General features: G+C 46.0%; 1 protein-coding gene across 1 annotated transcript; it reads left to right on the forward strand.

Annotated features, from left to right (window-relative positions):
• Positions 1 to 13,194: 13,194 nt before the first annotated feature.
• Positions 13,195 to 54,683, forward strand: LOC129833018 (rho-related GTP-binding protein RhoN-like). The gene is made up of 5 exons (XM_055897233.1): positions 13,195 to 13,570; positions 14,140 to 14,227; positions 36,523 to 36,632; positions 48,866 to 49,000; positions 53,435 to 54,683. The coding sequence occupies exons 1-5, from the start codon at positions 13,469 to 13,471 to the stop codon at positions 53,702 to 53,704; spliced, it is 705 nt and encodes a 234-aa protein (XP_055753208.1). The 5' UTR covers positions 13,195 to 13,468; the 3' UTR covers positions 53,705 to 54,683.
• The last annotated feature ends 17,406 nt before the right edge of the window (positions 54,684 to 72,089 follow it).

The following is a 72,089-nucleotide window of genomic DNA, read 5'->3' on the forward strand; positions in this document are numbered from 1 at the left end:
GGCCATACAGCCATAGGGTTCTCATTTGAACAATTGACCAAGCCTAGGCCAATGTGTAGGCCTACAGCTGCCCTGACACTTGTCTATTGTTAGTAATCACTGCATGCAATACGGATTTGGAAACGTCAGGAACTCTATTTTCATATCTACCCCAAATCATTTTACAAATAGAAAATATATACTTATTGTGTGCTGTTTTTAACACAGATTCTCACAGAGGCCTTTATGTTGCACTTCCTGAGATAATGGAAACTCAGGAAGGAACCCAAAAAAGAAAACGTAGGCTCGAAGCTGTGTTATACAAAAAACATCTGTGGAAATCTGAAGTAAAACAGCCTACAATACCTGTATCTTTTTTTATTAGTAAAGTTATTTTTGTTTGATAATTAAATGGATAGTGTAAGATTTTGGCAATTAAGCCCTTTTTCTACTTACCCAGAGTCAGATGAACTCACGGATAAAAAATAATAATAATCTGACTCTGGGTAGGTAGAAAAAAAGGACATAATTGCCAAAATCTCGCACAATCTTTTTAAGTTGAATCTTCAAGGTTTCCAAAACCATACATCAATCAATGATCATTCTGTTTCCAGATAGAGCGACCCACGCTTGACCAAACCACCTCAGCTAATCAAAAGGGACATGGAATGACCCCAATGTAGCACTGAGTCATGAGAAGGGCTATCATCCGACCAAACACCGACGCGTCGTTTAGGCTACATGGGACCTAACTGTCCCCCCACGAAAAAGCGACTATTCTGTCAACTCAAAGGCCCACCAAGATAATGTTGTTGACTCGTCCTTTACTTGTATTTATGGTCAAATCATAAAATAGAGAAAAAACATTGGGTAATAGGCCTCTTCCCTCCATAAACTTGTCTGAAACAGACGTCTTCAAAAATGCTTTCCATTTCCTATGAGGTGACCTCACATGCTTGGCCGAGATGTCTCATTGGCTCAGCGACTGAGCTGGAAAATAAACTGTTTACTTGTCATGGATATTTATAATGATTGGTAGGCTGCAGTGCCTTCAGAAAGTATTCATACACCTTGACTTATTCCACATTTTGTTGTGTTACAGCCTGAATTCAAAATGTATTAAATATATTTTTTTCCATCACCCATCTACACACAATACCCCATAATGAAAAAGTGAAAATATGTTTTGATTTTTTTCCAAATGTATTGAAAATTAAATACAGAAATATCTAATTTCCATAAGTATTCACACCCCTGAATCAATACATGTTAGAATAACCTTTGGCAGTGATTACAGCTGTAAGTCTTTCTGGGTTCGTCTCTAAGAGCTTTACATACCTAGATTGTACATTCTTTGCCCATTATTCTTTTTTAAATTCTTCAAACTGTCAAGTTGACTGTTGATCATTGCTAGACAGACATTTTCAAGCCTTGCCATAGACTTTCAAGACGATTTAAGTGAAAACTGTAACCAGGCCACTCAGAAACATTCAATGTCATCTTGGTTAGCAACTCCAGGTTATTTTTGGCCTTGTGTTTTAGGTTATTGTCCTGTTGAAAGGTGAATTTGTCTCCCAGTGTCTGTTGGAAGCAGACTGAACCAGGTTTTTCTTCAGGATTTTGCCTGTGCTTAGCGCTATTCTGTTTCTTTTTTTATATATATATATAAAGAAAACGTGTTGCCTAGTTGTTGCCGATGACAAGCATACTCGTAACATTATCAGAACTCAGGATAAGATCCAGATGCAGACAGCTAGAGCCAAAGATGACCCAAACAGGGGGCAGGCAAAAGATAGGTCAAAAGGCGAACAGGAGACAAAGGGTCTTGAGACATAGGTTTAATCCTAGACACATGAAAAGTGGGATGAATATGGAGGGTACGGGGCAACAGAAGACGAGCAGCAGACGGGCTAATGATCTTGCAGATGTGGAAAGGGCCGATAAAGTGGGGGGAACGTTTGCTGTACTCCACCCGGGGTGGCAGGTAAAGAGTGGACAGCCATACCCTCTGCCCGAGACGATACCGGGGAGCCGGGGTACGGTGGTGGTCCGCTTGTCGTCGATACCTGAAGGGGGTCTTGAGAAGAGCCGACCGGGCTCTCTTTCAGGTACGGTGACAGCGGAGGACAAACATCTGGGCCGAGGGTATGCCGACCTCTTCCTCTTGCTCCGGGAAGAGCGTGGGCTGATAACCCAGGGAACACTCGAAAGGCGAGAGCCCAGTGGTAGAGCAGGGGAGGGTGTTGCGGGCGTATTCAACCCACACAGGTTGCTGGCTCCAGGTGGTGGGGTTGGCGGAGAAAAGGCAGCGAAGAGTCGTCTCCAGGTCTTGATTGGCTCACTCCAACTGACCATTGGAATAAGGGTGGAACCCGGAGGACATGCTGGCCGACGACCCAATTAGTGTGCAGAATGCCTTCCAGAACCGGGACAAGAACTGAGGGCCCCGGTCGGAGACCATGTCCACCGGGATCCATGGATCCAGAAGACGTGCTGCACCATGAGCTGGGCCTTTTCTTTGGCAGAGGGTAGCTGAGGAATGAAGTGTGCGGCTTTGGAAAACCGATCCACTACTGTCAGGATGGCGGTGTTGCCATCAGACGGGGGAAGACCCGTGACGAAGTCCAGGGATATGTGAGACCAGGACGGTGAGGGACAGGCAGTAGTTGAAGACCAGCCAGAGCTTGCTAAGGAGTCTTGTTCTGAGCACAGACATGCAGGCGGCGACAAACAAGGAGATGTCCGGGACTATGGTAGGCCACCAAAAGCATTTTCGCACAAAGGCCAGGGTCCGATAGGAGCCTGGGTGGCAGGCAAGCCTGGAGGAGTGGGCCCACTCCAGGACCAAGGAGCGGACAGTGTCAGGTACAAATATCCGGTTATCTGGGCTACCCCCGGGGTTCGGCTGAGAATGCCGCGCCTCACAGACCTGCTCCCCTATTCCCAAGTTGAGTCCCATCGTCAGACACGAGGTGGGAAGGATGGTCTCGGGGTCCGAGGGTGTAGCCGCGGGGCTATAGCGCCATGACAGCATATCCTGCTTGATGTTCTTGGATCCTGGTCGGTATGAGAGGGAGAAGTTAAACCGGGTGAAAAGCAGGGCCCACCTAGCTTGCCTGGAATTGAGATTGTTGGCAGTGCGGAGATATTCCAGGTTCTTGTGGTTCGTCCACACAATGAACAGATGTTCCGCCCCCTCCAACCAGTGTCTCCACTCCTCCAACGCCATCTTCACGTGAGAAGCTCACGATTCCCCACATCGTAGTTCCTCTCCGTGGCGGTGAGGCAATGGGAGAAGAAGTCGCATGGATGTAACTTGAGGTCCAGGGCAGAACGCTGGAACAGGACAGCCCCCACTCTGACATCCGAAGCATCAGCCTCCACCGTGAACTGACGAGACAGTCAGGATGAACCAATATGGGAGCAGTGGTGGAGCGGTGCTTGAGGTCCGGGAACGACCGGTCAGCAGCTAGGGACCATGTGAACGGAACCTTGGGAGAGGTGAGTGCAGACAGGGGGGAAGCCAGGGTGCTGTAAAGCCAGGGTGGCAGGGTGCCGGATAAAACGGCAATAGAAGTTGGCAAATCCCAGGAAACGTTGCTGCTGCACTCTGGACGTAGGCTGGGACCAATCCACCACTGCTCTCACGGTCGATGCACGGGCACAGGGTTTGTCCTTCTTCTCCACAAAGAAGAACCCTGCACCGGTCGGGGGAGGCAGAAGGACGGATATACCCTGCAGCTAGGGAGTCCTCAATGTAGGTCTCCATACCCTTGGTCTCCAGACCCGACAGAGAGTACAGTCGTCCCCAGGGTGGTATGGTGCCTGGGAGAAGGTCGATCCCGCAGTCATAGGGTCGGTGAAGTGGCCCGGGACTTACTGAAACCAGAGGTCCTCGTACTCCGCGGGAATGGCGGAAAGGACCGGGGCAACTTCCGAGCCCACAGGAAGATGTCCCGGGGAAAGCTGCGCTGACTTCAGACAATGTGGGTGGCAGAACGGGCTCCAGCCAATAATGGCACCAGCAGTCCAGTCTATGATGGGATTGTGTCGCTGGAGCCAAAATAATCCCAATACCAAGGGAACCTGAGGAAATTTAATCAGCATAAATTGTATTGCCTCGCTCTGGTTCCCTGTCACTTGTAGGTTAATGGGAGTGGTATTGTAAGTGACCCGGCCTATAGAGCGCCCGTCCATAGCTCTAAGGTCCATGGAAATGGAGAGGGGCTGAGTGGGGATGCCCAGCTCGGACGCCAGGGTAGAGTCCAAAAAACTCTCATCGGCCCCAGAGTTGATGAGTACCCGAGATTTCGACTGGTTCCCCCACAGCTGGATGGCAATGGAAAGGGGTGTGAGTAAGGGGAGAGGAAAAGTTCTCCGTATGGCCCACCAGAGTACTCGCCCCTTCTTGATGAGCCTGGGTTTTTAATGGGCAGGTAGCTACGAAATGTCCCGTAGCTCCACAATAGAGTCAGCTCTGTGTGTGGAGTGGGCGTAAGCGCTCAGCTGGAGTCAATCTAGCCCTGCCCAAGCGCATGGACTCCGACAAAGGCGAGTTGGCAGCCCTAGGTGATTCCCGAGAGAACTAGGGTGACGTCGGGTTCACTCGGACATGTAGACTTCGGGGGTCCCCGGGATTCTTCGGAGGCGAGGTGGAAATCGAGGGCGAACGAGAGTGACAGGGCACAGATTCCCATCGATCCTGATGGTCAAGGCTATGAGGGAGTCAAGATTTATGGGCAGCTGCCAGGCTGCGAGCTCATCTTTGATCACTCCGATAATCCGTGAGGGAACATGTCGGACAATGCTTCCGGGTTCCAGGCACTCTCAGCCGACAATGTGCAAAAATCCACTGCGTAGTCTGCCACACTATGGGAGTCTTGACGTAGCTGGAGCAGCTTACGAGCATCCTCTCTCGCGGACAATGGAGAGTCAAACACCTTACGAACTTCCTCCACAAACTCCTCCAGACTGAGGCAGACAGGGGACTGTTGCTCCCACACCCCCGTGGCCCAGGCGAGTGGCCTCCCGGACATCAGCGTTATGATGTACTCTATCCAGAATCTCCAGCGTAGGAGGTAAGCGGGGTTCTCGGGACACTGAGGTAGGCTGGGAGATTACGGGTGTGACCCGCTGCCCAGTGGGGAATCTGCGGAATTGCTTCAGCAATGTATCGAATTTATTTTATTTTATTTATTTTACCGTTATTTTACCAGGTAAGTTGACTGAGAACACGTTCTCATTTGCAGCAACGACCTGGGGAATAGTTACAGGGGAGAGGCATGCCTGGTCATGGTTTCCTGCCAGGGTTTGGAGTCCCTCCATAAGACATTGCAGTAACTCCTCATGTCATCCAATGGTGGCTCCTTGCAGGGAGACAGCATTGTGGAGCTGGTCTGAGTCTGTTGGATCAGTCATGACCAGTTTGTACTATCAGAACTCAGGATAAGACCCAGATGCAGACAGCTAGAGTCACAGATGTTTATTGACCCAAATAGGGGGCAGGCAAAAGACAGGTCAAAGGCAAGCAGAGGTCCGTAATCCAGGGCAGAGTCAATAAGGTACAGAACAGCAGGCTCTGGGTCAGGACAGGCAGAGGTTCGAAAACGGGTCAGAGTCAGGCAAGTACAGAATGGCAGGCAGGCTCGGGGTCAGGGCAGGCAGAATGGTCAGGAACCGGGAAAACTAGGAAACAGAACTTGAGAAAGCAGGGAGACGGGAAAATACCCTGGTAAGACCTAACAAGACAAGACGACACTGGCAACAGACAAACAGAGAACATAGGTATAAATACACAGAGGATAATGAGGAAGATGGTTGACACCTGGAGGGGGGTGGAGACAAGCACAAAGACAGGTGAAACAGATCAGGGTGTGACAAACATGATGCAGCCATCACCATGTTAGAAAACTTAAAGTGTTACTCAGTGTTGTGTTGTGTTGTGCTGTGTTGTGTTGAATTTTCCCCAAACATAACGCTTTGTATTCAGGAAATAAAGTTAATTTATTTGCCACGTTTTTTTGCAGTTTTACTTTAGTGCCTTATTGCAAACAGGATGCATGTTTTGTAGTAGTTGTATTGTGTACCAGGCTTCCTTCTTTTCACCCTGTCATTTAGGATAGTATTGTGGAGTAACTACAATGTTGTTGATCAATCCTCAGTTTTCTCCTATCATAGCCATTAAACTCTGCACGTCCTTTAAAGTAACCATTGGCCTCATGGCAAAATCGCTCAGCTGTTTCCTTCAGTATCAGTATCTTTGTAGCAGTGGTGTAAAGAACTTACAGTTGAAGTCGGAAGTTTACATACACCTTAGCCAAATACATTGAAACTCCGTTTTTCACAATTCTTGACATTTAATCCTAGTAAAAATTGCCTGTCTTATGTCAGTTAGGATCACCACTTTATTTTAAGAATGTTAAATGTCAGAATAATAGCAGAGAGAATTATATATTTCAGCTTTAATTTCTTTCATCACATTCCCAGTGGGTCAGAAGTTTACATACACTCAATTGGTATTTGGTAGCATTGCCTTTAAATTGTTTAACTTCGGTCAAACTTTTCGGATAGCCTTCCACAGGTTTCCCACAATAAGTTGGGTGAATTTTGGGACATTCCTACTGACAGAGCTGGTGTAACTGAGTCAGGTTTGTAGGCCTCCTTGCTAGCACATGCACAAATTTTATATAGGATGGGGGCAGGGCTTTGTGATGGCCACTCCAATACCTTGACTTTGTTGTCCTTAAGTCATTTTGCCACAATTTTGGAAGTATGCTTGGGGTCATTGTCCCTTTGGAAGACCCATTTGAGACCAAGTTTTAACATCTTGAGATGTTGCTTCAATATATCCACATAATGTTCCATCCTCATGATGCCATCTATTTTGTGAAGTGCACCAGTCCCTCCTGCAGCAAAGCAGCCCCACAACATGATGCTGCCACCCCCGTGCTTCACGGTTGGGATGGTGTTCTTCGGCTTGCAAGTCTCCCCCTTTTTCCTCCAAACATAACGATGGCATTATGGCCAAACAGTTCTATTTTTGTTTCATCAGACCAGAGGACATTTCTCCAAAAAAGTACAATCTTTGTCCCCATATGCAGTTGCAAACCTTAGTCTGGCTTTTTTATGGCGGTTTTGGAGCCACGGCTTCTTCCTTGCTGAGCGGCCTTTCAGGTTATGTCGATATAGGACTCGTTTTACTGTGGATATAGATACTTTTGTACCTGTTTCCTCCAGCATATTCACAAGGTTCTGTGCTGTGGTTCTGGGATTGATTTGCACTTTTCGCACCTTTTCGCACTCTCTAGGAGAGAGAACACGTCTTTTTCTTCCTGAGTGGTATGACGGCTGCGTGGTCCCATGGTGTTTATACTTTCGCACTATTGTTTGTACAGATGAACGTGGTACCTTCAGGCGTTAGGAAATTGCTCCCAATGATGAACCAGACTTGTGGAGGTCTACAATTCTTTTTCTGAGGTCTTGGCTGATTTCTTTTGATTTTCCCATGATGTCAAGCAAAGAGGCACTGAGTTTGAAGGTAGGCCTTGAAATACATCCACAGGTACACCTCCAATTGACTCAAATTATGTCAATTAGCCTATCAGAAGCTTCTAAAGCCATGACATAATTTTCTGGAATTTTCCAAGCTGTTTAAAGGCAAAGCCAGCTTAGTGTATGTAAACTTCTGACCCACTGGAATTGTCTTACAGTGAAATATAAGTGAAATGATCTGTCTGTAAACAATTGTTACTTGTGTCATGCAGAAAGTAGATGTTCTAACCGACTTGCCAAAACTAGTTTGTGGAGTGGTTGAAAAACGAGTTTTAATGACTCCAACCTAAGTATATGTAAACTTCCGACTTCAAGTGTAAGTAAAAATACTCGAAATTACTACTTAAGTTAGTTTTTTAAGTATCTGTACTTAAATATTTGTATTAACTTTATTATTTATTTTGGACAACTTTTACTTTTACTTCACTACATTCCTAAAGAAAATTATGTTGTTCTTACTCCATACATTTTCCCTGGCACCCAAAAGTATTTATCAAAAGAACGTGCCACTGCTTTGTAGTGACTGGTTTTAAGTGTAATTAATAACTTCGCCATGCTCAAAGGGATATGCAATGTCTACTTTTATAAAAGTTTACCCATCTACCAATAGGTAGCCTTCTTTGCGAGGCATTGGAAAACCTCTCTGGTCTTTGTGGTTGAATCTGTGTTTGAAATTTACTGCTCGACTGAGGGACCTTACAGATAGTGGTATGTGTGGGTTACAGAGATAAGGTAGTCATTCAAAAATCCTGTTAAACACTATTATTGCACACAGAATTAGTCCATTATGTGACTTGTTAAGCATAGTTTTACTCCTGAACTTATTTAGACTTGCCATGACAAAAGGGTTGAAGACTTATTGACTCAAGACATTTCACATTTTAATTTTTAATTCATGTGTACAAATTTCTAAAATCACAATTTCACTTTGACATGATGGGGTGTGTAGGCCAGTGATACAAAATCTAAATGTAATACATTTTAAATTCAGGCTGTAACACAACAAAATGTGGAAAAAGTCAAGAAGGTGAATACTTTCGGAGGGCACTGGATATTCCCACACCATTCTGTTGTTGTGACCAGTCCAAGCAAGGGTAGAAAAGCTGTTTTTAACATACTTAATTACAATTTTTGGGAAGGAAAGCTATTTCACTCATATTGTTTTTAATTTTACGTCATATTTCATAGAGCTATGGAACACTGGAAAAGTTACTTTCATACATTGCCACCACTGGACCAGAGAGAGACTGTGCTCTGTGTCCACCTCCTGCTCAGAAGAAGCACTGCACAGCTCATTGCGTTTAACTCTGGTTAAAATATACGACTGTATCAGAGAGTGGAGTTAGTCATAGACAGAAGGGGAAGGGAGCTCACACAACCATGTCATGGTACTCTCTGTACCTCATGTCTGACAGACTGTTAAAGGTAGTCTGTATCATACAAAGTGAAACACTATTACGGCAATTATATTATATATTACTTATGAATAATTTAGGCGATTTGAAACCCCCCAAAACAGTATATTCTTGGTTCAGTAATCTTTCGGGAAGATTCACACGCTGGTGGTACAGTGGGCTACTGCTAGTGGCTCAGCGTGAGTTTCTTTTCCTATAATTATAATACCACTCCTCACCAAAGGGAGGCAGTAAAGGCCTGTAGAAAAAAGTAAGTAACAACCAGTATGTGACCTCACTGAATTGTAAGCGGGCCTGCCTAAGGGAGCATTTATATCTCACTTGAAACAACAACGTTACCCGAAACATGGACGTTTCAGTCGAAGAGCTTCCTAATGAGGCAATTCGAGTTTTGGATAGGGAAGTGATCCATTGATATGCATACAGGCAGGGTTGGGCTGAGTGGGTTAAGACTTTCAACTTCTCCAACATGATGCTTCAAGATACAGTTATAACCTTATCCTTTTACTTATTACCAGTGGCTTTGTTCGCTGTCCTTTAGCTATCTACTTAAACCCCGGTCCCCACCCTGACATGATCCATCACACCATACACGCTTCATCCCCCATATTTGTAGCCTACTTACTTGATTTATTTCACCTTTATTTAACCAGGTAGGCCAGTTGAGAACAAGTTCTCATTTACAACTGCGACCTGGCCAAGATGAAGCAAAGCAGTGTGACAAAAACAACAACACAGAGTTACACATGGGATAAACAAACGTAGAGTCAATAACACAATAGAAAAATCTATATACAGTGTGTGCAAATGTAGAAGATTAGGGAGGTATGGCAATAAATAGGCCATATAGGCGGAATGATTACAATTTAGCATTAACACTGGAGTGATACAGTTGAAGTCGAGTCATTAAAACTCGTTTTTCAACCACTCCACAAATTTCTTGTTAACAAACTACTGTTTTGGCAAGTTGGTTAGGACATCTACTTTGTGCATGACACAAGTCATTTGTTTACAGACAGATTACAGACAGACAGTTTACGGACAGATTATTTCACTGTATCACAATTCCAGTGGGTCAGAAGTTTACATACACTAAGTTGACTGTGGATTGGAACAGCTTGGAAAATTCCATAAAATTATGTCATGGCTTTAGAAGCTTCTGATAGGCTAATTGACATCATTTGAGTCAATTGGAGGTGTACTGTGGATGTATTTCAAGGCCTACATTCAAACTCAGTGCTTCTTTGCTTGACATCATGGGAAAATCAAAATAAATCAGCCAAGACCTCAGAAAAAAAATTGTAGACCTCCACAAGTCTGGTTCATCATTGGGAGCAATTTCCTCACGCCTGAAGGTACCACGTTCATCTGTACAAACAATAATACGCAAGTATAAACATCATGGGACCACACAGCCGTCATACTGCTCAGGAAGGAGACGCGTTCTGTCTCCTAGAGATGAACATACTTTGGTGTGAAAAGTGCAAATCAATCCCAGAACAGCAAGGGACCTTGTGAAGATGCTGGAGTAAACAGGTACACAAGTATCTATATCCACAGTAAAACGAGTCCTATATCGACATAACCTGAAAAGCTGCTCAGCAAAGAAGAAGCCACTGCTCCAAAACCGCCATAAAAAAAGCCAGACTAAGGTTTGCAACTGCACATGGGGACGAAGGTCGCACTTTTTGGAGAAATGTCCTATGGTCTGATTAAACAAAAATAGAACTGTTTGGCCATAATGACCATTGTTATGTTTGGAGGAAAAAGGGGGAGACTTGCAAGCCAAAGAACACCATCCCAACCGTGAAGCACGGGGGTGGCAGCATCATGTTGTGGGGCTGCTTTGCTGCAGGAGGGACTGGTGCACTTCACAAAATAGATGGCATCATGAGGACGGAAAATTATTATGTGGATATATTGAAGCAACATCTCACAACATCAGTCAGGAAGGTAAAGCTTGGTCGCAAATGGGTCTTCCAAATGGACAATGACCCCAAGCATACTTCCAAAGTTGTGGCAAAATGGTTTAAGGACAACAAAGTCAAGGTATTGGAGTGGCCATCACAAAGCCCTGACCTCAATCCTATATAAAATTTGTGGGCAGAACTGAAAAAGCGTGTGTGAGCAAGGAGGCCTACACACCTGACTCAGTTACACCAGCTCTGTCAGGAGGAATGGGCCAAAATTCACCCACCTTATTGTGGAAAGCTTGTTGAAGGCTACCAGAAACGTTTGACCCAAGTTAAACAATTTAAAGGCAATGCTACCAAATACTTATTGAGTGTATGTAAACTTCTGACCCACTGGGAATGTGATGAAAGAAATAAAATCTGAAATAAATCATTTTCTCAACTATTATTCTGACATTTCACATTCTTAAAATAAAGTGGTGATCCTAACTAACTGACCTAAAACAGGGGATTTTTACTAGGATTAAATGTCAAGAATTGTGAGAAACGGAGTTTAAATGTATTTGGCTAAAGTGTATGTAAACTTCCGATTTCAATTATAGATATGGAGATGATGATGTGGAAGTAGAGATACTGGGGCACAAAATAACCCCAAAAAACTATTTAGGGATGAGGTAGTTGGGTGTGCTATTTACAGATGGGCTGTATACAGGTACAGTGATCTGTAAGCTGCTCTGACAGCTGATGCTTAAAGTTAGAGGGGGAGATATAAGTCTCCAGCTTCAGTGATTTTTGCAATTGGTTCCAGTCATTGGCAGCAGAGAACTGGAAGATAAGGCGGCCAAAAGAGGTGTTGGCTTTGGGGATGACCAGTGAAATATACCTGCTGGAGCCTGTGCTATAGGTAGGTGTTGCTATGGTGACCAGTGAGCTGAGATAAGACGGGGCTTTACCTAGCAAGGACTTATAGATGATCTGGAGGCAGGTGGTTTGGCGACAAATATGTACCGAGGCCCAGCCAACGAGAGCATACAGGTCGCAGTGGTGGGTAGTATATGGGGCTTTGGTGACAAAACGGATGGCACTGTGATATACTGCATCCAATTTGCTGAGTAGAGTGTTGGAGGTGTCACGTTCCTGACCTGTTTTCCTTGTTTTTGTATTTGTTTAGTATGGTCAGGTCGTGAGTTGGGGTGGGCATTCTATGTTATGTGTTTCTATGTTTAGGTTCATTGTCTATCAACCTGATATGGTTCTCAATCAGGGACAGGTGTTTTACGTTTCCTCTGATTGAGAACCATATTAAGGTAGGTTGTTCACACTGTTTGTTTGTGGGTGATTGTCTTCCGTGTCTGTCGCACCACACGGGACTGTTTCGTTTGTCGTTCGTGTATGTAGTCTGTTCCTGTTCGTAAGTTCTTCGTGTTATTATGTAAGTTCCATGTTCAGGTCTGTCTACGTCGTTGTGTTATTTTGGTAATCATTTCAAGTGTTCGTCGTGTTTCGTTCTGTTAATAAATATTCATTATGTCTTCACAACCCGCTGCGCCTTGGTCCGCTCATTCACCACAAGACGACCGTTACAGAATCACCCACCAACAAAGGAAAACAGGTCAGGAGACAGGAGGCTATTTTATAAATGAAATCGCCGAAGTCGAGGATCGGTAGGATGGTCCGTTTTTCGAGGGTATGTTTGGCAGCATGAGTGAAGGAGACTTTGTTGCAAAATAGGAAGCCGATTCTAGATTTAATTTTAGATGGAGATGCTTAATGTGAGTCCGGAAGGAGAGTTTACAGTCTAACCAGACACCTAGGTATTTGTAGTTGTCCACATATTCTAAGTCAGAACCGTCCAGGGTGGTGATGCCAGTCGTGCGGGCAGCAATCGGTTGAAGAGCATGCAATTAGTTTTACTAGCGTTTAAAAGCAGTTGGAGTGTTGTATGGCAATGCACAATACAAAAAATACTTTCCTTTTAATTTGTTTTGAGAATGTATAAGACACTCCCAGTTAACATTAAGATATACTTTAGACCTATACATAATTTATAAAGAGTTTACAAGCCGTTTATCAACTGTTAGGCTACTTATTCATATAGTTGTACAGTTTATAACTATGTAATAAACAGTCAGTACATTCGTTGAAAAATGTATCTCAACACAATCCTCAGAGCTAAAGGTCATAATATGAATCATCTTCCGACAACAAATAATGATGACGTGTGTCACTGAAAGACAAGTAAAGAGACAAGCTACCAAACAAGTAAATGAACACAGAGGCACGAGGACCAACTCGCTCTTGTCCGGGCGCGTGTACGGGCAAGGCGTGGCCAATTAAAAAGTCGAGTTTGAAGGGAGGGACCCGCGTGCAGCTGCTGAGTGCGGAGGCGAGCAAGGCGGGTGTAAACAGGCACAGAGAGGATAGCTGGTGTAACCGTGGGAACCGAGGGCTGCACGGGGTGGACAGGGGAGGACAACCGGGGAGGACACATAGTAGGGCGCGCCACAACCGGGGCATGTACCTGCTGGTTTTTCCTTGAGTTCCGTATATCCGCATCGGTTGGTGAATGAAACCGATCCGCGTCTAGAACAGACACACTGACAGACAAAGATGGAAAGTCAAGGCAGCCGCTGTAAGATCGTGGTGGTCGGAGATACGCAATGTGGTAAAACGGCGCTCCTACATGTTTTTGCGAAAGACTGCTATCCGGAGGTAAGTGTCCTGATATATATAGGCTTGTTTAGTCTTGCGTTATGAACACGACTGTCAACACTTGAAAACAGGCACCTGGATCATTTAAGAGTGGTAGGTGTACTGTAGGTCATTGCAGTTTGTGAATGAAGCAAAAATGAATGTCAAGACAGACAACAAACAAAATAAACCAAATAGAACGACAGGAGCTTTTTTATTCTAATAATTTAACCCCAAATGTCTTGATTTAAATTATGAGCCAGAGGTGTCAACGCACCTGCGTTAGGCAGAGAGAGAGAGAGAGACGGAAACTGAAAGACAGGGAAATAATGAGTACCTTTAAATAAAAAATGGCCATTATTATTAGTGATTAAACAATATAGACTCATATAATGTATTTCGGAGTGTATTCAATTTCCTCTTTTGATTAATATTGTATCTTGGTGTTATTGGCAACTAGACCTATATATGCTGTTTTAATATAGTCTATATATTTGTATGATTCACTACATGTACGTAGTTGAACGTCTAACCTACGTTACGGCTAGGCTATTAGTGCTTTACTAATCAAGATGCACCCCTTTTTTCAGAACTATGTCCCCACCGTTTTTGAAAACTACACGGCCAGTTTTGAAATCGACAAACAGAGGATTGAGTTGAACATGTGGGACACGTCAGGTAGGACTATTTCTGCTCGCTGCATCTATCTCCTAAAGGCTGATGACAAATCAATCCCGCTGGCTGCTCAGCTTGGCAGTGACGACAGTCCATGTCTGCAACCGGTGGGAGGGCTGCTTCAATCATTTCTGGGGGGGTTTTCAAGCAGCCATCTCTCTGACGAATTGCTTTGACCATGCCAACTTACGACTGACTGACTGGCGTACTTTTGCTTGAGGCATCTGCTATTTAGGATTGTTGTCTCTGCTGAAAATCTCCCGTGCCCGTCTTTTCTCTCAGCGCTGCACTCTGCTTGCATTCCTCTCTCTGCGGAGCGCTGCGTGTGGCTGGGCTGTTCCCATGCCCTGTCCAGGGGCCAGAAGACTGCTAGGGGGGTCGGGGAGGGGCGGGGGCTCAAGCAGAATGGTCGACTGACTGACTGGTCCACAGAAATGATCTCAACCCATCCACACTGTTTCTGTTGTTCTGTTGTTTGACTGTGGTTACAGTTGCGCTGGCTCTCAATTCGCTCCTATCAGTGCCAAATGGCTGCAGATAGTGTTTCTCTGGACGTTAACTGACTTATTTATGCCTCCTTTGTCTATAATGGGTCAGTCAGTGTTTGGTTCCAGGTATGGACCCTCTATCTGAGGGGTTTAGAATACGGATGCCCTCCATGGTGGGAAAGCAATTTAGGGTTGCCCCCTTGAAAGCACATCTCCAGACTCGAGAGGAGATGATTGTGGCCCGTCGGTGTGGAATGCCATTCTCTAGTTTCAGCTCACAGCCCAGGCTGAAGCTGTAAGTGCAGCTCAGGGATCCACTGACCGGTCAAAACAGTATCTGAAACATCTCTGACTGAGTGACTGAGTGACTGAGAAGCCTGGGTATGTAATTGAACCCCCACGGGAATCCCTGTCTATTGCCATAAACATTCCTAAACCTAAAAACATCCTCACCGCGGATGATGATGATGATGATGGAGGTATGGCCGTTTTACACGGTCATATAGATGAGAGTGTTTTCTTTTGAGGGGATTTTCTATGTGTGGGAGGGACCTGGTGTTGACCCTGAGAGTAAATCTACTTGAGTCTGTCAGTGAGGGCTGAAGAGGTCTCTGTGGCTGAGAGGCAGGACTGAGTGGGTCAGAAGTCCTCCTTATCTCCTCAATAGCTTTGGACGGGGTGGGGGGGTGTGTCTTCTGTAATGATAGCAGGGTTGTGCTTCTGTCTGTCCATATCCAACCCCTTTGATGATCACTGACGATGGATGATTCGCCTTTTATCTCCTTTAAAGAGACCATAACCCCCCTCCCTTTACTACCAACATGATATCACCCACCCAGCCTACCAGCCTCAAGCAAGTTACACTCAAGAGTGTGTGCTCACATGCATGCCTATTTACTCTTTGGTTCGCACCAAACACAGATGCTCATGTTTTCACTCCAGATGTAAATTAGTTAATGGATGTTCTCCCATGGTAAAAACACTCCAACATTTAAATAAAGAGAGAAAGGTCAGGTTTCTGCCTCGGATTTCCTGCCCTTCTTTTTTCCCCATATTTTTAATTCCACCTTTCTCGTAACCCCCTCTTCTGCCCTCTCACTCTGCGTTCCCCCTCTCATGTGCGCTGGCAGCAGCATTGTATTGCCAGGGACCATGTGTCTTTTCCACTCCATTTGTCTGGCTGCGTGGCCACTATCTGGACCCACTATGTAATTACTGCGAAGAAGCATTTACATATGTAGTAGACCCCCTGCTGGCCTTCATAAACTACAGTCAGTATGGCCACTATACCACTTACTATACCACTTACCCATGTGTAGCACAGGACCAGGGTCTATAGAAAGCCTATTGTGATCTATAACCAGTGGTAGAAAAAGTACCCAGTTATCATACTTGAGTAAAGGTAAAGATACCTTCATAGAAAATGACTCAAGTAAAAGTGAAAGTCACCCAGTAAAACACTACTTGAGTAAAAGTCTACAAGTATTTCTTTTTAAATATACTTAAGTATCAAAAGTAAATGTAATTGCTAAAATATACTTCAGTTCAATAGTTAAAGTATAAATAATATTCTGAACATTAAGCAAAGCAGACAGCATGGTGTTCTTGTTTTTTACGGATAGCCATGGGCACACTCAGACATCATTTACAAATGAAGCATGTGTGTTTAGTGAGTCCGTCCGATCAGAGGCAGTAGGGATGTCCAGGGTTGTTCTCGTAATAAATGTGTGAATCGGACCATTTTCCTGTCCTGCTAAGCAGTCAAAATGTAACGAGTACTTTTGGGTGTCAGGGAAAATGTATGGAGTAAAAAGGACATTATTTTCTTTAGGAATGTAGTGGAGTAAAAGTTGTCCCAAAAAATATAAATAGTAAAGCAAAGTACAGATACTCCAAAAAAATACTTAAGTAGTACTTTCAAGTATTTTTACTTAAGTACTTTACACCACTGTCTATAACCACCTAGCTCTGTATAACAGGATCAGCTCAGTTGGTTTCACGCCATCTGCCATCCACCTAGTTAGTGGCGGGTAATAAGATGGAGAGGGCATATTAGTAATAACATATCAGTTGAACAGAAGAGACTCCCCGTGGTCTCTGAATATCACTGATTCAATCATTATTGATGAGTCCTTGAGGTGTGTTCTGTTTCAGGAGCTGGAGTCTAGCCTCCTCATTTACACGTTTACAGCCTCTGTGGTCTGATAGGTCTCAGGGGGTTTGGTAGGACGTGTATTGCCATTAACAAGGTCATGGTGCCTATTGTTTTAGTGTGGCAGTAGACCATTGATTAGTTTAGCCTCGGTAATCTGTTGTTCTCCAGGCCGGCATGGTTTCCAGTATTCACAGGATGGAAGAAAACAAAGGTGAGGTGTTGATGTAATTAGGGCCATGACTGTGTCTAGGTACTGTGTGTGTGTGTGTGTGTGTGTGTGTGTGTGTGTGTGTGTGTGTGTGTGTGTGTGTGTGTGTGTGTGTGTGTGTGTGTGTGTGTGTGTGTGTGTGTGTGTGTGTGTGTGTGTGTGTGTGTGTTTGCGTGCATGCGTGCGTGCGTGTGTACCGGTGTCTTAGTGAATAGGATGTTTATTTTAAATTGGCATCAACAGAAACAGGGCCATTATGGCTGTCCAGAATCAGAGGGAAACTGGCAGCTGCTATGTATTCCCCCTGCATTACGCCACGGACCATCTGGTGGATTAAGTCAATTAGAAACTGATTGAGTGGAATGCAAATTATAATGTTTGTCTGTGTGTGTGTGTGTGTGTGTGTGTGTGTGTGTGTGTGTGTGTGTGTGTGTGTGTGTGTGTGTGTGTGTGTGTGTGTGTGTGTGTGTGTGTGTGTGTGTGTGTGTGTGTGTGTGTGTGTGTGTGGGAGAGGGCATAGAATGTGTATGCATGTCTGTTTATCTGTGTTTGGCATCTGTGTATTTGTGTATTTGTGTATCTAAATAGCAGTAGCGAGGACCGGTATATAAAAAGCCAGCGATGACTGACAAGCCGTTGCTCCTTGAGTTCAAATGTCACCATTCCTAACCCCATTCCAAGCTGTGATTGGCCAAGCTAACTGACACTGGGTCACAATAGGTCTGTGCACCAATCAGTGACCAGTACTGGGTGCTCACTGTCACGGGTTCTAATGCTCGTCAGCCAAACTGTCATGCCCCCTGTACTGTGTCTCGTCCCAGTGTGGTGGTGCTGCACCATGGGAACTCATCCAAGTCAGGCCTGGAACATTCTCCCACTCACAGCACAGCAAGGACTGTCCCAGGGAATATCTTAAGTAACTCATGACAGTCAGTCAGGCTTCTCCCACAGTCCCACACCGCAGTCACGTCTCTGTTTATGCTCTCTGACTGACTACGTATGATTCCTATCTTAACAGTTGAAAGACTTGTCTGTTGCGGTTCAGAGAATGTTCTTAGTCATTCTCTAGCTTCACACATATTTTGAATGATTCCTAATTTCGTTAGAGGTGTTAGGTAATGCCAAAAGCATTAGGCAATGTCAAATACCTCTCAATGTCAAATACCTCTCAATGTCAAATACCTCTCAATGTCAAATATCTCTCTACTTGACCCGCCACGTGTTTTATAATGATTATTTTATAACACTTTTACTCACAACAGGTGTTTCTGTAATTAGTGGTGTGATATATTTTTATATATTTTGGATTTGAGAGATAATGCCAAATAGCTTCAAACACCCACACAACCACTACACACACGCACACGCACACACACACGCACGCACGCACGCACGCACGCACGCACAACCACTACACACACACCCACACAACCACTACACACACACACACGCACACACACGCACGCACGCATGCACGCACACACACCCACACAACCACTACGCACACGCACACACACACGCAGTGACTTTTCAACATTTCTGGTGAGTATGTTTTGAACTACAAGCAACATTCTCAGTGCAGAGGACCATTAGGGCATCAAGAGCCCTGTATAAACAAGCTTAGCTCGCAGGGCCTTCCTGTCCCTAGCCTTTTCCACTTGATTCATCTTTAATAGCATCTGCAAGAGCCACAAACCGAAACAGAGATGAAATAAAACCACAACCCCCCCCCCCCCCCCCCCCCCCCTCTACTCTATTGTGGCTGGCTGTAGCTGGAGGTCCTTCAGAAAGCAGAAACATGACACGAGCAGCTCGGCCCGGATTGCCATGTTGATTTACAGTTCTAGACAGAGATGACTGGGGAAGATGCCCTCAGTGAGGTGCTGCATCAGTCGGCCTTCGGTTTGCCCTTCCTCGTCGTGCTGTGATGCTCCTCATCCTCATACGTTTTCATCTTCTGCCTCCTGCACTTGTCTTTTAGGGGTTTGCGAGTACACACTTATTGCGCAAAGCTTTTGTTCGTTTTGCGTGACGTTTAAATCGATCACAACCCTTGGATCGTGGTAAAAATGTCCCCCCCCCCCCTCAAAGTTAAATCTTTATTGTCTTAAATCTTTCAAATAGATGAGCGCATGTTCCTCTTAGCTGCGGTTGACTAACCCACACAGCTGCACTAGCCTGACCTGCCTTGGGGTTAGAACTGCCAAAACGCAAACCTGTTTGTATGATGATTAGCACATAGCAGGCACACCCGCCGGTTAGGTACAGCCGGTGAGTGCACTGTGCACCTGTGTGTCTGTGTGTGTGTCTGTGAATGGAAATGAGTGGTAATGAAGGGTTGTTGTGCCTTCAAAATGACCCTTGTTGACCCCCCCCCCCCCCCCCCCAGAGGAATTATTTCATGAGAAAAGTGTTAGGATCACGCATGGAATCCCATTTCAGATGAACTACCCACCCCCTCCTCTCACCCCAGTTTATCTGTTTGAAAAGGCTCGATGATCATTTCCTCTGCCATTATTTGGCCGCTGGAATGTCCAACGCTGCATTTTGTCGGTTTTAGAACGATTGTTTCAGTGAAGCACCATTATGGAGAACAGCTGTATTCCTAGTATCATAGGGAAGGTGTTACCCGATACCCAGACTATCTTTAGGACCTGAAACCGGTACGTCAGGACTACTTAACCCAAACATGTCATCAGAGCACTTAAACGGAAGTAGTTAGGAGAACCCGTTGGGAAAGATTCCCCCTATCCACCTACGCTTAGTTCCGCTGCCTGAAGAACACTGCCGATGATGCTCTTATACACTTCCAATTCAACACATCGTAAAAGGGTATGTTTCTTTATGTTTCCACGTTCATAAAACAACCCCTAAACACCAAAGACCCTCACTAATAGTGTTGTATGACGCAAACTACCAAATGAACATGGACGGGGCATTTGAGCAGGAGCCGGACGTAAACGCGTGCTACTGCCAGGTTTGCGCTTACAGACGGACGGACGGACGGACGGACGGACGGACGGACAGACAGACAGCGTTGGAATGCATGTGGAGCTATTTTTGGACAGGGGGTGGTGATCTGGCTCTCTGTTGAGCCTCTGGCGGGCGTCAGCTCTGTGGGGGGGAGGGGGGTTTAATCCGGCAACTCCCTGGCCTCCCTTGCGGCTCCCCGTCCCTGGCCTCCCATTTTGGAGCACCTCATACCCACTGGAGAAGAGCCTCCACAGTTGCTGCGTCTCTCTTTTACATGTAGATCACAAGTAATAGCTGTATATGTGGTACCGTTGCAAAAAACTCTGGAAACCAAAAAACAGATTTTTCAGATATCCCGGTTGGAGGATTGATAGATTTCCTGCTTATTCCGTATTGATTCCAGGAATAATCCAACCGGGATTTCGGGAACACCTGTGCATTTTGGGAACGTTACTGGAATCTTGCACCCTAACATGTGGTGACTGTGGATGCACAGCATGTGGACATGTACAGTAGATATCTTATTCATAGATACTGTAGCCACCTCACCGCACACTGTTCCACTGAGTGTCTGTGACAGTGTAGCCACCAAGAGGTCCAGGCTGCAGGGCTTGATGTTTACCCAGTCAGAGTGGCCCCTGGCTGGGTACACGTCTCTGACTCTCCCCCTGGGACTTCTCTTGGTCTGAGTCACTAACACTAACTGTTATGCTACCGTCACGGTGTTGGAGGAGACCTGGATGCCTGTATGCTTAAGCCAGAGAGACAACAGGACGCTGGATAATTGAAAGAGGGAAAAGAGAAGAAAACGTGAAGGTACGAAGAGAAAGACAATAGTCTGACATGGCTAGTTTCACGGCCAAATGAGGGTGGTTTAAAATGAACCGTGTCCCTTCTCTCTCTGTTTCAGCTTTTTCTCCACCACCACCATCATTCTCTCTCTCTCTCTCTCTCTCTCTCTCTCTCTCTCTCTCTCTCTCTCTCTCTCTCTCTCTCTCTCTCTCTCTCTCTCTCTCTCTCTCTCTCTCTCTCTCTCTCTCTCTCTCTCTCTCATCCTCTTTCTCCTTCCCATGTTCTCCCTCTCTGTGATGGCTCATTAGTTTGCATAACTCTGTTCTGACCTGGCGTCAGCGACAGTGTGTAGGAGAGGAGGAGAGGAAAGGAGGAGAGGAGCAAAGGGAGGGTAGGAGTTGTGAGAGGGCCAGTCAGCCTCACTGACAGGAACACACAGCCTATAATTAAACACACAGAATATCCCATTTAAGTCTAACACACTCGCTCAGACAAACGCACAGATGCGACTATGCAGGCACACATGCAAACACACACACACGCCCGCGTACATACTTTTTTTGAATAACCTAACAACTCAAAGGAAACATGCATACAGTACACCCAAGGTCATGATCCTCGCTGGGCTTATTATGTGCTGTGCTCTTTCGAGTGGTATACTACACAGCCCCATGGTCCACTGCCCACCTGCCCCGGTTCCTCTCCCTGTTCCTCTGCCCTCTCACTGCCTCCCAGCTCCTAATCTAGTCACATGGCGGCTTTTGGGGGATTCCATCTCTCATGACATCCTCCCCTCTGATCCCTCTGCTATCTGATGATCTCTGTGATCTCCGTATGACCGGCTGACCTTGGTCACAGACAGACAAAGGCCCTATGATACGTCTCTGTCTGTACCGCCTCTCTTAAATATGACTGTAGACTCACTGGGAGGTGCTCGACACTGGGGCTTAACATACAATCTGCTTAACATATTCACATCAGGACACATAGTGATGATTGGTGCACATATGGCTCTTATATACTTAGGTGAATACTACTTATTGTTGTATTTTTTGATTGAACTTTTATTTTGACAGGGACTCATGCTGAGACCAAGGTATTTTTTACAGCCTTGCATTGATAAATCAATACACCATCAAAAGCACATCAATATACACTATACACATCAATATCCTGTACACATTAATATACACTATACACATCAATATCCTCTACACATCAGTGTACACCATTCATATCAATATACACATCAATATCATGTGCGCATCAATATACAATATACAATATACACATCAATATCCTGTACACGCCAATATCCTGTACACATTAATATACACTATACACATCAATATACACTATATACATCAATATCCTGTACACATCAATAATACTCATAATTATACTATACACATCAATATACACTATACACAACCATATACAATATACACATCAATATCCTGTACTCGTCAATATACACTATACACAACAATATACAATATACACATCAATATCCTGTACACATCAATATACACTATACACAACAATATACAATATACACATCAATATCCTGTACTCCTCAATATCCTGTACACATCAATGTACACCATACACATCAATATACACTATACTCATCAATATCCTGTACACATCAATGTACACCATACACATCAATATACACTATACTCATCAATATCCTGTACACATCAATGTACACCATACACCTCAATATACACTATACACATCAATATCCTGTACACATCAATGTACACCATACACATCAATATACACTATACTCATCAATATCATGTGTGCATCAATATACAATATACACAACAATATACAATATACACATCAATATCCTGTACACGTCAATATCCTGTACACATTAATATACACTATACACATCAATATACACTATATACATCAATATCCTGTAAACATCAACAATACGCATAATTATACTGTACACATCAATAATACACATCAATATACTGTATACATCAATAATACACATCAATATACTGTACACATCAATAATACACATCAATATACTGTATACATCAATAATACACATCAATATACTGTATACATCAATAATACACATCATTATACTGTATACATCAATAATACACATCAATATACTGTATACATCAATAATACACATCAATATACTGTACACATCAATAATACGCATAATTATACTGTACACATCAATAATGCACATCAATATACTGTATACATCAATAATACACATCATTAAACTGTATACATTAATAATACACATCAATATACACTATACACATCAATATCATGTACAGATTAATAATACACATAATTATACTGTACACATCAATAATACACATCATTATACTGTATACATCAATAATACACATCAATATACTGTATACATCAATAATACACATCAATATACTGTATACATCAATAATACACATCATTAAACTGTATACATCAATAATACACATCAATATACACTATACACATCAATATCCTGTACAGATTAATAATACATATCATTATACTGTACACATCAATAATACACATCATTATACTGTATACATCAATAATACACATCAATATACTGTATACATCAATAATACACATCAATATACTGTATACATCAATAATACACATCAATATACTGTATACATCAATAATACACATCAATATACTGTATACATCAATAATACACATCAATATACTGTATACATCAATAATACACATCAATATACTGTACACATCAATAATACACATCAATATACTGTATACATCAATAATACACATCAATATACTGTATACATCAATAATACACATCATTATACTGTATACATCAATAATACACATCAATATACTGTATACATCAATAATACACATCAATATACTGTATACATCAATAATACACATCAATATACTGTATACATCAATAATACACATCATTATACTGTATACATCAATAATACACATCAATATACTGTATACATCAATAATACACATCAATATACTGTATACATCAATAATACACATCAATATACTGTACACATCAATAATACACATCATTATACTGTATACATCAATAATGCACATCAATATACTGTACACATCAATAATACACATCATTATACTGTATACATCAATAATACACATCAATATACTGTATACATCAATAATACACATCAATATACTGTACACATCAATAATACACATCAATATACTGTATACATCAATAATACACATCAATAATTGACATCAATAATAAGCAAAACACAATCATAGAAAACAACATTTTTTTCAGTAAAAAATACCTCAATCAGCCTTTTGAATTGTCCTAGAGCCTCCGATTCATCCAATTTTAGAGACCCTTGAAGATTATTCAACAAGTAAGGTGCAAAAAAACTGAAAGCAGTCTTACTTAACTCAGTGGAGATCAAAGGGATACCCAGAGATAGCCCTCCCTGAGACCCGGCCTGCTATCTCTTACGTCTGTCTATACGTTAACGATGAAGTAAGGCACAGCGGAAGTTTATGCAGGAGGGATTCATAAATGAAAAAGAGTGCAATGCATCGGTCGACGGGATTTCAACGAGGGCCAGCCTACTTTCTGATACAGAATACAGTGATGTGTACTGAACCTATCGACCTTATGGAAAATACATGCTAATGATCAGTACATCCTGCTAGATATCTCCAGTACCAGTGGTTTGTACACACGCTAGCCTATTTACATTGTAGTCATTTAGCAGACGCTCTTCTCCAGAGCGACATACTTGAGTAATTAGGGTTAAGTGCCTTGCTCAAGGTCATATCGACAGATTTATTTCCCACCTAGTCTGCTCGGGGATTGGAACCAGTGACCTTCTGGTTACTAGCCCAACCCTCTTAACTGCTAGGCTATCTGTCGACCCTATCAACTGCTGGGGACCGCTAGGCTATCTGTCGACCCATCTCAACTGCTGGGGACCGCTAGGCTATCTGTCGACCCTATCAACTGCTGGGGACCGCTAGGCTATCTGTCGACCCTATCAACTGCTGGGGGCCGCTAGGCTACCTGTCGACCCTATCAACTGCTGGGGACCGCTAGACTATCTGTCGACCCTATCAACTGCTGGGGACCGCTAGGCTATCTGTCGACCCTATCAACTGCTGGGGGCCGCTAGACTATCTGTCGACCCTATCAACTGCTGAGGACCGCTAGGCTATCTGTCGACCCTATCAACTGCTGGGGGCCGCTAGACTATCTGTCGACCCTATCAACTGCTGAGGACCGCTAGGCTACCTGTCGAGCCTATCAACTGCTGAGGACCGCTAGACTATCTGTCGACCCTATCAACTGCTGGGGAACGCTAGGCTATCTGTCGACCCTATCAACTGCTGAGGACCGCTAGACTATCTGTCGACCCTATCAACTGCTGAGGACCGCTAGGCTATCTGTCGACCCTATCAACTGCTGAGGACCGCTAGACTATCTGTCGACCCTATCAACTGCTGGGGACCGCTAGGCTATCTGTCGACTCTATCAACTGCTGGGGACCGCTAGGCTATCTGTCGTCTTTATCAATTGCTGGGGACCGCTACACTATCTGTCGACCCTATCAACTGCTGGGGACCGCTAGGCTATCTGTCGACCCTATCAACTGCTGGGGACCGCTAGGCTATCTGTCGACCCTATCAACTGCTGAGGACCGCTAGGCTACCTGTCGACCCTATCAACTGCTGGGGACCGCTAGGCTATCTGTCGTCTTTATCAACTGCTGGGGACCGCTACACTATCTGTCGACCCTATCAACTGCTGGGGACCGCTAGGCTATCTGTCGTCTTTATCAACTGCTGGGGACCGCTACACTATCTGTCGACCCTATCAACTGCTGGGGACCGCTAGGCTATCTGTCGACTCTATCAACTGCTGGGGACCGCTAGGCTATCTGTCGACCCTATCAACTGCTGGGGAACGCTAGACTATCTGTCGACCCTATCAACTGCTGAGGACCGCTAGGCTACCTGTCGACCCTATCAACTGCTGAGGAACGCTAGGCTATCTGTCAACCCTATCAACTGCTGAGGACCGCTAGGCTACCTGTCGACCCTATCAACTGCTGGGGGCCGCTAGACTATCTGTCGACCCTATCAACTGCTGGGGACCGCTAGGCTATCTGTCGACCCTATCAACTGCTGGGGGCCGCTAGACTATCTGTCGACCCTATCAACTGCTGGGGACCGCTAGGCTATCTGTCGTCTTTATCAACTGCTGGGGACCGCTACACTATCTGTCGACCCTATCAACTGCTGGGGACCGCTAGGCTATCTGTCGTCTTTATCAATTGCTGGGGACCGCTACACTATCTGTCGACCCTATCAACTGCTGGGGACCGCTAGGCTATCTGTCGACCCTATCAACTGCTGGGGACCGCTAGGCTATCTGTCGACCCTATCAACTGCTGGGGACCGCTAGGCTATCTGTCGACCCTATCAACTGCTGGGGGCCGCTAGGCTATCTTTTGACCCTATCAACTGCTGGGGACCGCTAGGCTATCTGTCGACCCTATCAACTGCTGGGGACCGCTAGGCTATCTGTCGACCCTATCAACTGCTGGGGACCGCTAGGCTATCTGTCGACCCTATCAACTGCTGGGGAACGCTAGGCTATCTGTCGACCCTATCAACTGCTGGGGACCGCTAGGCTATCTGTCGACCCTATCAACTGCTGGGGGCCGCTAGGCTACCTGTCGACCCTATCAACTGCTGGGGACCGCTAGGCTATCTGTCGACCCTATCAACTGCTGGGGAACGCTAGGCTATCTGTCGACCCTATCAACTGCTGGGGACCGCTAGGCTATCTGTCGACCCTATCAACTGTTGGGGACTATCCAGAAGCAAAATGTCAAAGTGAAATGTAAAAAGATAGAGAGGGAGTGAATCGGAGAGGGCAGGATGGAGAAAATGCTCTCAGAGCTAAGAACGGATCGTGTTTCATGCCAGTGAATAGTGGGAGAAGGGACAGAAGGAGGAGAGGTATACACCCAGATCAGGGACCACCCCTCTGGGACCACCCCTCTGGGACCACCCCTCTGGGACCACCCCTCTGGGACCACCCCTGGGCCCACCCCTCTGGGACCACCCCTCTAGCCCTCTGGGACCACCCCTCTGGGACCACCCCTGGGCCCACCCCTCTGGGACCACCCCTCTGGGACCACCCCTCTGGGACCATCCCTCTGGGCCCACCCCTCTGGGACCACCCCTCTGGGACCATCCCTCTGGGACCACCCCTCTGGGACCACCCCTCTGGGACCACCCCTCTGGGACCATCCCTCTGGGACCACCCCTCTGGGACCACCCCTCTAGCCCTCTGGGCTTTGTGATGTGTTATGGGACAGGCTTGTTTTTAGCCCTGAGGGAAGGATTTCCAATCCCGTGGGAGACGTTCACTTACTCACACATACACAGACTGTTTACAAACTGTACTTCACACACGCACTCCATCTCTTTCCCAGATACTCACAAGTACTCACACACATTATTTAGACATTTGCCAGCCAAGAATAAACAGCCAAAGACACAGGAAGTTGATTCTAAGCGTGCCTCTATAACTCATTGGTCTTCAGTGACCCTCTGTATGATCCTATGACTCCAGTGCCACACTGGAGCATTAGGGATCCCGAATATAGTCAACTAAAGGGCAAGCAGTAACAGTATGGGCTGAAACTGTTAATAGTCAGTTGGTTACTTTGGAGTTTCTGAGTGTCATCCCATTTTCTCAGACTTTCCTGAAGCACTTGTTCGTTATCCTCCGCCAGCAGTGAATGAGTGTTGATCTCCCAGGCTGGCAGGATGGCAGCTCGCACGGGGAAATCTGGGACATGGAGTTTCCGGGCCTGTCCCTCCGGGCGGCAGGCGTGGCGCGGCAGCATAACTCGCCGTGGCGACAGCTTTGATGACGGCACTTTGAACAGCACGGTGACTGGCCCTCGCCCTCACCGCCGCTTGGCTACCACCACCTCCACTGAGACCCTCTCTCAGCGTAAAGGGATATGGACTGTCCCTTACCCCTGTGGTCCCCTGACCCACTTCCCTTCCACAGCTCCCATCATTTATGGATTGCTTTATTTTAAAACAGGATCAGATGCTCTCTCTCTCTCTCTCTCTCTCTCTCTCTCTCTCTCTCTCTCTCTCTCTCTCTTGCGCTCTCTCTCTCTCTCCCTCTCTATCACTCTCTTTCTCTGCTGTCTTCAGGGGGAGTGGAAGTGCACTCAAAGGAGACAGGGAAATTGTGCCCATCATCTCCACTCGAGCCCTCCCTAGGGACCCTGCAGAGTGGGCCAAAGATGGATAGGGCTATGATAGGGATGCGCTTGGATGGGTGTGTGGGGGGGGGGGGGGGGGGGGGGGGGGGGGCATAGAAGTGGAGAGGATGTCCATTTCCTCTCACAAGCTGTCTTTTATGTGACCGTGATAGATGTCTGAACAATCCTATTTCAATTCCTATTTAATATCCAACAGACAGCCTTGGACGGAAATAATCCCACTCTTAGAAGTATTCCAGCACTAATGAATTTCCCTCAGCCAAGGACAGAGAGAGATAGAAAAGAGATGGAAAAGAGATGACTATAAAAGGATGTGATGCATGGCGTTTTACAGGTGAAAGGGAATCTAAGGAGGGGGATTTTTGATTGTGTGAGAGAGAGAAGAGAGATGAATCCATTAGGCCATGGTAATCACGGAATTAAAGGCCGGCTGTCTGTGAAGCAACCAAACACTGGCCACCACCATGCCTGCAGTCTGCAGTATACCTCCCTCCTCCATCCCTCCGTGCCTTAGCCGTGTCTCAGCTGTGGACTGTTCTGAGGTGCTGTGAAGGACCAGGGAGGGGGCGGCCTGCCTTACAACCTGTCTCCACTGGCCCTTTGTCTAATCGGATCAACAGATCATCTCTTCAGGGAGTGAAATCGGATATTCCCAGGTCTTCTCAATTATAAAATACCCTCTTTCCCTCTCCTCCTTTCCCTGTGGACCCTACTCTGCTTTCACGTGCCCAGAGCAACGACAGAGAAGTTATCTCAAGACGTGCCGTGAAGCTGGGTGTCGGAAAGGGGACGTTAGAATCTGCGCGGTTGGCATTAAGAGGTCTAAGTGGTAGAAGGTGGGGAAACACAAAGCCTTTTGTTCTCCCGGCTGCCTTTAAATGCCCCTTGTCAGTTTGAATGGTGTTATTTGGTGTGACTTGTCTAACCAGCTCGTACCGCTTCGTAGTGACTCATCGCTCCTCGTCATTCCTGGTGTGAGGGAGGCTATGCTTGATCAAACCCAGACAAAGCGTGTGCTTGTATTGTGCATAGACGATCAATCATGGATACATATTCTGTCTAAACAAAGGCCTGGACATAATGCAGTCTTAAGTACTGTGTAGCAAACAGAACTCAAAGAATTGGTTACATGATGAACAGGGAATAAACAGTAGTTCATTGGGAAACATTGGTTCCCCGGTTGGACACTAACTGGGCAGGAAAGACAGAGAGACTGATGGGAGAGAAAAACAGCAATAGAAGGAAGAAGATGAAGGTTTCCGCCAGGGAGAATCATGTCATATACAGAGAGCCATAGTGAGACAAGGACAGTGGGAGAGAGTGATTAGAAAGCAACACAGCATGACTTAGTCTAAACAAAAATATTGAGAGAGAGAGAGAGAGAGAGAGAGAGAGAGAGAGAGAGAGAGAGAGAGAGAGAGAGAGAGAGAGAGAGAGAGAGAGATCAAATGCAGAGAGGAGTCTCCATCACCATATCCCCAGAGGCCCAGAGAAGACAGACAGTAATCCAGCTCTCGGCTGGCGGCCACGTCCCCCTCTGTCCCCAAGCTGCTCTGTTAGCGGACAGCCCTGCTTTTGAACCTGCGAGTGGGAGAGACACAGGCATTAACTCCACTACAGTGGGGCTTTGAGTCAGATCCTTGCACTGGGGCTTAGCCATCGCCCTTCAAAGGCTCTATTTCCCCTAGAGAGAGAAAGAGGGAGAGCGAGAGGAAGCCAGTATAGCTTTGATCAATATCCTTGGCAGGGGGCCACAGACCGGGGAGGTTAATGGACCATTTAACCCACTGTCACCTCCACTGCCATTTCCACTGTCATATCCACTGTCACCACCTCCACTGTCACCTCCACTGTCATTTCCACTGTCATCTCCACTGTCACCTCCACTGTCATTTCCACTGTCATCTCCACTGTCACCACCTCCACTGTCGCCTCCACTGTCATTTCCACTGTCACCTCCACTGTCATCTCCAATGTCATTTCCACTGTCAACTCCACTGTCACCTCCACTGTCACCTCCACTGTCATTTCCACTGTCACCTCCACTGTCACCTCCACTGTCACCTCCACTGTCATTTCCACTGTCACCTCCACTGTCACCTCCACTGTCTGTCACCTCCACTGTCCCACCTGCACTTTAAAGCCTTTGACAACCTGACGTTGCACACTGTATTTCAGACCACCAGATTCTTTATGTGTGTGTGTGTGATAGTGTGTGTGTGCGCGCGCGCGCGTGTGTGTGTGTGTGTGTGTGTGTGTGTGTGTGTGTGTGTGTGTGTGTGTGTGTGTGTGTGTGTGTGTGTGTGTGTGTGTGTGTGTCAGAACTGGGAAAAGTGCAACACCTACAGTGCTCAAACCTTAGAACTAATGGAGGGGAAACAGACCAACCCAGCAGAATGCTTTGTAGGACATGATGAAAGGATACTGTTTCTAGATGCACTATATAACGTCCTGGGTTGGCATCTAGTAGCCTGCAGTACAATCCCTCTCTAAAGGTGTCCGGTCTGGCAAGACATAATGCTTTTCGAGCGTGAGGTTTGCTTGAGTGGAAGGCTAGAAGCCAACCCCCCTCCCATTCCTAAAGACTCTGGGCATCTGCAGTGAAAGCTCTAATGTTCTCTCAGCCACTTATAGGACCAAGAGCCCCAATCCCCCTCGCTTGCCTCTCTTCTTCCCCCCTCCCCTTCTTCTCTTGGCTACCTCTTTGCCATCAATGCATCAGCTCCTTGTGGATACACTCCGTCCTCGCTCTCTTTTTCCCGTCTCCGTCGTTCCCCTGCTCTCTCGCTCGCTCCGTCTCTTACCTCCTTTCAGGGCAGCACAAAGAAGCCATTTGCATCGCTGCAGGTTGCTATGATACTCAGTCAGCACAACTTGAAATGTTTTGCTGCACTTTGAAGGTGGTATTACAGGGGAAAACAGCTGCGGGTGTTAGAGAGAAATAGAGAAATAGAGAGTGGTATGTGTGAGCACATTTGTATATTTGAGTGTTTGTGTGTATGGGCTGTGGCTGGTTTGATAACACTGTTTCTATGGACCCAGCACAGTATGCACCAGTCACTGTATTTGAGAAAGTGGGCGTGTGTGTGTGTGTGTGTGTGTGTGTGTGTGTGTGTGTGTGTGTGTGTGTGTGTGTGTGTGTGTGTGTGTGTGTGTGTGTGTGTGTGTGTGTGTGTGTGTGTGTGTGTGTGATCTAATCAGCCAGTGTTTGTTGCTGTGGACTCCCTGCCCTATGCTCATTAGACGACTTCTGGGCAAAGGCTGCTCTTTCCCCGTCTCTTTGCTGGAAGCCATTACAAGGGCCTCTTTCTCAGCTGCTTCTCTGCACCCAGCAAAAACCCTTTAACCATGAGCCATGTCTCCACAAGGAACCAGACATGTCCCAGTTCAAAGAGGCGTAATCGTCCTGGTGATGGTACAATATAGTTCTTCAACACGCAAGTTAAATTCAATACAATTCTGTTTTGATACTTTTACCCAAAACAGGCGTTATACATCATGAAGTAGTTTTCTCTCAAAAACTGGTAAGAAAATTGGACAATGTCGCCCCGACTCACAGCAACGACAATCAAGGCTTGTAAATCAGAATTCATTTTCCCAGCACAGACTGACTTATCAAAGTTCCTAAAAACATGAACAATGTAACGGCAGTATCTCATCACAATACGGCCTGATCGGGAAGTCATGTCACACATCTTTTAGTGGCAGCAGTCCCTTGCTCACAGTTATATCCAGGGACTTAACAGTCCCTCAAGGCGTAAATGAAGTCATAGCAGAGGCCATTAGGCCTGGATAGTGTGTGTTAGCGCTCCAGTGAATCCGTGCCTGTGTCCTACTACTATATCGTAAGTCCCTTGGGATGTTAATGGGCTTTGAGAAGGCTGGCCTCTTGGCTTCTCTGTACCCTCCATTCAGACAGAGGCCTTTCCCTTCTGCCTTCTGCCTCTTCTTCTCTCTAATTAGTACAGTGGACATAAAGACAGCCATCCTTACTTCCTGTCGGAGGTGGCTAGTGCTAAATCAGGCTAATGCTAACGCTAGGCGTTTTGTTTAGGGTGTTTTATGCCCGTCCTTGGTATCGAGGGGCATGTTTGCTTTGGCAGTGCCAGTCCCGAGTGGGCTGGGCCAGGTTCTGCCTGTACCCCTCCCCTCTCCTGGCACCATCCGTCTTGTCCCTCCTCCCGTCCCTGGCTGGAATTCACTTGACCTTTTGTTCTATCTCACAGCCAACGGCGTGAGCCCCCACCTTCTCGCCTCTCGTAACGGTCCAATACCTCTTTTTTAGTCCTGTCCCGTCCAACACTTTCATTACCATCTGCACAGCACCCCCCCCCTTCTCTGCGCCATCGCACCCCCCATCCCCACCGTATCTCTCGCACCTATCAAACTGGCTTTTGGCAAGAGGCACGGAGGAATTTTGTGAATGGCGAAACCGGCATCTCTCCTGCTGCGGCTGCGGATTATGGTTATGGTGGTTGGCTTTTATTTGTGTCTGCTCGGGTTGTTTTACACACAGTACATTTCCTCCTTCCTCGTTTTCTCCCTCCCTCCCCATCTCTCTCTCAGAGGACTTTTCTGACTTTGTTAAAGTGCTGAGGAGGCCTCTCTGTTGCTCTGAGGTTCTGTGACTAGGGCTGCCGTGCACGTCGCCTGTCAATCATGTTGATCTACAGGATTGACTGAGTCCTGCTCAGTTTATCAAGGCCGTAATGACTTTAAATGTCAAACAAGCACCTTTGTTTCAACTTTACATCCGTCTACATCTAGTCTCCATCTTTATCCTCCCGTTTTATATTCTCTCTCTCATCCCTCTCTCATCCCTCTTTTGTTCTTTGCCCTAGCTTCAGCCCAGTGTGAAAGTCATTAAATATTTTTGTTGCCCTCTCCTGCTCTCTCCTCTCCCCTCACACATTCCTCCCTCCCTCTCTCCTCTCCCCTCACACACTCCTTCCCTCTCTCCTCTCCCCTCACACACTCCTTCCTCTCTCCTCTCCCCTCACACACTCCTTCCTCTCTCCTCTCCCCTCACACACTCCTTCCCTCTCTCCTCTCCCCTCACACACTCCCTCCCTCTCTCCTCTCCCCTCACACACTCCCTCCCTCTCTCCTCTCCCCTCACACACTCCCTCCCTCTCCTCTCTCCTCTCCCCTCACACACTCCCTCCCTCTCTCCTCTCCCCTCACACACTCCCTCCCTCTCTCCTCTCCCCTCACACACTCCCTCCCTCTCTCCTCTCCCCTCACACACTCCCTCCCTCCCTCTCTCCTCACACACTCCCTCCCTCTCTCCTCTCCCCTCACACACTCCCTCCCTCCCTCCCTCTCTCCTCTCCCCTCACACACTCCCTCCCTCCCTCCCTCTCTCCTCTCCCCTCACACACTCCCTCCCTCCCTCTCTCCTCACACACTCCCTCCCTCTCTCCTCTCCCCTCACACACTCCCTCCCTCCCTCCCTCTCTCCTCTCCCCTCCCACACACTCCCCTCCCTCCCTCTCTCCTCTCCCCTCACACACTCCCTCCCTCCCTCTCTCCTCTCCCCTCACACACTCCCTCTCCTCTCTCCTCTCCCCTCACACACTCCTTCCCTCTCTCCTCTCCCCTCACACACTCACTCCCTCTCTCCTCTCCCCACTGCAGGCCTGTTGTGGTGTGATACATACTAAAGATCACCTTTGGCATCACAGCACCTTGTGACCAATCAGGGCCCTGCATTGTTTGATACCCTGCTGAGTGATGGACCTGCTGTCCGTGTGATAGGGCTGGTGGGGAGTTAGTTTGTGTGTGTGTGAGCGTGTGTACGTGTGTGTGTGCGCGCGCACGGGAATGTGCACGTGTGTGTGAATGCGTGCATATGTGTGTGTGCGAGTGTGTGTGTCTGAGCACAGCTCTCTCAGCAGTAAACAGCAGTGATCTTGTGACTGTGTTACGACGTCTCTAGCAGGGTGTGACAGTGTTTCCTAATGACTGACTTCCTGCTGCTGTGAGGACTGCTTCTTCTCTGAGGTACGCTCCCCGGCTCTGTCTGGGACCCCGCTGTTTGTATATGAGATGTCCCTCTGTTCTGTGTTACTCTGTTGCTCTGTTGAACAGCAGGACGGGAGAAACAGGAAGCTAAACGAATGACCGTCGAACAAACTTTTCAGTGGTTATATGAAAAAGAGGACATTTGTGAAAGCTTCCTTCCTGTGCACTCGTAATCTGAAGCGTACAGAGGCCGTCGCTCGCACAGGCACATTCTCTCTCACTGAAGTGTGACAACCTTTGACCCTTTAGGACAGGAGGCCTGTTGCATTGTCCTGTGAGGGGATGACTCCGGTCAGGGCAGGGCGGCTAGCTGAATGGGTAGGGCTATGGACCGCGTGCAGCCATTGTGCAGGCCTCAGTCCACCACAAACAAAGAGAACATAGCACTGCTAAAACAGGCGCTACTAACGTTGTGTCCAGCCCAATTCACTGACACAGAAAGTCTGTGCTGCTTCAACAGCCTGCCATGGCATTATGTTGAGGCCATGTACAGTAACAATGTCTACATCACTCTACATGCCAGACATCAGTTACAGGCTGTTTGTATAGGATTCTACTGCTCTGACTTGGTGGCATTTCAGCTGACAGTTCGGTTTAAAATCTAGTCTACATCTTTATCCTCCCCTGTTTTATTCTCTCTCTCTCTCTCTCTCTCTCTCTTTCTCTCTCTCTCTCTCTCTCTCTCTCTCTCTCTCTCTCTCTCTCTCTCTCTCTCTCTCTCTCTCTCTCTCTTTCTCTCTCTCGCTCTCTCTCATTCTCTCTCTCGCTCTCTCTCATTCTCGCTCTTTCATTCTCTCTCTCTCATTCTCTCATTCTCTCTCTCTCGCTCTGCTCTCTCTCTCACCAGTCTGTCTCCTAACAAAAGCAATAGCAGAGTCAGATTCCTTGTGTCCATTCCAACAAGTTTCTGTTCCCATGCTCTAGAGGGATGTAGGCTTGTGTTGCCTATATCTCAGTGGAGGTAGGAAGGAACCCACAGCCACATCCCCAGCCAGGACCCTCGGAGCCCAGGGAGTTTTACAAGCCTCCTAATGAGAGCATTAGGGGAATGGAGAGAGGAGAGAGGGAATGGAGAGTTGAGAGAGGGAATAGGGAGAGGAGAGAGGGGGAATGGAGAGAGGAGAGAGGGAATGGAGAGATGGGGAATTGAGAGAGGAGAGAGGGGGAATGGAGAGAGGAGAGAGGGGAAATGGAGAGAGTGAATGGAGAGAGGAGAGAGGGAATGGAGAGAGGGGGATTGAGAGGGGGAATGGAGAGAGGGGGAATGGAGAGAGGAGAGGGGGAATTGAGAGAGGGAATGGAGAGAGGAGAGAGGGGGATTGAGAGGGGGAATGAAGAGAGGAGAGGGGGAATTGAGAGAGGGAATGGAGAGAGGAGAGAGGGGGAAAGGAGAGAGGGAAAGAGAGAGGGGAAATGGAGAGAGGGAATGGGAGAGAGGAGAGAGGGGGAAAGGAGAGAGGGAAAGAGAGAGGGGAAATGGAGAGAGAGAATGGGAGAGAGGAGAGAGGGGGAATGGAGAGAGGGAATGGGAGAGAGGAGAGAGGGGAATGGAGAGCGGGAATGGGAGAGAAGGGAGAGGGGGAATTGAGAGAGGGAATGGGAGAGAAGGGAGAGGGGGAATGGGCCACTCTGCCTCCAAAATGGATGAAGGTACAGAAAATAAAGAGAGAGAGTGAAGACGAGTGAGATGTGTATATGGACAGGATTGAGTTCCAAGAGAAGAACGTGTGTGTGTGTGTGTGTGTGTGTGTGTGTGTGTGTGTGTGTGTGTGTGTGTGTGTGTGTGTGTGTGTGTGTGTGTGTGTGTGTGTGTGTGTGTGTGTGTGTGTGTGTGTGTGTGTGTGTGTGTGTGCGAGAGAGAGAACTCTCAAGAGCGGCAGAGAAAGTGAGAGCGAGAAAGCGCTTTGCCCTTTGTACCGGCGTCCATTGTCATTTGGGATGGGGATGTAGTATGTGCAAAGGGACCTAGCTCCTCTGACAACTACAGTTCATGCATGTGTGTGTGCTTATCACAATGCCCCTCCCTACCCCCTACCGCCTCTTAAACTGGGGGAGGGGTCACAGATTAAGAACACCCTCCCATCTGCACACAGCTGTTCATATCAACAGGTGTGTGCGTCAGCAGAGAGTGTGTGTGTGCTGTGAAGCTGTGATACTCCCTGCTGGAATGGTTAAGTGTACAGTATGTTAATGCCCATTTGTTAAACAGCTTCGTCCTCCAGGTTGTAAATGGACTGCCAAGCGTTCCCATTCTATTAGTCATCTGGGTTGAATGAGGTCAAGGCACCTTATATAAAGTGTCTAGTGTACTGACGGGGACTAACTGTGTGTCCGTGTGTCCGCAGGTTCCTCCTATTATGACAACGTGCGGCCGTTGGCCTATCCTGACTCAGACGCCGTGCTCATCTGCTTTGACATCAGTCGCCCAGAGACTCTGGACAGTGTCCTGAAGAAGGTCAGTCTCTTCCTCTTCCTCACCTTCCAACTGCCCCTCTTCCTCCCCCCCCAGTCAGTCACGACCAGGGTATATAACCAACACGCCCTGCCTTCAGAGAACATGGTTCATGACTGCTGTTTGCGATTGCTTTGGCTCACTGTGTCAAAACTCTACACACAAGTGAAATAAGAGATGAGCATGTCACTTCTATGTCTAAATGAAACTCTGCCAGCAAAACCTAACAATGCTTTTTCAAAATGGCGTTTTTGCTACAAAATGAGACACACCTGCACCATTTGAATTACTCTTTCAAAGCAGCAGCAACACACTGATGTACTTTATACAAAACACTGCTGTCTTTAGTACTTTGTAAACCTTTTTCATTTTTTCTCGTACAGGCTTCTGTGAAAGATTGTTCCAGCACAGTACATCTAGTCACATTTCAATGAACACAACAAATAGAAAGGCTTCAGAAAGAAATATATACAGCTTATTTTTTGGTTTTTGTTGTTGTTGTAAAAACCTGCAAAGAAAAGTAGAATTACAGTACAGTAATAAAATATGTTACTGTAAACTCACGAAAACAAAAATATTTACAGTAAAATTACAGTGCGATGGTGAACAAAAAGTATTGTAAGGGATTGTAAGAGATGGGGTGGATGGTTTATGGATCCCGCCTTCTGTTAAGGGTCTGGCACATCACCTCATCCACATCACAAGCAATGTCATCCCTGGCTGGGCAACAGAGAGAATATTGCCTTGTATCTAACCCTGGACTGATCCCACCTCAATGTCTCCCCATGCCTCTTCCATTGCTTGCAGAAGAGGCAGGTGGTCATGTGGTTGGCGGTCATACACACGCCAAGCCGAAAGTAATTCCTCAATCGGAATGAGAACTGTGGAGTCAGGGGGCAAGTATACAACTGTGAAGTTATTGTGGTTGGTGAACCAGTCCCTGACCAGAGCAGCCCGGTTATGAAACTAACATTATCCCAGATGACAACAAACCCGGGCTGCTCTGGACCGTCCTGTACAGCTGCATTATGTAGTGCATCCAGAAATATGAACATGTGAGCAGTATTGTAGGGACCCAGGTTGCCATGGTGATGGAGAACTCCTTGCAGACTAATGGTGGCACATAAGGTGATATTTCCCCCACGCTGCCCAGGGACATTCACAGCGGCTCTTTGTCCTGTAACATTTCGGCCCCGACGTTTGGTTTTAGCTAGATTGAATCCAGCTTCATCAATGGAAATGAACTCATGAGGCTGTGCAGCTGCATCAATGTCCAAGACTCTCTGTAACAGAAAATGCAAACACTGTACCGTGAATATGGTGTAACTCAAACACAGGACTACAATGTCTGTGGGGGTGGGGGGTGGGTTGGGTCAGACATATTCAGTCAAAACTACAAGCTGCAGGTGCCCCCATAGGAACCCTGGACACCGAACGCTGTTCCTTTCAAATAGAACCCTGGACATCGAACGCTGTTCCTCTCAAATAGAACCCTGGACATCGAACGCTGTTCCTCTCAAAAGGAACCCTGGACACCGAACGCTGTTCCTTTCAAATGGAACCCTGGACATGGAACGCTGTTCCTCTCAAATGGAACCCTGGACATCGAACGCTGTTCCTCTCAAATAGAACCCTGGACATCGAACGCTGTTCCTCTCAAAAGGAACCCTGGACACCGAACGCTGTTCCTTTCAAATGGAACCCTGGACATGGAACGCTGTTCCTCTCAAATAGAACCCTGGACATCGAACGCTGTTCCTCTCAAATAGAACCCTGGGCATCGAACGCTGTTCCTCTCAAATGGAACCCTGGACGTCGAACGCTGTTCCTCTCAAATAGAACCCTGGACGTCGAACGCTGTTCCTCTCAAATGGAACCCTGGACATCGAACGCTGTTCCTCTCAAATGGAACCCTGGACATCGAACGCTGTTCCTCTCAAATGGAACCCTGGACGTCGAACGCTGTTCCTCTCAAATAGAACCCTGGACGTCGAACGCTGTTCCTCTCAAATGGAACCCTGGACATCGAACGCTGTTCCTCTCAAATAGAACCCTGGACGTCGAACGCTGTTCCTCTCAAATGGAACCCTGGACGTCGAACGCTGTTCCTCTCAAATAGAACCCTGGACGTCGAACGCTGTTCCTCTCAAATGGAACCCTGGACATCGAACGCTGTTCCTCTCAAATAGAACCCTGGACGTCGAACGCTGTTCCTCTCAAATGGAACCCTGGACGTCGAACGCTGTTCCTCTCAAATGGAACCCTGGACATCGAACGCTGTTCCTCTCAAATGGAACCCTGGACATCGAACGCTGCTCCTCTCAAATGGAACCCTGGACATCGAACGCTGTTCCTCTCAAATGGAACCCTGGACATGGAACGCTGTTCCTCTCAAATGGAACCCTGGACATCGAACGCTGTTCCTCTCAAATGGAACCCTGGACGTCGAACGCTGTTCCTCTCAAATGGAACCCTGGACGTCGAACGCTGTTCCTCTCAAATGGAACCCTGGACGTCGAACGCTGTTCCTCTCAAATGGAACCCTGGACGTCGAACGCTGTTCCTCTCAAATGGAACCCTGGACTTCGAACACTGTTCCTCTCAAATGGAACCCTGGACATCGAACGCTGTTCCTCTCAAATAGAACCCTCTACATCGAACGCTGTTCCTCTCAAATAGAACCCTGGACATCGAACGCTGTTCCTCTCAAATAGAACCCTGGACATCGAACGCTGTTCCTCTCAAATAGAACCCTCTACATCGAACGCTGTTCCTCTCAAATAGAACCCTGGACATCGAACGTTGTTCCTCTCAAATGGAACCCTGGACATCGAACGCTGTTCCTCTCAAATAGAACCCTGGACATCGAACGCTGTTCCTCTCAAATAGAACCCTGGACATCGAACACTGTTCCTCTCAAATGGAACCCTGGACATCGAACGCTGTTCCTCTCAAATGGAACCCTGGACATCGAACGCTGCTCCTCTCAAATGGAACCCTGGACATCGAACGCTGCTCCTCTCAAATGGAACCCTGGACATCGAACGCTGTTCCTCTCAAATAGAACCCTCTACATCGAACGCTGTTCCTCTCAAATAGAACCCTGGACATCGAACGTTGTTCCTCTCAAATGGAACCCTGGACATCGAACGCTGTTCCTCTCAAATAGAACCCTGGACATCGAACGCTGTTCCTCTCAAATAGAACCCTGGACATCGAACGCTGTTCCTCTCAAATGGAACCCTGGACGTCGAACGCTGTTCCTCTCAAATGGAACCCTGGACGTCGAACGCTGTTCCTCTCAAATGGAACCCTGGACATCGAACGCTGTTCCTCTCAAATGGAACCCTGGACGTCGAACGCTGTTCCTCTCAAATGGAACCCTGGACGTCGAACGCTGTTCCTCTCAAATGGAACCCTGGACATCGAACACTGTTCCTCTCAAATGGAACCCTGGACATCGAACGCTGTTCCTCTCAAATAGAACCCTCTACATCGAACGCTGTTCCTCTCAAATAGAACCCTGGACATCGAACGCTGTTCCTCTCAAATAGAACCCTGGACATCGAACGCTGTTCCTCTCAAATAGAACCCTCTACATCGAACGCTGTTCCTCTCAAATAGAACCCTGGACATCGAACGTTGTTCCTCTCAAATGGAACCCTGGACATCGAACGCTGTTCCTCTCAAATAGAACCCTGGACATCGAACGCTGTTCCTCTCAAATGGAACCCTGGACATCGAACGCTGTTCCTCTCAATTGGAACCCTGGACATCGAACGCTGTTCCTCTCAAATGGAACCCTGGACGTCGAACGCTGTTCCTCTCAAATGGAACCCTGGACTTCGAACACTGTTCCTCTCAAATGGAACCCTGGACATCGAACGCTGTTCCTCTCAAATAGAACCCTCTACATCGAACGCTGTTCCTCTCAAATAGAACCCTGGACATCGAACGCTGTTCCTCTCAAATAGAACCCTGGACATCGAACGCTGTTCCTCTCAAATAGAACCCTCTACATCGAACGCTGTTCCTCTCAAATAGAACCCTGGACATCGAACGTTGTTCCTCTCAAATGGAACCCTGGACATCGAACGCTGTTCCTCTCAAATAGAACCCTGGACATCGAACGCTGTTCCTCTCAAATAGAACCCTGGACATCGAACACTGTTCCTCTCAAATGGAACCCTGGACATCGAACGCTGTTCCTCTCAAATGGAACCCTGGACATCGAACGCTGCTCCTCTCAAATGGAACCCTGGACATCGAACGCTGCTCCTCTCAAATGGAACCCTGGACATCGAACGCTGTTCCTCTCAAATAGAACCCTCTACATCGAACGCTGTTCCTCTCAAATAGAACCCTGGACATCGAACGTTGTTCCTCTCAAATGGAACCCTGGACATCGAACGCTGTTCCTCTCAAATAGAACCCTGGACATCGAACGCTGTTCCTCTCAAATAGAACCCTGGACATCGAACGCTGTTCCTCTCAAATGGAACCCTGGACGTCGAACGCTGTTCCTCTCAAATGGAACCCTGGACGTCGAACGCTGTTCCTCTCAAATGGAACCCTGGACATCGAACGCTGTTCCTCTCAAATGGAACCCTGGACGTCGAACGCTGTTCCTCTCAAATGGAACCCTGGACGTCGAACGCTGTTCCTCTCAAATGGAACCCTGGACATCGAACACTGTTCCTCTCAAATGGAACCCTGGACATCGAACGCTGTTCCTCTCAAATAGAACCCTCTACATCGAACGCTGTTCCTCTCAAATAGAACCCTGGACATCGAACGCTGTTCCTCTCAAATAGAACCCTGGACATCGAACGCTGTTCCTCTCAAATAGAACCCTCTACATCGAACGCTGTTCCTCTCAAATAGAACCCTGGACATCGAACGTTGTTCCTCTCAAATGGAACCCTGGACATCGAACGCTGTTCCTCTCAAATAGAACCCTGGACATCGAACGCTGTTCCTCTCAAATGGAACCCTGGACATCGAACGCTGTTCCTCTCAATTGGAACCCTGGACATCGAACGCTGTTCCTCTCAAATGGAACCCTGGACGTCGAACGCTGTTCCTCTCAAATAGAACCCTGGACATCGAACTCTGTTCCTCTCAAATGGAACCCTGGACATCGAACGCTGTTCCTCTCAAATGGAACCCTGGACATCGAACGTTGTTCCTCTCAAATGGAACCCTGGACATCGAACGCTGTTCCTCTCAAATAGAACCCTGGACATCGAACGCTGTTCCTCTCAAATGGAACCCTGGACATCGAACGCTGTTCCTCTCAAATAGAACCCTGGACATCGAACGCTGTTCCTCTCAAATGGAACCCTGGACATCGAACGCTGTTCCTCTCAAATAGAACCCTCTACATCGAACGCTGTTCCTCTCAAATAGAACCCTGGACATCGAACGCTGTTCCTCTCAAATGGAACCCTGGACATCGAACGTTGTTCCTCTCAAATAGAACCCTGGACATCGAACGCTGTTCCTCTCAAAAGGAACCCTGGACATCGAACGCTGTTCCTCTCAAATGGAACCCTGGACATCGAACGCTGTTCCTCTCAAATAGAACCCTGTACATCGAACTCTGTTCCTCTCAAATGGAACCCTGGACATCGAACGCTGTTCCTCTCAAATGGAACCCTGGACATCGAACGCTGTTCCTCTCAAATGGAACCCTGGACATCGAACACTGTTCCTCTCAAATAGAACCCTGGACATCGAACGCTGTTCCTCTCAAATGGAACCCTGGACATCAAACGCTGTTCCTCTCAAATGGAACCCTGGACATCGAACGCTGTTCCTCTCAAATAGAACCCTGGACATCGAACGCTGTTCCTCTCAAATGGAACCCTGGACTTTGAACGCTGTTCCTCTCAAATGGAACCCTGGACATCGAACGCTGTTCCTCTCAAATGGAACCCTGTACATCGAACTCTGTTCCTCTCAAATGGAACCCTGGACATCGAACGCTGTTCCTCTCAAATGGAACCCTGTACATCGAACTCTGTTCCTCTCAAATGGAACCCTGGACGTCGAACGCTGTTCCTCTCAAATGGAACCCTGGACATCGAACGCTGTTCCTCTCAAATGGAACCCTGGACATCGAACGCTGTTCCTCTCAAATGGAACCCTGGACATCGAACGCTGTTCCTCTCAAATGGAACCCTGGACATCGAACGCTGTTCCTCTCAAATGGAACCCTGGACATCGAACGCTGTTCCTCTCAAATGGAACCCTGGACATCGAACGCTGTTCCTCTCAAATGGAACCCTGGACATCGAACGCTGTTCCTCTCAAATGGAACCCTGGACATCGAACGCTGTTCCTCTCAAATGGAACCCTGTACAGCTGCCTCATCGTAGGTTGGTGTTGAAGCAAGATGCGGCGGAGTGTCGACATACTGACACGGTTGATATTATGGAATGTTGTGTGATCTGCGATGATTTGCTCTGGTAGTTGATGTAGGCGGATGGTGTTGTTTGCCAACACCAGATTGACAACGGCCAGTTCCTGTTCATGGGGAACAGACGTGGCCTTCCACCCTCAGGAGGTTGTCTGGCAGTTCTGTAGAAAATTCAAGAATATTATGTCATTGGTTAGGTTCTGCTTTACATACTGTACTGTCATACTGTACACAGTAACATCAAAACTGTATTACATGTGCTTCACAGTACTATACCTATTTTTTTGTTCATTGAGGAGCATAGACCTAATATTGTAGGACTACGTTGTATTGTACTGTGATGCAGAATGATGTGCAACAATTACATAGGTACAGTCTAGTGTAGAAAGTTGAAGACATACCTGTTCTCCAGTCTAAATGTCCCTATTCTGGATTCTACCGTGTAGCGACTCAGGTTGGGCTGGACTCTCTGCCCAGCCTCCCTCATCGTCAGGCCATGAGTTATGACATGGTCCACCAAAGTGGCCCTAATGTCGTCGGAAATACGTCTCCGTCTATTGCCTGGTCCCCTTCTTTATTCTTGTCCTCGTCCTCCTCCCACTCCTCTCTCTCCTCCTCTTCCTCTCGCTCTCACTGCCTCCATGTTTGCAAAGTTCTCACCAAGGAGGTGATGTTACCTGAGGTCTATATGTAGCGCTGAGGCTCAGACTAATTGGTGTTTAATTACTGTAGAAGTGTTTTCATGTGTGTGTGTGGGTGTTGCCAATTTCAGGTATGTTTTGCATTTTGAATAAAAGTGTTTTCCCACTGATTGCAAGAGATTTCATTCTTCAACGAAGTGTCTAATGTAAGAAACAGTGTAGTGTTTTGCAGAATTGCAAACAAAGTGCAAAGGAGTAAATGGGTTCGTACTTTTGGTGCCTTTGTTTAAGGCATCGTTACAAAAGGTTTGATGCTTTTGTCTAAGCATTCCCTTTCAGTGTTGAAGCAATCGGCAAAAACTGTCACATTCTTATCCAAAGTGTTCTGACTTCACCTCCCATATAGAGTTCCCATGCTGTCTATAGCCAGCACACATTCTGACCCATCAACAATAGAAAAAATCACGATGGGGGGTAAGAGCCACCCCCCTTTATCGCCATGAAACAAGCAGGGCTACTTGACCCTTGACCCCTATAGGAATGGGAGGTCAGACTGGAGAATGAGAGGAGGCCTTGGAGCCCGGCTGGGGTGGGATTTGGAGTGGAGCTCCAGCGATGGAAGATTAGCTATGCAACAACCAATCAGAGAACGGCTGTTTAAGGGGACTGAGTATTTATGTGAATCTGGGCATTCATGGGACTTTCATACTAGATGAGAAGGCAGGACAGATGCTGGTAGTTAACGTTTTTATGGTGGCTTTTGGGGCGTGATATTTTGATACTGGGCTTGGGAAGGGAACCAGCCAGAGTGTGGTAAGGTGGTGACGTGGTCATGGGAATGTTTTACAGCTATTCTCATGAGAGAGTTTGTGTGTGTCAGTAAATTAGTTATATGACTGTTTTATGTGTGTAATGTGTGTGTGTGTGTTTGTGTCATGTAAACCAGTCTGGCTGGCCCTCGGCGGTCTCTCAGTAGTCCTCCATCTTGAGGCCATGTGTGGCGCGTCTCTTTGAAGGTCTCCTCCTGTGAGCTCAGGACATTGTAAAATGCATTCCCACGGCGGCTCTGTTGACGTGTTTAGTGGTCTGAGGGGAGCTGGTAAAACACGCCCCCAGCCACAGGCTCTGTAGAACTGACCCACACGACACCTTGGTTCTACCCTCCCGTCTCAGGGCTCAGTGCACCCATCTGTCGACTTAGCTTCTGGTTTTCCCACGAATCCCCTGCTAGGGGGTTTGCCATGACCCCCTGACCCCTACTGTCCCCGGTAATTTAAAAAAACCTGCGGCGAATGGAAACCTGTTGCCCAATCACCGTTCCAAATTGGACTCTTGACCTCTGTGACCTTGCCTGTCATCAAGGTCATCAGATGACAGGAGCGGGAGGGGATTGAGAATGGGGGTGCAAAGTTATTGGATGGTATATAAGAGATGGGGGTGGAGCATGGGGGGGGTCAAAGGTTGTTTAACTATTGACGGATGGCTGCACACCCCTGCATTCTGCATGTGGCCCCTGGATGAAGTCAGACATGCACAATGTTTTGGGGGGTGTTATTTGGTATTTGTGTGGCAGGAGGGAGGCAGAATGTTTTTTTTCCCAGCTGAAGTCTGAACGATGACATTTCATCTCACAGGGTGTGTTGTTTCAACTGGACAGCACAGGGTTTTCTGTTCTGTGCTCTACCTAAAATAGCTCTATTGACTCAAGCCAGAGAGTGGAAAGAAATGATATGAATCTCATACCGTTGCATTATATCACACATAAATCTCTCTCCTCCATTTCTAGTGGATTAGGAAGTCTTATCCAAACCACTCAATTGGCAAAGAGAATTCAGAGCACCGATTTAATGGGGGAGCTCATTGAAACAGTTTCCCAATTATTGTGAAATGATAGATTCCTCTGAGATCTAATCATAGATCTGCGTATTCATCTAACTGCGTGAAGCTATATTGGGAGACTCGCACAAATACACAGGGAACAGAATAGAAGTCTCACAGGGAGACCACGGAAGCAAAGTCATTCATTTACATTCGTTTAGACTAATGAGATAACCTAATGTCTATTACAGAGAGATTTGGGTGAGACAAAGAAACGGTTCATCCTCTTTGGTTATCAGGGACCAGGGTCAACCCTCCTCCTCTATGAGCTGCGTGGCCAGGGTAGAGTCCTGGGGGTCGCAGGTCAGGGTAGTTTGGCCCAGAGAATGTAAAGGTCCTCTGTGTGGAGTCATTCCACTGTTTTCATAGGAATTTCCTGCTGGTGAGGTGACCTGACTGATGAGCGCTGCTGGCTATTTACTGATGCGCTGTCTGTCTGTCTGTCTGTCTGTCTGTCTGTCTGTCTGTCTGTCTGTCTGTCTGTCCGTCCGTCCCAGATCTGGATCAAATACTGACCTCGGTCCAATTGAGGTGTGCTTGAGTTGGCTTGGAATTTGCACTTTTGGAACTATTCCATTTGTTCCATAATCGCAACGGTGTCACGTTCCTGACCTGTTTTCTCTTGTTTTGTATGTCTTTATTGGTCAGGGCGTGAGTGTTGGGTGGGTAGTCTATGTTTTGTATTTCTAGGTTGGTTTTTGTGTTCGGCCTGGTATGATTCTCAATTAGAGACAGGTGTGTATCGTTTGTCTCTAATTGAGAGTCATACTAAGGCAGCCAGGGTTTCACTGGGGTTTTGTGGGTGTTTGTTCCTGTGTCCTCACATGGACGGTTGAAGGTTAGTCACGTTTGTTGTTTTGTAGTTTTGTAGTGTCTTGTTTTGCTGTTTTCATTAAAAGATGGCTTATTTCCCTCAATCCGCATCTTGGTCCTATCCATGCTCCTCCTCGTCTAAGGGGGAGAACAACAATGACTGCCTTTACAGAAACACCCACCACAACAGGACCAAGCGGATTGAGGAGAGAGAAAAGGAACTAAGGCACTGGACACAGGAGGAATGGTCTTGGGAGATCATGGACGGAAAGGGACCCTGGGGAAGGGTTGGAGAGAATCGCCGCTCTCGGGAGGAGAGGAAGGCAGCTACAGCCCAGGAGCGCTGGTATGAGGAGGCAGCACGTATGAGAGGCTGGAAGCCCGAGAGGCTCACCCAAAAATTTCTTGGGGGGGGGGCTAAAGGGGAGTGTGGCGAAGCCGGGTTGGATACCTGAGCCAACTCCCCGGGCTTGCCGTGGAGTAAGAGGGCGTCGTACTGGTCAGACACCGTGTTATGCGGTAAAGCGCACGGTGTCCCCAGTACGCGTGCTTAGCCCAGTGCGGGCTATTCCACCTTGCCGCACTGGGAGGGCTAGGTTGGGCATCGAGCCGAGTGCCATGAAGCCGGCCCAACGTATCTGGTCTCCAGTACGTCTCCTCGGGCCGGCGTACATGGCACCAGCCTTACAGGTGGTGTCCCCGGTTCGCCTGCATAGGCCAGTGCGGGCTATTCCACCTCGCCGCACTGGCAGGGCTACGGGGACCATTCAACCTGGTAGGGTTGGGGAGGCTCGGTGCTCAAGAGCACGTGTCCTCCTTCACGGTCCGGTATATCCGGCGCCACCTTCCCACCCCAGCTCAGTACCACCAGTGCCTACACCACGCACCAGGCTTCCAGTGCATCTCCAGAGCCCTGTTCCTCTTCCACGCACTCTCCATATGGTGCGTGTCTCCAGCCCGGTACCTCCAGTTCCGGTACCACGCACCAGGCCTAGAGTGCGCCACGAGAGTCCAGTGTGCCCAGTTCCTGTTCCCCGCACTCGCCCTGAGGTGCGTGCCCTCGGCCCGGTGCCTCCAGTTCCGGTACCACGCACCAGGCCTATAGTGCTTCTCAGCCGGCCAGAGTCTGCCGTCTGCCTAGCGCCAGAGCCGTCCTGCCATGACCAGCCAGAGCCGTCCTGCCATGACCTGCCAGAGCCGTCCAGCCAGGACCTGCCAGAGCCGTCCAGCCAGGACCTGCCAGAGCCGTCCAGCCAGGACCTGCCAGAGCCGTCCAGCCAGGACCTGCCAGAGCCGTCCAGCCAGGACCTGCCAGAGCCGTCCAGCCAGGACCTGCCAGAGCCGTCCAGCCAGGACCTGCCAGAGCCGTCCAGCCAGGACCTGCCGGAGTCCCTCAGCCAGGACCTGCCGCCCCTTGTCCCGGTGCTGCCCCTTGTCCCGGTGCTGCCCCTTGTCCCGGTGCTGGTCCTTATCCCGGTGCTGCCCCTTGTCCCGGTGCTGCCCCTTGTCCCGGTGCTGCCCCTTGTCCCGGTGCTGCCCCTTGTCCCGGTGCTGCCCCTTGTCCCGGTGCTGCCCCTTGTCCCGGTGCTGCCCCTTGTCCCGGTGCTGCCCCTTGTCCCGGTGCTGCCCCTTATCCCGGTGCTGCCCCTTGTCCCGGTGCTGCCCCTTGTCCCGGTGCTGCCCCTTATCCCGGTGCTGCCCCTTATCCCGGTGCTGCCCCTTCATTTAGGTGGTGTTAGTGGAAGGGTGGTCATTGGGAGGGGGATAAAGAAGCGGGGATTGATTATGGTGGGGTGGGGACCTCGCCCTCAGCCTGAGCCACCACCGTGGACAGACGCCCACCCAGACCCTCCCCTAGACTTTGTGCTGGTGCGCCCGGAGTTCGCACCTTGAGGGGGGGGTTCTGTCACGTTCCTGACCCGTTTTCTCTTGTTTTGTATGTCTTTATTGGTCAGGGCGTGAGTGTTGGGTGGGTAGTCTATGTTTTGTATTTCTAGGTTGGTTTTTGTGTTCGGCCTGGTATGATTCTCAATTAGAGACAGGTGTGTATCGTTTGTCTCTAATTGAGAGTCATACTAAGGCAGCCAGGGTTTCACTGGGGTTTTGTGGGTGTTTGTTCCTGTGTCCTCACATGGACGGTTGAAGGTTAGTCACGTTTGTTGTTTTGTAGTTTTGTAGTGACTTGTTTTGCTGTTTTCATTAAAAGATGGCTTATTTCCCCCAATCCGCATCTTGGTCCTATCCATGCTCCTCCTCGTCTAAGGGGGAGAACAACAATGACTGCCTTTACAAACGGGGGGAAACGAAATCAACTAGACCTCTAGTATTTGACATGTACAGTATTTTTACTAGGTTTGATCTGTCCGTCTACCTCTCTCTTTCTGTTTCTTCATTAACCTCTGCCTGCCTGTATGTCTGCCTGTCTGCCTGTCTCTTTATGCGTTCCTTGTTAACACGCTCCTGCCTGTGTGTCCATCCCACAGTGGCAGGGGGAAACCCAGGAGTTCTGTCCCAATGCCAAGGTGGTTCTGGTGGGTTGTAAGCTGGACATGAGGACAGACGTGGGCACCCTGAGAGAGCTGTCCAAGCAACGCCTCATCCCCATCACACACGAACAGGTGAGCAGAGGAAGAGCGGCGGGGAAAGGATGGAGGGAGGAAGAAGTGAAAGAGTGAGAGAAAAACATAACAGGAAGGAGACGGGTCTTTAAAAAAAAGAGAAGGAGGAAACCAATCGAGTTATAATGAGACACGCACGGGAGAAGAGAGAGACAGAGTCGACCCATTGTCAAACTAGCTCTTAACCCTTAACCCAGCATTGATGTTGCCACCCACAGTTGCTATATCAACACCCACACATATATTATGTACATATTACCCAATACATAGAAACACACTGAAGCAGACATTTTGCAGAGGTTGGCGTTCTGACTCTAATAGGCTGACAACGATGTGGAGGTTGGTTATTGTAAAGGGGATTTAGGGGGTGGCAGGGTGGGGGGTAGAAATGTCGAGGATTTATGTCTCAGGAGTCGAGACACATTTTACCCTGAGATTAAATATTCATGCAGATTTAGGGATTTTGAAAAGGCGGAATAAATAGAAAAACAGACTTTGATAAACAAGGCCTTTTATCGCACGCTACCACATCCTCTTAGCCAGGGGCATGGTAATGATGGAGGGAACGAGGGAGGGGTGATAAACAGGTCAGTAAATCTTTGAAATAATCCTCTTTTTGCGTGTTTTGATGCTCTCCCGTGTCTGACATACACAGAGTGGAGGGGCTGTTTCACCCCCCCATACACACACAAAAGCTCAGGGAACCGAGGAACTTTTCCACTGTGAGCTGGCTGTGGGCCGGCTGTGTGCCGGCTGTGAGCTGGCTGTGGGCCGGCTGTGTGCCGGCTGTGAGCTGGCTGTGGGCTGGCTGTGAGCTGGCTGTGGGCCGGCTGTGAGCTGGCTGTGGGCCGGCTGTGAGCTGGCTGTGGGCCGGCTGTGAGCTGGCTGTGGGCCGGCTGTGTGCTGGCTGTGTGCTGGCTGTGAGCTGGCTGTGGGCCGGCTGTGGGCCGGCTGTGAGCTGGCTGTGGGCCGGCTGTGGGCCGGCTGTGGGCCGGCTGTGAGCTGGCTGTGGGCCGGCTGTGAGCTGGCTATGGGCCGGCTGTGGGCCGGCTGTGTGCTGGCTGTGAGCTGGCTGTGGGCCGGCTGTGTGCTGGCTGTGAGCTGGCTGTGGGCCGGTTGTGAGCTGGCTGTGTGCCGGCTGTGTGCTGGCCACTGGGGAAAAACCAGATAGAGTCCCCCAAAAAAGCAACGGGAAAAAACAAAGCATGTAAATAAAATAGACAAACAAAAGATAGAGTGGGATACCATTAAGCTCATGGGCAATGTTTCAGAGGCTCATGTTAGGGCTGTTGTGTTTTTGTTCTACGTCATACTCGTCATACTGTCTGAGGCAGGTACTGTACTGTTCTGACCTGTCTATAATTGCCAGGGAATCTGTGTCACATACAGTACAAGCGCCTGGCAGGCTCCCAACAACCAAGTTTTGCTGATCTAATCCAATATCCCCCAGCTTGTTATCCTGTTGTTGATCTCAAATGGAATTCCGGTAGCAGAGTTGAGGAGTCACAGGCGAGGTGACCACAGGGTGAACCCTACACATTACACGCTCATCTGGCCACGGTCTGATAAAGCTTTGCTGCTTGTCAGGCCCATCTCTCCCTCTCCCTTCGTTTCTCTCAACCTTCCTCACCCCCTCTCTCGCTCTCTCTCTCTCCCTTAATCTCTCTCGCCAATCGCTCAGTCTCCCTCCCTCTCAGTTTCTCTCTCTCTTTCTCTCTCTCTCCCTTCCTTAATCTCCCTCCCTCTTTCTCAATCTCTCTCTCTTTCCTCCCTCGCTACCTCCCTCCCTCCCACCCTTCCTTAATCTCCCTCCCTCCCTCTCAATCTCTCTCTCTTTCCTCCCTCGCTACCTCCCTCCCTCCCACCCTTCCTTAATCTCCCTCCCTCTCAATCTCTCTCTCTTTCCTCCCTCGCTACCTCCCTCCCTCCCACCCTTCCTTAATCTCCCTCCCTCTCAATCTCTCTCTCTTTCCTCCCTCGCTACCTCCCTCCCTCCCACCCTTCCTTAATCTCCCTCCCTCCCTCTCAATCTCTCTCTCTTTCCTCCCTCGCTACCTCCCTCCCTCCCACCCTTCCTTAATCTCCCTCCCTCCCTCTCAATCTCTCTCTCTTTCCTCCCTCGCTACCTCCCTCCCTCCCACCCTTCCTTAATCTCCCTCCCTCTCAATCTCTCTCTCTTTCCTCCCTCGCTACCTCCCTCCCTCCCACCCTTCCTTAATCTCCCTCCCTCTCAATCTCTCTCTCTTTCCTCCCTCGCTACCTCCCTCCCTCCCACCCTTCCTTAATCTCCCTCCCTCCCTCTCAATCTCTCTCTCTTTCCTCCCTCGCTACCTCCCTCCCTCCCACCCTTCCTTAATCTCCCTCCCTCTCAATCTCTCTCTCCTCCCTCCCTCCCTCTCAACCTCTCTCTTTCTCTCTCTCCTCCCTCCCTCCCTCCCTCCCTCCCTCCCTCCCACCCTCCTTCTCTAAATCGTTGTTTCCACCTAATAGAGACGTTTCCTGTGACTGTGTGACTGTGTAAGGAAGGAGCCTTGATACGATCACACCAGGCCTGTGGTTCTGAAAGGCCCCATCTGTGTGTGAGTGCATGTGATCCCCAGAGAGGGCCATTGGAGGTGTAAAGACAAACCAATGTAAAACAGGGAAACCGGACTTGGCATAATCCAATGCAGAATAAGGAAAGATAGCCAGAGAGGAGAGGGCAAATACAGTACCATAGAATTCTAAACTGGAACTTCATCTGTTCGATGTATCCTTTCAGTCAGTGAGCTTTGATAACACGGGACCTGGGGGGAAGCAGGCAGCACACAATGCCAGGCAGGCGTTGGACAGCGAGTTAGTTTCTCCTCTCTGGTCTCCCATACATATACATGTACCAGACAATGGGAGGAAAACTCTAGCCCACTGGGCTCTCTGTGGTGGGCTTTCTGCTCAGTTTAAACAGCAACGAACAGAACGTGGCAGGAGAAAGCGGAGAGACAGAGAGAGACAGGGTGAGATGGAGAGAGGGAGTGTCATGTATTGGTCATTAGATGTAGGGCAGGTTCAACTGTCTGCACTATAGACATGATGTTTAGACCAGCAGCATCTCTGTGGCTCCTGCTTGTCTCTCACTACAGTAACGTGAGCTCAGTGGTGCTAGGTTATGGCGAATTAACTGTCATGGTACCTCAAGAAGAACAGTAGATACGATTCACAACAGCAGGAGGTTGTTGATGATGGTGATGTTCTTGATGTTGTTGATGTTGATGATGATGTTCTTTATGTTGTTGTTGATGATGATGTTCTTGATGTTGTTGTTGATGATGATTTTGATGTTCATGATGTTGTTGATGATGTTGTTGATGATGATGTTCTTGATGATGATGTTCTTGATGTTGTTGATGATGATGTTCTTGATGTTGTTGATGTTGTTGTTGATGTTGATGATGATGTTCTTGATGTTCTTGATGTTGTTGTTGATGATGATGTTCTTGATGTTGTTGTTGAGGATGATGTTCTTGATGTTGTTGATGTTGTTGTTGATGTTGATGATGATGTTCTTGATGTTCTTGTTGTTGTTGGTGATGTTCTTGATATTCTTGATGTTGTTGTTGATGTTCTGATGTTGTTGATGATGGTGATGTTCTTGATGTTGTTGTTGATGATGATGTTCTTGATGTTGTTGATGATGACGATGTTCTTGATGTTGTTGTTGTTGATGATGATGTTCTTGATGTTGTTATTGTTGTTGTTGATGATGTTCTTGATGTTGTTGTTGATGATAATGATCTTGATGTTGTTGTTAATGATGTTCTTGATGTTGTTGTTGATGATATTCTTGATGTTGTTGTTGATGATGTTCTTGATGTTGTTGTTGTTGATGATATTCTTGATGTGTTTGATGTTGATGATGATCTTGATGTTGTTGATGATGTTCTTGATGTTGTTGTTGATGTTGTTGATGATGGTGTTCTTGATGTTGTTGTTGATGATGATGTTTTTGATGTTGTTGTTGATTATGATGTTCTTGATGTTGTTGTTGTTGATGATGATGTTCTTGATGTTGATGATGATGTTCTTGATGTTGTTGTTGTTGATGATGATGTTCTTGATGTTGTTGTTGTTGATGATGGTGTTCTTGATGTTGTTGTTGATGATGATGTTTTTGATGTTGTTGTTGATTATGATGTTCTTGATGTTGTTGTTGATTATGATGTTCTTGATGTTGTTGTTGATGATGGTGTTCTTGATGTTGTTGTTGATTATGATGTTCTTGATGTTGTTGTTGATGATGATGTTCTTGATGTTGTTGTTGATGATGGTGTTTTTGATGTTGTTGTTGATTATGATGTTCTTGATGTTGTTGTTGATGATGATGTTCTTAATGTTCTTGATGTTGTTGATGATGATAATGGTCTCTAACCCCCTCCCTCCTCTCCTCCCTCCCCTCAGGGTAGTGGGTTGGCACGTCAGATAGGTGCGGTAGCCTACGTGGAGTGCACCTCCAAGGTGTCGGAGAACAGCGTACGGGACGTGTTCCACATCACCACACTGGCGTCTGTGCGGCGGCCACACAAGCCTCAGCTGAAACGCAGCAGCTCCCGCCGGGGCCTCAAAAGGGTGTCCCAGCTGCCCCTGCCCCCCCTGCCCGGTCGGACTGATACCCTGGATCCTGCCCCTGCCATGCAGAAGGACCGGGCCAAGAGCTGTGTGCTCATGTAGAGACCCACCAAGACAAATATATATATATATATATATACAGTACAGTATGATACACAGAAATATATGACAGACAGAGGAACTCTATTTATTGGTTTTGTTTTGCTCAATTTTATTTAATAAAAAAAAAGAAATCCTCTATTATTCTCGTTTTGCACTGCTGAGGAACAAGGACAAAAAAGAAAGAATATGCTTTTGTGTGTGTTTGCGAATCTTTTTGGAGCTGTTTACGTTATATTCTTTGGGACTGATGGACGGTGAAGTGGACTGGTTCTGCCGAGACGAAGTCTCAGGGTGGAGAGAGGAGAGGAGGGGAATAGGAAGTGCTGCATGGTCCTGGGGTAGGGTTTGTGGAGTGCACTGACTGGGGGATCAATCCTTAACACAAGGACGGCACAGCAGCCATCTTTACTGGATGGCTGGAGGAGAGGACTTTCATTCTGCGGAGAAGGTAGTGGAGGAGTCGGATGAGGAAGATGGAACAGGAAACTTCTCAGTGGACAATGGACATGGTTGCTGTTGCTATGCTATATTGTGATGATACTTCCTGTTGCCATGTGTGAATAGAAACGTGTATACAAAAAAATGCTGAAAAGGGACTCTTGAGTGGGTAAATTATGGGAGTAGGTCAGACAGACAGAAATACAGTAGTCAGTTTGACATTGCTTTTGTAACCAGACAGAGTTAACAACATGAAGAATGTGTGGAGTTTTCCTCAGATTATTCGAACCACAAGTGCTTTCTAGAAAAAAGTCACTTTACATATCTGTTTTTGTAATAATTTAACACTGTTCAATGCGTCCACTCAGATCATGTCAACTTGATTCACTGAAACTATTGCTGTTGTCGTCATGTTAAGATGTTCATTTGTGGGAAATATAGCGGTAAAATGTTAGGGCTATTTTACTGTATTTTCACATACTCTAAAAGTCTCAAATAAAGCAACAGCTTGACTGTAGGGAGAAGAGACTTCCTCTCTGAACCCATGTCTCTTCATTGTGTTTGAGAAGACATCAGTGCTGTCAGTCACTAACAGTGCTAACGGTGCTGCTTGAAAGTATGTGAATTTGTGCATTTACAGATTTTTTTTGTTTTTACCATGAAATCTTCATTTAATCAGAACCAGTCTTTTTGATCTGACATACAGTTGAAGTCGGAAGTTTACATACACTTAGGTTGGAGTCAATAAAACTTGTTTTTCAACCACTCCACAAATTTCTTGTTAACAAACTATAGTTTTGGCAAGTCGGTTAGGACATCTACTTTGTGCATGACACAAGTAATTTTTCCAACAATTGTTTACAGACAGATTATTCCACTTATAATTCACTGTATCATAATTCCAGTGGGTCAGAAGTTTACATACACTAAGCTGACCGTGCCTATAAACAGCTTGGAAAATTCCAGAAAATGATTTCATGGCTTTAGAAGCTAATTTAGGAGCTAACTGACATCATTTGAGTCAATAGGAGGTGTACCTGTGGATGTATTTCAAGGCCTACCTTCAAACTCAGTGCCTCTTTGCTTGACATCATGGGAAAATCAAAAGAAATCAGCCAAGACCTCAGAAAAAAAATTGTAGACGTCCACAAGTCTGGTTCATTCTTGGGCACAATTTCCAAACGCCTGAAGGTACCACATTCATCTGTACAAACAACAGTACGCAAGTATAAACACTATGGGACTACGCAGCCGTCATACCGCTCAGGAAGGAGACGCGTTCTGTTTCCTAGAGATTAACATACTTTGGTGCGAAAGGTGCAGATCAATCCCAGAACAACAGCAAAGAACCTTGTGAAGATGCTGGAGGAAACAGGTACACAGTATCTATATCCACAGTAAAACGAGTCCTATATTGACCGCTCAGCAAGGAAGAAGGCACTGCCCCAAAACTGCCATAAAAAAAGCCAGACTACGGTTTGCAACTGCACATGGGGACAAAGATTGTACTTTTTGGAGAAATGTCGTCTGGTCTGATGAAACAAAAATAGAACTGTTTGGCCATAATGACCATCGTTATGTTTGGAGGATAAAAGGGAGATGCTTGCAAGCTGAAGAACACCATCCCAACCGTGAAGCACGGGGGTGGCAGCATCCTCACGTGGGAGTGCTTTGCTGCAGGAGGGACTGGTGCACTTCACAAAATAGATGGCATCATGAGGACGGAAAATTATTATGTGGCTATATTGAAGCAACATCTCAAGACATCAGTCAGGAAGTTAAAGCTTGGTCACAAATGGGTCTTCCAAATGGACAATGACCCCAAGCATACTTCCAAAGTTGTGGCAAAATGGCTTAAGGACAACAAATTCAAGGTATTGGAGTGGCCATCACAAAGCCCTGATATCAATGCTATAGAACATTTGTGGGCAGAACTGAAAAAGCGTGTGCGAGCAAGGAGGCCTAAAATCCTGACTCGGTTACACCAGCTCTGTCAGGAGTAATAGGCCAAAATTCACCCACCTTATTGTGGAAAGCTTGTGGAAGGCTACCCAAAACGTTTGACCTAAGTTAAACAATTTAAAGGCAATGCTACCAAATACTAATTGAGTGTATGTAAACATCTGACCCACTGGTAATGTGATGAAAGAAATACAATCTGAAATAAATCATTCTCTCTGATATTATTCTGACATTTCACATTCTTAAAATAAAGAAGTGATCCTAACTGACCTATAACAGGGAATTTTTACTATGATTAAATGTCAGGAATTATGAAAAACTGAGTTGAAATGTATTTGGCTAAGGTGCATGTCAACTTCCGACTTCAGCTGTATGTTGGTGTAGAGAAAATCATACGTGTAGTAGAAGAACAAAATTAAAAAGTAATTACTGCAGGTGCAAAAATAAGTGAACCCCAAGTTGCATTGGTTAAATCAAGTAGGTAAGTACAATCAGGTGGGTTAACAATTGGGTACCAAATGAACCAATCAAAGGAGAGATCGTTAGGAAAGAGTTTGGGCGGGATTCTGATTAATAAAGATAAGAAACCTGGTCAGTTTGGTGTTACCCATCCAGGTGAATACAAAGCACACCATGTCGAGAGGAAAGGAGATCTCCGAGGACATCAGGACGAGGGTAAAGAGAGCACATCAGTCTGGGGAAGGCTATAAAATCATCTCAAAAAGATTTGAGCTCCGTCAGTCCACTGTTCGGCAAATAATTTACAAATGGAGAGCATTTAAAATGACATCAACTCGGCCTAGAAGTGGACGCCCTTCCAAATATCCCCAAGAGCAATAATAAATCAGGTAAAAGCCAACCCAAACATAACATCTAGAGATTTGCAGACCTCCCTTGCTGCATCTCAGGTACCAGTAACTTGCTTCAACAATAAGATGAACACTAATCAAAGTGCTATTGATGGGAGGGTTGCTAGGAAGAAGCCTTTTCTGTCAAAGAACCAAACTGCCCGTCTTAACTTTGCCAGAGACCACCTGGACAAACCTGAATGTTTCTGGAAGTCCATTCTCTGGACCGATGAGTTCAAAATGGACCTTTTTGGACACAATCAACACCGCTATGTTCCCCGAAAACCCAACACTGCCTACCACCAAAATAACTATCCCAACAGTCAAGCATGGTGGTGGGAATGTCAAGATCTCGCGCTGCTTTTCCTCCTCTGGATCTGGATGAGTCCACATCATTAAGGGAACCATGAATTCTGAGGTATACCAGGAGATTCTGGAACAGAACGTCAGGCCATCAGTCAAGGAGCTAAAGCTGGGCCAAAAATGGGGCTTCCAACAAGACAACGACCCAAAGCGTTCAATCAAATCTACCAAAGAATGGCTCAGCAGAAAGATTTTCGTTTTGGATTGGCAACGTCAAAGTCCTGACCTAAATCCAATTGAGATGCTGTGGTAAGACCTGAAGTGGGCAGTTCATGTCAGACACCCCTCAAACCTCACTGAATTGGCGGAGTTCTGTAAGGAGAAGTGGGCAAAAATCCCTCAAAACAGATCTCAGAAACTGATTACTGGCTATAGGAGACATTTACTCCCAAGTTATCGCTGCTAGTGGAGGTGCCACAAGCTATTGACTGAAGGAGTTCATATATTTTTGCACACATCAAATCTGAGTTTCTGTTCAATAAAACACTTTTGTTAAATAAACAATGAAAATACATTTTTGTTTCTGTAATTTACTTGGAATGTCTTTATTACAAATTGGGGTTTAGATTTGATTTTTTTGTTTATTTTATACAAAAATAATGACCAGCCCTGTAGGGTTCACATACTTTCAAGCAGCACTACAGTGTCCCACTCGGCACAAACGTCAATTCAGTGTCTATTCCACTTTGGTTCAACGTAATTTCGTTAATGTTGTGGACGTTGATTCAACCAGTGTGTGCCCAGTGGGGTGTGACCATCTTCTTGTTATTACTCAGCCCAAACAGATGAATGTTAGCTGGGGGTCCAGCCTAATCTAACTTCCCTATACAGCTCCATTAATAATTCAAACTGTTTAAATTAAGTGCTTTGTAACGTCAAAACTAGTAGCAACTGAGCTGCCACCAAACGAGAAGGAGACGAAAACTTAACTTTACTGGAGTTTTGAAACCCCATTTTTCTCCCCAATTTCGTGATATCCAATTACGATCTTGTCTCATCGTTGCAACTCCCCAACAGGCTCAGGAGAGGTGAAGGTCGAGTCATGCGGACTCCGAAACACTCGGGAGGCCCCGTTGTAACACCTTTTAATCAAGTGTTGTGCAACAGCTTGCTAGGGAGCCTACCGGAAAAGGTTGAAAACACAATTTTTTGTGTTTCGAGTTCTGTTTAGTGCAGAATTCAGGAGTCACTACAGCGTGATGGGAGAAGGAAATCCCAGCCGGCCAACCCCTCCCCTAACCCGGACAACGCTAGGCCAATTGTGCGCCGCCTCATGGGTCTCCTGGTCATGGCCGGCTGTGACGCAGCCTGTGATCAAACCCGGGTCTGTAGTGACGCCTTAAGCACTGTGAAGCAGTGCCTTAGATCGCTGCACCGCTCGGGAGGCCCCGTTTCCTCTCTTTAAAGCTTCTTAACACTATAATAGTGTTTCAAAACCTGTCTAGTGCAGAATTAGATAACTTTTTCTGGAGTATTTTAAACACTGATTTATGTATCTGATCATTTGCCAGTTTAACCCATTTTGGTCGGCATTGTTGAGCACAGTGCTCAATCCACTAGCAGTAACTAGAGGTTTTACAACAAGCATTGCAGGATACGGTATTTGCCTCTACCATCAAAAGTAGATTGAACGTAATTTTTCCTTATGCTTTTGATATCCGTTCATCATGATCCATTACACCTCATACTGCAACAAAATGCTTAATATTAATACATAAGTACACTGTTATTTCTTCAAACACGCATACAACATTGTGTAAAAGATGTGGAATTACCCATAAACCTCTAAAAACAGAGCCACGTGACAAGATAGGAAGGAAAAAAAGAAAAAAAATAATACTTCCAATGAATTCAATCACTAAATATTCTCTATCTTTAGTTATCCTCATAAAATTGTAACATTTTGAACAACATATCTATCTAATGTTTGTTTTATTCTCAACATTTTGGGTAAAATGAAATGAACAAATCACTGAAACGACTTGCATTCATTTTTATTAAGTATATGGTTATTCTTTTTTGGAGGGGTTCAATTCGCCCCAGAAGCCGGGTGTTCAATTCCCACTTCCGCCTGTCCCACTTTCACTCCTCTTTCTCCTGTTTCTATAATGTCTAAATAAAGCATTGAAAAAATGTAGGTGGAATTCCAGAAAAAACATTCTCCACAGGCCCTTATCGTCAATCAATATTTAGGCTATAGCGTATTTGCATTTCTTAACCATATGACTGAGAGACAGTCCGAGAGACAATCTGCGAAACAAATATTTGTTGTGTGTTTTGATGCTGTCTTTTTTTACATGCACTGGTTGTGTTTTCACAACACTCTCTTAAAAACACTAATATTCAGATTGAAGAAGCACTTTGGGTGTTTCAGGGTACTTCTATTCTGTTTTAAAAACCCCTTCTGTGTATCAGAACCTTGCGTTTACATTCAAACACCCTCCAAACACACAATCTAAGTTTAAGGGTGCTGCCTTTCGTGCTTTCATTACGCATTCATGGTGTTTTGAGTCTTTCTATTTTTACAGTGCACAATAAACCATTTATCTAACCTCACCAGGTGTTAATCATAAGAGAGTCCAGGCAGATCCCTCTAGTTACTTGTTAGCGCTATGCCTATAAGCATCGATTGTACGTTGTCAAGGTTACCACCACCATCATTGCACTATTTTCTCATCAAAAAGTCAAACAGTCGTGCTGCCTTCGAGGTGAGTCAGACCGACAAGGCAACGCACAGCTCACTGAATTAACTAAAGCAAAACAACTGCATCGTCAACACAACAAAGACAACACAATGTGTTGTTCATATTTAAATGAGTCACCACGTGCTGCTTCTTAACCCGGGGGGAGAGGAGCTTCGACTGCACTCAAAGGCGACAGCTGACATCACGTGCATGATGTACTAGTCTCTGAGGAAAACATTCTGTCAACAGTTTGACCCTTCACGTCTGTGGTTGGCGGAGTTCTTTTTCCCTGCATGCACCTGTAAACCAAGCTGTAGGCCAGGGCAGTCGTGGCCTCCCTGTCTGTCTGCTGGTCTGTGTGACATTACAGACGTGAGGGGGTGTTGGGGAGCAGGCAGACTGCTGTTGTCCTGACAGTGTGTGGCTGGAGGTCAGAGTGGACACTCAGTCTCTGTCACCACATTGTGGCCCTGTCCTGGCCTGACTGAATACATTTCCTCCGTGTGGGTCTGTCACCGCTGCTGTCACACACTGTAAAAAACTCAAACAGAAAGTTGAATCAACTTACATTTGTAACGCATCCAGATGCAATAGGATTGTGAGTTTGCTCCTTTTATACCCTGGGTCTTCCACAAAAAAATCTCTCGCATCAAAAATGTTGGGTGTGAATTGTTATTGAGCAACCTCGCAATCCTATTGCAGCTGGTTGCATTACAATTGTGCGTCGAATGAACATGTTTTATTATTATTATTATTATTATTTACAAGCCCCAGAGAACCAGGCAACCTCCAAAGCTACAAATTACACTTTGTCCTCCTCTGAGAGAGCGATGGTGTGCAAGGAAGAGGGCAAAGAATCGCAAAAGAGCAAATTAGGTGGAGTGCATTTATGGAGGACCAAAAATGTTAGGGAAGTCTGTAGGGTGGGGGACTGTCTGTAGAAATGATGCAGAAGAGGGAGTCAATGGAAAATAATAAAGAGAGAAGAGGAAAGAGGAATTTAACAATATACAGTGGAGAAAAACAGAGGGACTGAGGGGTTGTCGGGTTGGATGGACACAGGGGACAGAGGAAGTCTGGGAGGTTGGACGGTCAGTCGGTCACAGGGCAGAGAGAAGGCAGAGGGGGCCTGGGAGGGGGTAACTTAGGGCAGGAAATGAGCAAGGGAAATGAGGTTGGCACCAGCAGCAGCATGGTGGGCTCTGGACCTGCTGTTCCCCTGCAGTTCAGTCTGACACTAAGAAGGATTAGTCCTGTGGTCTCTCTCTCTCTCTCTTTCTCTCTCTGTCTCTCTCTGTCTGTCTCTCTCTGTCTCTGTGTGTGTGTGTGTGTGTGTGTGTGTGTGTGTGTGTGTGTGTGTGTGTGTGTGTGTGTGTGTGTGTGTGTGTGTGTGTGTGTGTGTGTGTGTGTGTGTGTGTGTGTGTGTGTGTGTGTGTGCTCCACAACTGGGGAGTAGGGTGGAGGGGGGGGGGATTATATCTCTGGTTGTGGCATTGGCCTGCATTTCCCCCTCAGTTTGTGGACAAATCAAATCAAGCAGTCATCCATGCACAGACAGTCAGACACAGACAGCAACATCTCCAAAACAGAGCACCATAAAGTAGCTTCTCCGTGGTATTTCAACGAAAACTTTGCCCTGGGTTTTTCTGTGCTCCACACACTTCCCAGGCTTGTGATGTGAAAGAGAAGCTTATTGCAGCCGAATATCTCGCATCTATTTCAGCAATCTGATCAGTCGTTTGGCCTTTACAGAGGAGAAGTCAGGGGAATTAGAAGTACCTTTGTTAGTTCTCCCTCTCCAATCTATATACTTCACTTACTCCCCTCCCATGCTGTTCATAACAGCCACTGTGAGACATACACGAGGTCCAGTGTTATCTGAATTGCCATCTGCCATTATTCATACAGACAGCTCACTGTGTGTACATTGTTATTATTCATGCCCAATTACTACTAGATGGTATCCATACAGGAGGTCCAGTCATACACATGGTCAGAGGCATGTGGACACCTGTTCATCGAACATCTCATTCCAAAATCGTGGGCATTAATATGGAGTTGGTCCCCTCTTTGCTACTATAACAACCTCCACTCTTCTGGGAAGGCTTTCCACTAGATGTTGGAACATTGCTGTGGGGACTTCCATTCAGCCACAAGAGCATTATTGAGGTCGAGCACTGATGTTAGGCGATTAGGCCTGGCTCGCAGTCAGCCTTCCAATTCATCCCAAAGGCGTTCAGTGGGGTTGAGGTCAGGGCTCTGTGCAGGCCAGTCAAGTTCTTCCACACCGATCTCGACAAACCATTTCTGTATGGACCTAGCTTTGTGCATGGGGGCATTGTCATGCTGAAACAGGAAGGGCCTTCCCCAAACTGTTGCCTCAAAGTTGGAAGCACAGAATCGTCTAGAATGTCATTGTATGCTGTAGCATTAAGATTTCCCTTCACTGGAACTAAGGGGCCTAGCCTGAACCATGAAAACAGCCCCAGACCAGCCAAAAACTTTACAGTTGGCACTATGCATTTGGGCAGGTAGCGTTCTCCTGGCATCCCTCAAACCAAGATTTGTCCGTCTGGCTGCCAGATGATGAAGCATGATTCACAGAACTGATTTCCACTGCTCAGTCCAATTACGGCCAGCTTTACACCACTCCAGCCGACCCTTAGAATTGCTGATAGTGATCTTAGACTTGTGTGTGGCTGCTTGCCCATGGAAACCCATTTCATGATTTTTACATCTCAGCGTTTCCACGTCACAATAACAGCACTTACAGTTGACCGGGGCAGCTCTAGCAGGGCAGACATTTTACGAACTGACTTGTTGGAAAGGTGGCATTTTATGACGGTGCTACGTTGAAAGTCACTGAGCTCTTCAGTAAGGCCATTCTACAACCAATGTTTGTCTATGGAGATTGCATGGCGGTATGTTCGATTTTATACACCTGTCAGCAACGGGTGTGGCTGAAATAGCCGAATCCAGTCATTTAAAAGCGTGTCCACATCCTTTTGGCCATGTAGTGTATCTGAATGGCCATTCATACTGACAACTTACTGTCTACATCCATTTCCCAATTTGCCTGCGGATATTATCAGTAAGCTACTGGCCAGTGTCCTGAGTGAAACCTGGACTCCTTGAAGAAGTCAATAGAGGTTAACACACAACATATGAGTGCACAGGGTTTGCAGATGCACATACAGATATAGGATCTTAATTGGGTCACCCTGTTGCTGGAGAACATTCTTACTAGGCAGGCTTTTTAACCTGTCTAGGATCAGCGTGGCGCTAGCGGCACCCCCCCCCCCCCCCCACTGAAAAACCAGTGCCGCGAAATTCAAAAAAAATATTTTTTTAAAATATTTAACTTTCACACATTAAAGTCCAATACAGCTAATGAAAGACACAGATCTTGTGAATCCAGTCAACTTGTCCGATTTTTAAAATGTTTTACAGGGAAGACACAATGTAAAGATGTACATCTATTACCTAAAAACACATTAGCATAATCCACCATCTTTTATTTGTCCACCAACACCAGTAGCCATCACCAATTCGGCTAAACTAAGATATTTATAGCCCCTAACCAACAAAAAAACTCATTAGATGACAGTCTGATAACATATTTATGGTATGGGATAGGTTTTGTTAGAAAAAAGTGCATATTTCAGGTAGATGGCATAGGTTACAATTGCACCCACCGTCACAAATGGAATAGAAAAACTACTTAGAGCAACGTGTTTACCTACTTACTAATCATCAAACATTTCGTAAAAATACACAGCATACACGAATCGAAAGACACAGATCCTGTGAATACAGACAATATTTCAGATTTTCTAAGTGTCTTACAGCGAAAACACAATAAATCGTTATATTAGCGTAGCACATAGCACATAGCAGCCCAGCATTGATTCTAGCCAAAGTGAGCGATAAAAGTCAACATCGCCAAAAGATATTAATTTTTTCACTAACCTTCTCAGAATTCTTCCGATGACACTCCTGTAACATCATATTACACATTCCATATAGAGTTTGATCGCAAATGTTTATATTTAGCCACCAAAATCATGGTTAGACAATGTGAAATGTAGACAAGCTGGTCAGAAAAAGTCCTTGCGCCACTTAGACAGTGATCTACTCTTATACATAAATACTCATAAACGTGACTAAAAAATATAGGGTGGACAGGGATTGATAGACAATTTAATTCTTAATACAATTGCGGAATAACATTTTTTAATTTATCCTTACTTTTCAATACAGTTTGCGCCTAGCGAAGCTACGTCATAAATCATGGCGTCCTAAGCCACTAAAATGTTTCGACAGAAACACGATTTATCATAATAAAAATGTCCTACCTTGAGCTGTTCTTCCATCAGTATCTTGGGCAAAGGATCCTTTCTTGAGAGCAATCGTCTTTTGGTGGAAAGCTGTCCTCTTGCCATGTGGAAATGCCTACTGCGTTCGGGATGAACTGAAAAGCGTGCCCAACTATTCACATCGTTGCAAAAATAAATGTCCCAAAATCGCACTAAACGGATATAAATTGCTATAAAACGCTTTAAATTAACTACCTTATGATGTTTTTAACTCCCATAACGAGTAGAAACATGACCCGAGTAATATTACCCCCTTCACTAATGCTTGGAACAGGAGCGGGCCGGTGTCCTCTAGGCGCATGACGCAGCTCCAAAAGAATGACTAGCTTCAGGGTTTTTTCATTTGTGGGGCCTGTGAACGCGCAATCGACCCCATTGGAATCGTCATCACGTAAAGGCATCCAGGGGAAGACGTAAGAAGTGTCCGTATAGTCATAGCAATATCAGTGCCGTTTTAACTGACTTCAGAACAGTGGCCAACATTTCTGAAATCTGAATCCACGTCAGGGAAATTGCTGTAGAATGGGCTCTGTTCCACTTAGAGACAAAATTTCAACTCCTATAGAAACTATAGACTGTTTTCTATCCAATAATAATAATAATATGCATATTGTACGATCAAGGATTTTGTGGGAAGCCGTTTCAAAAACTACCCAATTAGCATAAATAGTCTAAACAGCGCCCCCATCCCCAACAGGTTAAAACTTATAGTGCATTTGAGATTTACAAAAGGTTCAGAAGTTAGATTTTCCCTTACGACAAATGTATCAACCCCAACAAAAATGTCCATTAAATATAATCCACATAATAATTCGCATTTCCTGTCACCGCAGGATTATTTTCCTGCTGTAGCAAACTGGCTCAAATTCAGATCCTACATCTGTACACTGAACTTGGACGAATACGTCGTACCACACAGCCAGATTGCACATCTGGAGATGAAAAGCCTCCACCCGAATATGAATCTAGAGAACTTTCCCTTGTTGCCTCTTACATGTTCCAGCCCCGAACTAGATTGTTTCCTAACAGATGAACACCACAAAGTGGAGGCAGACCTGTGCTGGTCCCTGAGGTGGTTGAGTAATGAAAACACAGACTGTGGAGATTAATTAGCCCGTAGTGCCTAGCTCTTCTTTCCACCACCGAATACGCTAATTAAAACGAGGCTTGTGTATATGTATGTGTTTGTGTGTGTGTGTGTGTGTGTGTGTGTGTGTGTGTGTGTGTGTGTGTGTGTGTGTGTGTGTGTGTGTGTGTGTGTGTGTGTGTGTGTGTGTGTGTGTGTGTGTGTGTGTGTGTGTGTGTGTCTGAATTAGTCAGGATATCCACCCCTGTCAAGCCTATCATCACCCCAGAAAGATCTCTCTCTCTAATCACTTTTATCATTAAAAGGAGATTGACCGATACGAGTATTGATATTCTGCCTGCATATTCATTATTCTTCCATCTGTTTTCCGGGGCTGTACACACAGACACGCACGCACGCACACACACACACACACACACACACACACACACACACACACACACACACACACACACACGCGCAAACACCAATTCTCAGAGGTATAAAACGGAATATTAATCCTGTCTGTGATTGAGATGTGAAGATGGGCAGGGGGGGGGTAGTTTCTCCTCAGGCGAGAATGGGGATGAAGTGGAGGTTGGGGGGTGGTGGTTAGGGGGGGATGTTGTGAGAATATTAAAAATCTAATCTGTCATAGTGTCACACGCCAGGGAGCCATTCACTCAAGCTTATAATGAAAGACACGTTTCTATTTCATCATTAAGGTACACAACAAATCAGTGTTTGGGCTTGTTTTTAATTGTCTGAGACATCATTGAGGGGGAACAGATCTATTGGATTAACAGCCATATGTGTTAGATGGAGAAAGAATACCTGAACATCCATAACAGCAGATAAAGAACAGACATTTACTGTACACAACCGAAAACATAATGGATGCCTCATCATGCCCCCTAAGGAGAGTTCGTCTGCATCCCAAATTGCACCCTATTCTGTTTATAGGGCCATGGGGCCCCTATGAGCTCTAGTCAAAAGTAGTGCACTATATAGGGAATAGGGTGCCATTTAGGAAGCACCCTTATTTAGTACCTTTGTTTTGTTTTTTCATCAGCATACACCCTGGACCTCTATGGAGAGAGAGAAAGAGTCGCCCAGGTGTTTGACAGTGTTGTCGGGACTAATTATGGCGTAATTAAAACCATGTCTGCTCTTGTGTGACATTAATATGCAGGACAGGTTTGTCTGCCTAATCTGCTAAGAGTAGGACGCCCTGCTCTTCCTCACTGGGAGGGGAAGAGGGTTAGTGTACTGCCTTGTATTTCACCCTGCACAGATCCATGGTAAAGGCTTCTGACTGCTTCTGACATGCGTCCAATTGAATGAGTATGGTGGAGAACCAATCACGCGCAGACATAAGCAGGCTGAAGCACACCTAGTGTGACTACATGAGGTTGGAGAATGAATCTCAGGGCATAGTGACAACAAGTCAGGTTTTTATCAACAACCTCTTCTTACATGGATATTGCTTTTGATCACATCAACGATGGGAAGAAAAATGTATTATGCTACCTTTCATGTACAGTGTAAGTGCTTTCTGGTGCTGTAACTTTGGACTGTACTGTATTGTAAGGTTCCCCATCTGCCGAATTTGGCCCGCAAGTAACTTTATTTTCAAAGCAAAAACAGTCATTCATTTTTTTTTGGGGGGGGGGGTAAAATAAAAGACTGTAAAAACCCCAGAAAACCTTCTCAAAGTGATTTTCATTTACAACATTTGTTTCAAAGTATTCCCGTGCATGATAGCGAGATATATACTGAACAAAAATATAAACACAACATGCTACATTTTCAAAGATTTTACTGAGTTACAGTTCATATAAGGAAATCAGTCAATTGAAATAAATTATTTAGGCCCTAATCCACACATTTCACATGACTGGGAATACAGATATGCATCTGTTGGTCTTAAATACCTTAAAAAAAGGTAGGGGCGTGGATCAGAAAACCAGTCAGTATCTGGTGTGACTACCATTTGCCTCACACGACACATCTCCTTTGCATAGAGTTGATCAGGATGTTGATTGTGGCGTGTGGAATGTTGTCCTACTCCACTTCAATGTCTGTGCGAAGTTGCTGGATATTGGCGGGAACTGGAACACGCTGTCGTACCTGTTGATCCAGAGCATCCCAAACATGCTCAATTGGTGACTTGTCTGGTGAATATGCAGGCCATGGAAGAACTGGGACATTTTCAGCATCCAGGAATTGTGTACAGATTCTTGTGACATGGGCCGTGAATTATCATGCTAAAACATGAGGTGATGGCGGCAGATGAATGGCACGACAATGGGCCTCAGGATTAAATCGATCATACAAGAGGTTTCGCAATGATTTCTATGTTGAAAAAAATATTTGTTGATCAGATGTGTAAAAGGAGGAACATCCTGACGCTGCACTTGAAGCATTTATGAAGTAGCTTCTTCCGGTTACTGAAAGGCACCCATAAGGAAATTGACTGTTAAAACTGCCAAATCCCCATGGATAGAAGATGAATTGAAAAACTGTATGGCTGAGAGGGATAAGGCTAAGGGAATGGCAAATAAGTCTGGCAACACAGCAGATTGGCAAACATACAGTGAATTGAAAAATCCCGTAACTAAACTAAACAAAAAGAAGAAGAAACTATACTATGGAACAAAGATAAATGATATAAAAATGATAGTATAAAGCTCTGGAGTACTTTAAATCAAATTCTAGGCAGAAAAGCTACCACAGCTCCATCCTTCATTGAGGCTGATGGCTCATTCATAACGAAACCCTTTGATTTTGTCAACCACTTTAATACGTTCTTTGTTGACAGACAAATTGTGAGCCTTCATATTCATGCATAACAGACCAAATAGTGAAAGACATGCACTGTAGCTTTGAATTCCGCAAATTTAGTGTGGAAGAGGTGGAAAAACGTATTGCCACCTATAAATAAGGACAAGCTACCTGGAAGCGACAACCTGGATGGTCAATTACTGAGGTTGGTAATGGAATACATTGCCACTCCTATTTGCCACATCTTCAATCTAAGCCTAGAAGACGGAGTGTGCCCTCAGGCCTGGAAGGAGGTAAAGGTCATTCCACTGCCCAAAAATAGCAAAGCACCCTTATATGGTTCAAACACCAGAACGATTAGCCTGTTACCAGTGCTTAGCAATGTTTTTTAATAAATCATGTTCCACCAACATTCTTTTACAGAAAACAGCATGCTTATAGGGAAGACTGTCAGCATGCTTATAGGGAAGACTGTCAGCATGCTTATAGGGAAGGGCACTCAACATGCTCGGCACTAACACAAATGACTGCTGATTGGCTAAAAGAAATTGATAATAAGAAGATTGTGGGAGCTGTTTTGATAGACTTCAGTGCAGACTTTGGTACCGTTGGGGCGGCAGGTAGCCTAGTTGTTAGAGCGTTGGGCCAGTAACTGAAAGGTTGCTCGATCGAATCCCCAAGCTGACAAGGTAAAAATCTCTCGTTCTGCCCCTGAACAAGGCAGTTAACCTGTCTAGGATCAGCGTGGCGCTAGCGGCACACCCCCCCCCCCCCCACTGAAAAACCAGTGCCGCGAAATTCAAAAAAAATATTTTTTTTAAATATTTAACTTTCACACATTAAAGTCCAATACAGCTAATGAAAGACACAGATCTTATGAATCCAGTCAACATTTCCGATTTTTAAAATGTTTTACAGGGAAGACACAATATGTAAAGATGTACATCTATTACCTAAAAACACATTAGCATAATCCACCATCTTTTATTTGTCCACCAACACCAGTAGCCATCACCAATTCGGCTAAACTAAGATATTTATAGCCCCTAACCAACAAAAAAACTCATTAGATGACAGTCTGATAACATATTTATGGTATGGGATAGGTTTTGTTAGAAAAAAGTGCATATTTCAGGTATATGGCATAGTTTACAATTGCACCCACCATCACAAATGGACTAGAATAATTACAATGAGCAACGTGTTTACCTAACTACTAATCATCAAACATTTCGTAAAAATACACAGCATACACGAATCGAAAGACACAGATCCTGTGAATACAGACAATATTTCAGATTTTCTAAGTGTCTTACAGCGAAAACACAATAAATCGTTATATTAGCTTAGCACATAGCAATTAGCAGCCCAGCATTGATTCTAGCCAAAGTGAGCGATAAAAGTCAACATCGCCAAAAGATATTAATTTTTTCACTAACCTTCTCAGAATTCTTCCGATGACACTCCTGTAACATCACATTACAACATGCATATACAGTTTGATCGAAAATGTTTATATTTAGCCACCAAAATCATGGTTAGACAATGTGAAATGTAGACAAGCTGGTAAAGAAAACGTCCTTGCGCCACTTAGACAGTGATCTACTCTTATACATAAATACTCATAAACGTGACTAAAAAATATAGGGTGGACAGGGATTGATAGACAATTTAATTCTTAATACAATTGCGTTATTACATTTTTTAATTTATCCTTACTTTTCAATACAGTTTGCGCCAAGCGAAGCTACGTCAAAAAACATGGCGTCCTAAGCCACTAAAATGTTTCGACAGAAACACGATTTATCATAATAAAAATGTCCTACCTTGAGCTGTTCTTCCATCAGTATCTTGGGCAAAGGATCCTTTCTTGGGAGAAATCGTCTTTTGGTGGAAAGCTGTCCTCTTGCCATGTGGAAATGTCAACTGAGTTCGGGATGAACTGAAAAGCATGCCCAACTTTTCACATCGTTGCAAAAATAAATGTCCCAAAATCGCACTAAACGGATATAAATTGCTATAAAACGCTTTAAATTAACTACCTTATGATGTTTTTAACTCCTATAACGAGTGAAAAGATGACCGGAGAAATATAACAGGCTAAACTAACGCTTGGAACAGGAGAGGGTCGGTGTCTTCCACGCGCGTTACGCAGCAAGAAAAGACTTGCTAGCTAAAGGTTTTTTTCATTTGTAGGGCCTGTGAACGAGCAATCGAGCCCGTTGGAATCGTCATCACGTAAAGGCATCCAGGGGAAGACGTAAGAAGTGTCCGTATAGTCATAGCAACGACAGTGCCCTTTTAAATGACTTCAGAAAAGTGGCCAACATTTCTCAAATCTGACTCCATGTCAGGGAAATTGCTGTAGAATGGGCTCTGTTCCACTTAGAGACAAAATTTCAACTCCTATAGAAACTATAGACTGTTTTCTATCCAATAATAATAATAATATGCATATTGTACGATCAAGGATTTTGTGGGAAGCCGTTTAAAAAATTAGCCACATTAGCATAAATAGTCTAAACAGCGCCCCCATCCCCAACAGGTTAACTCACTGTTACCCAGTAGGCTGTCATTGTAAATAAGAATGTGTTCTTAACTGACTTGCCTAGTTAAATAAAAGGTTACATAAAAAATCATAAAATATTGCTGAAAAAATGTAGGTGTTATGAATGAACCGATAATCATGGATAGATGGTTACCTACCCAATAGAACACAAAGGGTTTTCTTTAATGCAAATCCGTTCGAGTGTGGTGTACTGCAGGGCAGCCGGCTTGGACCACTATTGTTTTCTGTGTTTACTAATGACCTTCCACTGACCTTGAGTAAAGTCTGTGTGTCCATGTACGCTGACGACTCAACAGTATACACGTCGACTGCAACAGTAAAATATATAATTGACACCCTTAACATAGAGCCCCAGTCCATTTTAGAATGGGTAACTAGCAATAGGCTGGTGCTAAATATCCCCCAAAAATAAAGCATACTTTTTGGTACAAATCACTCGCTCATCCCTAAACCTCAACTAGATCTGTTATTGAATAAAGTGGCTATTGAGCAAGTTGAAGAGACTAAACTGCTGGGTGATAGCAAACTATCATGGTCAAACTATCATGGTCAAACATATAGATTCAATGGTTACTAAAATGGGAAGAGGTCTGTCCATGATAAGGTGATATCTCTGTCAACCAGATAGGTCCTACAGGCCCTAGTTTTGTCGCGCCTGGACTACTGTCTAGTTGTGTGGGTCAGGTGCGGCAAAGAAGGACATGGGCAAATTGCACTTGGTCAAGAACAGAGCAGCACGTATTGCACTTAGATGTACATGGAGGGCGAATGTCAATGACATGTATGTCAATCTCTCTCCTGGTTCCAAGTTGAAGAGAGATTGACTTCTTCAGTAGTGGTCTTGGTGCGAGGCATTGATGTGTTGAAGGTACCGAACTGTCTGTTCAAGCAGTGGGCACACAGTTCGGTCACTCATCGGTAGCACACAAGACATGCAACCAGAGGTCTCTTCACGGCCCCCAGGTCCAGAACAGAGGCTGGGAAACACACAGTATTAAATAGAGTCATGACTAAATGGAACTCTCTGCCACCCCAGGTAACTCAAGCTAGCAGTAAAACCAGATGTTTTACATGTAATTATGTTCCGTCCCTCTGACCATCCGCTAAAGAAGAAAAAAAACGGCCTGTAGATGAATCTAGTTGATCCCTGCTGTATAGTATGAAGCTACTGTCAGCTACTGTCACTGTTGGCTGGTGTGCTGGTATGAGCTGGGGTTGGAGTCTGAGCTGGTCCTGGGTGTAATTTCTGAAGACATCTCGAGGTTCAATCCAGATGATTAACCACACAGCCGTGT

The sequence above is a fragment of the Salvelinus fontinalis genome, chromosome 34 (assembly GCF_029448725.1).
Source record: "Salvelinus fontinalis isolate EN_2023a chromosome 34, ASM2944872v1, whole genome shotgun sequence".
Lineage (NCBI taxonomy): Eukaryota > Metazoa > Chordata > Actinopteri > Salmoniformes > Salmonidae > Salvelinus > Salvelinus fontinalis.

Bases quoted from the DNA above. Each gene is read 5' to 3' on its own strand.
- LOC129833018 (XM_055897233.1), top strand. From the start codon at position 13,469: ATGGAAAGTCAAGGCAGCCGCTGTAAGATCGTGGTGGTCGGAGATACG. The intron at 13,571-14,139 runs GTAAGTGTCCTG...CCCTTTTTTCAG, and splicing joins CGAAAGACTGCTATCCGGAG to AACTATGTCCCCACCGTTTT. The intron at 49,001-53,434 runs GTGAGCAGAGGA...CCCTCCCCTCAG, and splicing joins TCCCCATCACACACGAACAG to GGTAGTGGGTTGGCACGTCA.